Genomic DNA, 70,748 nt, shown 5'->3' with positions numbered 1-70,748 from the left:
TAATAGTGATATACTAATATATCACTATTATATCTGGAGGAAGGATCAATGCTGGCCTGAGTTGGTCTTTCTCTGTGTCCCTGCAATAAACAGGCCACTTGTCCAGGGTGTCGCCTGCCTTCGCCCTAGGACAGCTGAGAAAGGCTTCAACAGCAGGTATTGAAAATGGGTGCATGAAGTTAAAAGAACTGGCATCATCATTTTCAGTCACTATATGACTTACACAACTGTTATGACAAAGTGTTTCGTCTTTTGCCATTTTATTCAATGTTTTTTGTGATTTTGTGTCTTCAATAAAATCTCTGTTGAAACGATACTCAACTAAAAATAAGTGCCGGGGTGTCTAAATCAGGGGTGGGCAGACTACGGCCCGGGGGTCCATATGCGGCCCCTGAAGATTTTTAATCCCGCCCAACAAATTTGAAGAAATTATATTATTAAGCACTAAGTCAGTAAAATCGCTGTATTTCATAATTTTTTCATGCATCTGCTGCTGCTCCGGCCCCTCTGTCACATTTTAGAACACGTGAGTCCCCGCCAGGCAAACAGTCGCCCCACACCTGGTCTACATGGTAGCTGGGAGAGGTGTATCTTCACCTCCATCAATATTCTATCATGACTTTCACTGCAGTTAGGGTCACAGGGCAGGTGGAGCCTCTCCCTGATATTATGGGATGGAGACGCTCTCAGGATGCGGAGGAGTCACCAATCAGTTGCAGGGGCACATCAACATTCACACTCCCACCTGCAGAAATACCTTGAGAGAAGCCACACACACACACACACACACACAGACAACATGCAACCTCAACACAAACACTGCTACTGGTGTGTTGGCTTAGTTTCAAACAGGACTTTAAACTCTTGTCCTGTTCAAACAGTGACCTGAGTCGATCCATAACCACGGTGCCGACCGGAGTGAGCAGAGAACCTGGCAACATGTCTGTAAGTGCTCCGTCTCTCTCTCTCTCTCTCTCTCTCTCTCTCTCTCTCTCTTTTATTCAACGCTAAATAGACATTGTGCACCTTTAAAAAAAACTAATCTAAACTGTAATTCATTAACTAATACAGTTAACACGTTTGTATCTGGCTCATGGCCTTAATGATTGCACACAGCTAACTTAAGTGTCACGTGGTGAGTAATTGTGGATGCACTGATATCTTTCTTTCAACCACACGCAGCTTTTTCCTGCCTTTGACGTCTAAACATGTCAAAGGAATTTAAACTTGTTTCTGATTGAAAGAAAAGATGTAAATCCATCAAAACCAGTTTATTATGGCTGAGAAAGTGTCTTTTACTTTACTTTACTTTACTACAGTGAGATGAGGACAGACAGGAGGGTGTTAGAAAAGTTTCATCTTGCCTAATAATAATAATAATAATAATAATAATAATAATAATAATAATAATAATAATAATAACATCAATTCAGAACTCAATACTATCCACTCATTCAAGACGTTGATGCAGCCTGAATATGCTGGCAGAATACCAGCAGAGCATTCTGGTTATTGTAGTATTAGCAGTAGTGGGGATTTTGTAACGACCTTGCTGGACATATGTAATTACACTGCCAGAGTTTGACACCTGTTTGACACCTACCATGTGAATCTTCTGTGCGTTTGCTTCATTTACTGGCATGAAACTACTTGATGACACTGCTGCATGTGCCCAGTGATGACACTGCTGCACGTGCCCAGTGCGCCACCCAGTGGACCGAGGTTGAAAGAGAAATCAGCTGAGCACCACTAAGACTGACAGCAGTTCATCAATCAGCTGCTGCGTTCAGGACCAAAGCCCATTCAGGTGTCACTGTATTAAAACAGAAGCTCCTCCTCCTTATGGTTTTCCAATGTTTTACCCTTCAGAATAAACAGGGTCCAGCCGGTGTGGAGCTGTCGCCGCCCCCCACTGGTCTGGAGGCAGAATACGAGACGCTTTTCACCCCTGAGGCGCTTCTCTTTGTCCAGGAGCTCATCTCCTTGTTTGATGAAGAGGTGGACGAGGTACGGTAATCTTCATCAACAGTTCATCTTATTTGTGTATTAGTCTATGACAGGCGTGGGCCAACTACGGCCCAGGTGCTGTATCCGGCCCGCCAAACTGAAGAAATGCTATTAATAGCACCTCAGTCATAAAATATCTCCTATCTCATATAATATCTCCTCAGTGTTTTCTGAGCCGTGTCAATTAAGAGCTAAATACTGTTGGACTTAAAACACACTCATTTTCTTGGATATATTTTTTTCCTCCTATGAGGTGGGTCACCAAAAAACTGCTCCTCCCTCTGTTTAATTCAAGCACTGTAATGCAAGTCTTCATTTTCTACTTGTTGTGTAGAAAGGTGGTATTGGTGCATCCGTAGTTTGAACACATGAGTTGAAATTGTGTTTTTTTTGTCACTGACGCGTTTAAAAACCTGTTTGACTCGACACGAGACCGACGCTTCCCTCAACCCAATGCCAGGTCTTGAGGTTACGAGCGTCTCGAAAGGCCCACCTGGATCTGTCCGGTGAGCTGCCCAAGTTTCTGAAGAGCACGGCACACATCAGACTGGACCCAAACTGGAGAGTCGGCCCGGTACCTCTAAGACTGCGGAGACGACACGTGGACGTAGGGGACCTGGCGCCCTGCGATACCGAGCGCTTCATTCAAGCTCTTCAGTCTCCTGCACAGGGCCTTCAGGTACCTCAGCCCAGCGCACTGCTGCCTCGCAGCAACAAGGCTGTGGGTTCTGACCTTTCTGTGTGGTAGTCTGCATGTTCTCCCTGCATCTTCTGGGTTCTCCCCGGGTTCTCACTGCGTCATCTGGGTTCTCCCTGTGTCTTCTGGGTTCTCTCCGGGTTCTCCCTGCGTCTTCTGGGTTCTCTCCGGGTTCTCCGGCTTCCTCCCACAGTCCAAAAACATGCATGTCAGGTGAATTGGAAACTCTAAATTGTCCATAGATGTGTGTGTGAGTGTGGATGGTAGTTTGTCTCTATGAGGCCCTGCGATGACGTGTCCAAATGCCCTCTAGTTGAACCTCACTGTGAGGGTGATGTGACTGATATACAATAACTGTCTGAATAAGCCGGGCACTGGGAAAAGTCAAGGTTCCGCTATGTTCCCCTACTGTTCCAACTTTGTCTTTAACTCATGTTTAAATTGAATGATGTCTCCTCTGTGCTTTGACAGGTGGACTTTGATGATGGGAACTGTCCTACATTTCACAACCAAATCAAAGGCATCCATAATGTGTACAAGGCGGCTCACAACCACATTCCCAGTAAGAAGTTTTCTTGCGTGTGCGTGATTAAAACTCACACGACCTCACCGTGTAGTTGTCATCCATGTCACAACAGATGTGCCGCACATTTCACGTGCTCCAGTGCTGATGATGCGCCCGCGTGCCTGGAACATGGTTGAACACAACATGATGGTACAAAAGAAGTCGTTGAAAATGCTATCGTTGAAAATGCTATCAGTGTTTTTGATTTTTGTTCAGTTTTTACATTAACAGACAGACCGAGTGAGGCACAAACAACAACGTGTGTGTGTGTGTGTGTGTGTGTGTGTCAATTGTAAATATAGCAGTTGGAAGAGTTTTAGTATTAATATATAATAATAAATACTGTAGTTATAAGACAGAACATGGTAAATAAAAATAAAATAAATAGGTAAATAAAGGCATTCATAAATCACCCCCCTGAACCTTGCAGTGTTAACATTGTTGTAATGTTACATTCAACAGTGTTTTCTTTGAAAGGTTGTGTTGGCGGTTGCATTGTTTTGGTGATGGTGGTGATCCAAGCGTGAAACAGACGGCGCTGTGTTTGTGCTCACTGTTTGCCAGGTGGAGGGGAAGCAGGCGCCCGGCCCCCTCTTTGACTTTGGACTCCTTGTATTTCACTGTGGCAGGACGCTGTTTGCAAACAACAGTGGACCTTTTTTCTATCTCTCCAAAGCAAGTTACACACATACACACAGATAACACCGCTACCTTAAAGTTAATATATATGTAAAAACAGCCAAAACATTTCCTTGTGTTGATTGCTAGGTGGAGAACCGACTGGAGGCCAAACTATGGAACAAGATCTTTGTTTGGACACAACAGAAGGTTTATACTCCTCTCCTTTGCAACGATAGGTTGCCGAGTAACATTGGGGTTTACAAATCCCTCCATTCATCTTCTGCCGCTTGTCTGGAGTCTCAACAGTCTCAACAGAGACCCCCAGACCTCCCTGGACCCAGTCACCTCTTCCAGCTCATCCGGTGGGACCCTGAGGCGTTACCAGGCCAACCGAGAGACCTGGTCCCTCCAGCGTGTCCCGGGTCTTCCTTGGGTCTCGTCCCGGTGGGACATACCCAGAACACCTCCCCAAGGGGACGTCCAGGAGGCATCCCAAACAAATGCCCCGAGCCACCTCAGCTGGCCCCCTCTCAATGTGGAGGGGTAGTGGCTACACTCTCGAACTCCTCCCACTTTCCCTGGGGAAGACCCAACCCCTCATCCTGTGCCTGATGCTTAATTCACACTCAATGCGTTTTTGGCACAGAAAGGCGCAGATCGCTGTGACGACATCTTGCTGTGCCCAATAGGAGAGCAGCTGGTTCTGAGAAAAAAAGTGCCCCAGATGCAGAGCAGGGCGCCAGTGTTTAAAATATGTGTTCAAACTTCTCTGCATGGAAATGTGCCGGACAATATATGAACATAAAGTTGTAACTCTTGCACCATGGTAGCACTTCCTCACTGAACGGCTGCGCTGCCACTACCCTGTGCTTGCCGCGGTCAATGTGAATTCAGCATGAGGGTCACCTCGGTCCTGACCTTGTCCCTAAGGTTGACCTAGCTCCTGACCTTGTCCCTAAGGTTGACCCAGGTCCTGACCTTGTCCCTAAGGCTGACCCAAGTCCTCACCTTGTCCCTAAGGTTGACCCAGGTCCTCATCCCGTCCCTAAGGTTGACCTAGCTCCTGACCTTGTCCCTAAGGTTGACCCAGGTCCTGACCTTGTCCCTGAGGCTGACCCAAGTCCTCACCTTGTCCCTAAGGTTGACCCAGGTCCTGACCTTGTCCCTAAGGTTGACCTAGCTCCTGACCTTGTCCCTAAGGTTGACCCAGGTCCTCATTCTGTCCCTAAGGTTGACCTAGCTCCTGACCTTGTCCCTAAGGTTGACCCAGGTCCTGACCTTGTCCCTAAGGTTGACCTTGCTCCTCACCTTGTCCCTAAGGTTGACCCAGGTCCTCATCCTGTCCCTAAGGGTCCGCCCAGCCACCCTACAGAGGGAACTCACTTTGGCCATTTGTATCCGTGATCTTCACCACCTAAATATACACAGATTCTGTGACTGCCCTTTCTGCAAAGCTTTCTCACAGTCAAAACACACCACGCAAAAGGACTCAAGCCAAGTGTGGATGATTCTTTGGAAGTGAACAAAGAGTTATTATTATTATACTGCAGTTGCTGTGAATGCCAGTCATCCTGGAGAGCCGTCATGGGTTTTCCCTGTCTTTGTGTTCCCAGCTCGGCCTTCCACTCGGCAGCATCAAGGCAACGGTGCTGATCGAAAATGTACTGGCCGCGTTTGAGATGGAGGAGATTCTCTTTGAGCTGCGAGAACATTCGGCGGGACTCAACTGTGGCATCTGGGACTATTCAGCCTCGTTTGTCAACAAGTTCGGTAAATTCGCGCTTTCAGATTATCGAGCACCACACCGGGGTTAAAGTTCCAGTGTAGAGAATTTGGCCTGATTTATTTTTATATTGGTAAAAGCTTAATATACTGCACAAATATACACTAATGAAAGAGTGAACTGGCAGTACAATAAAAAGAGTTTGGGTTTTCCTACCTATTAGGGTGAATGCTCTTGTCCTCAAAAAAACCCCAAAGAATAAGAAGATGGATGAGGTATCCAGGTTTGTATGTGCAGGCCACTGTAGTTCACTGGCAAGCTTAGGAGAGGGAGGGTGAGCTAATGACTTCTGCAATCTAAAATGTAACCACTTTGTGTCACTTTTTTCTCAGACTCTCCAAATATTAAACATTTAACCTTTGAAGAGTTTACCAGTATAATTAGTTGCCAGTATCAAATCACCTTTTCTATACGCTTCTACATCGTACTCGTTTGTATTAAAAGAAAATGTGCTCCTCCTGCAGGTCACAGGCAGGCCTTCCTGCTGCCCGACCGCAGTAAATACGTCAACATGGAGAAGCGTTTCCTACGGAGTTACATGGACCTACTGGTTCAGACATGTCATCGCAGGGGAGCGCTGGCCACAGGAGGCATGGCTGCCTCGCTGCTGCCTCGGGATCCACTCAGTGACTCCCATCAGAGGGTCCTGACCACTGTCACCAGGTTGGGAACACTGCCACTAGAAAACCCATGAACAGGAATTACATAATTTGAAACTTCCTCTTGATTGTCAAGAAAAAGGCAAACGTGCGAGCTTTGAAATCACGCATGAAAAATGTTCCATCACCAAGGTCAGGTCTGGCAATGCGGCTACGGCTAAATTAGAGGTGGGCAAACCAGAGGGGCCGGAGCAGCAGCAGATGGATTTAGTGTTTTGGTGATCCACCTCATAGCAGGAAAGAATGTTATCATGGGATATGTAGAAAATGTGCTTTAATGTAAATTATTATCAATATCATTTCTTCAAGTTCAGAAGGCCACATTCAAACACTTAACTGGCCACATATGGACCCCGGGCCGTCGTTTGCCCACGCCTGAGCTAAATAATGTCTGTAAAAGTGCATTTGGCCACAGCATCAATACCAGTAGCACTGAACAGCAACACTCAGACTCAAGGTGAATTAGCTGGTGTTGATTTTACCCTAACCCATTTTACCCTAACCCTAAACCTAACCCTAACCCTGTTGTCTCTCCTCTCATTGGTCAGTATCATGTTGTTGTCTCTCCTCTCATTGGTCAGTGTGATGTTGTTTCCTCTCCTCTCATTGATCAGTGTGATGTTGTTTCCTCTCCTCTCATTGGTCAGTGTGATGTTGTTTCCTCTCCTTTCATTGGTCAGAGTGATGTTGTTTCCTCCCACATTCAGACTGAAGCTGCTGGAGATCCAGGCAGGTGTGGACGGTTTCATGGTGTACGATATGAATTTAATTGAGCCCATGCAGAAAGTGAGAAGTAAACCCTGTGAATTATTTCATGGTGCATCATTCACTTATAAACCCTGTGGCAACTCTTTACCCCTACACAGTTGTTCCAGCGTTTCACAGAAGGAGACAACCAGCTTCATCAGCTTCGGACCGACGTCACCGTGTCCCATGAAGATCTCCTGGCCATGCCTTTGGTCTGAGATGCAAACAATTGCAGATAGTTAAATATGTAACATTAAAATAGACTGGCATATATACCCAGATATAGATGTATTTTTTATATCAACTGTGATGAAATAATATTTGTCGTAAATGTGTGATTATTTGATTTTAGATGTACGACTGCAATGCATTCCTAATTATTGAAATGTTCGCTGCCTATGATGTCTCTGAGTATATTATATGGTATAATATGATATTTCAAACCTAATAGGGGTTAGGGTAAGGGGTAAGGAGTAAGGGTAAGAGCTCCCTCTATTTCTTCTTTCCAAAGGGTGGTGTGACTCTTTTTGGTTTGAAATACAACATTGCAGTTGGTGTCCTCTTCATCGATGCTTGGCTGACAGGTATTTGTTTATCAGCATATTATTATTATTCCTCATGTGTGTCTGTGGCCGACCATCTGAAACTCAGCTGTCTTCCAGGCAAGGGACACTTTTTCTACAGAGGTCAGGTGGAAGACTCAGCCACAGCAGAGATTTCCCGATCTCAGGTGAGCATTGGATTACAGATTCACATCTGTCACCCCCCCCCCCCCACACACACACACACACACACAAAACAGAGTAACTGTGTAAGGGCAAAGCCACACAGACAAATCATGATCCAAAGAAATATTTGTGACATTTTAGAATGAGATTCAGCTTTCAGAATGAGCTTTATTGGTCAAGTCTGTGCATGGCAAACAGGGAACTTGACTCCAGTTTATCTTTGTTCTCTCTACTTCGCTTAAAAACCAAAACCAAATGATAAATTAGTCAACAAAAGTAAAAAACAAACAAAAAAAGTAAACAAATGTGCAACTCGGTAAAATAAAATAAAAATATATATGCAAGTATATATCATATGTATATATGATATATACAGATATACATTAACATTTTTTAAAAACATGTCTAAAATATAAAAATCATGTACGTAGGTGCAGCAGAGGGAGGGAGATTGTCAAAGCAGTGCAGTATAAGCAGAGTAGACAGGTGACAGACTGATTGTTATTGCACAGTGATTGTGATCGCTTCGAGTCCTCGTTACTGATGATTGATACCCGGGTCAGACTGCTTTGGATTTGATGTTTTAATCTTCCAGGTGTGGCAGTGGATCCGTCACGGGGCTCAGTTGGAGGACGACCAGAGGCCGGTCAGCAGGGAGCTGGTCGTCCTGCTCACCAGCGGGGTGCTGAGGGAGCTCAGTGCCTCATGTCACTCTGTTAGGTGAGCAGACACTCCCCTTATACTATCACTACTACTAATAAGAGACTCAACGTAACATAAATCTATTGGCAGTAATAATATGTGTCCAGTCATGGGTTAAGCCTAACCCTAACCCGTCTGGGGGTCGAAAAGGAAGCAATATGTGAGCTGAATGTAGAGGTGAAGGGTTGTTAAACGTCTTACAGCAAACAAGAACACTGTATTGTTTTGATACCTTGTAGAAGATCAATGTTGCACCGAATGCCTTCATTTATTTCTATACCTTGATGTGATTTTGCAGGGCTAAGCAGAGGCTGCACACTGCAGCAGACGTGTTCCTGGAGGTCGTCCTGAAGAGGGATTTCCCAGCGTTCATCACCACGTACCTGAACGAGGAGCACACCTTTCTCAACGCACACCAGCGCACACAGTTGGAGATTGTGGACAAATCCAAGCTATGATTTTCATCCTTGATGATCATCGTCCCTCCACATTGATCTCTCAATATGATACAGTTTCTAAATTAAAGTTTCTGAACCTTCATTGTAATTTCTGCACCTTAACATCTTTCAGATATCAATAACAAAGTCGACCCAACGAGAATTTGGATTTTTTTTTTCCTAAAATCCCATCAATTTAAGGCCGTTTCAGGAGGCAGACTTCAGGGACCTGTGGTATCATCCTTTAGCTCAGGGCTTCTTGTATAGTATGTATGTATATATACTATGTATGGTTACCCGGGGTTTGAATAACGGTGTAGGCGTAACCCATGCCCCCAGAGCTGCAAAGTTCACAAACATTTAGCAGCAAAATGCCACCACTTCCACATCATGAAGTCCAGCATTGGCCAGATTCTTCTTGCAATGTCAGCTACATTCAACTCTTCTCCACATTCCAAATAAATCTTCTCCTAAAACAACAAAAAGTATTTTGTTTTTTTGCAAGAAATGTCAAAAACAATATGTTGGGGAAACACACACAATTTCTTCCAGAATGTGGCAACACAAATATGATGTATTAAACCAAACAGAAACAGACGCTCCACTTTATTCCTCATGGTGGTTCCAGTGAATCCAGAGCAAGCCTTCCTGGTCGGGTTCGGACAGTAAAAGACCGAAAAGAGGAAGATTTTCCTACTGAACACCACTGAGCAAATGGAATTAAACAAACCAAAAAAAAATCCTTAATTCATTTTTTTCATCTTTAGTTGCCCTGGATCAGGTTGGGAAAGCTTTAAATAGGCCCTGAGTGTGAGTTTTACTCAGTTTTTGTCTTGCGCTGGTACTTAAGAATGAACCATTGGTGCTTGGACAACATTTTTAATGAACACAACACAAAACAATGCAGAACACAAAACACAACATAATAGAAAATGATTAGAAACAATTCAATGGACTCTGATTCACTCGACCCTGACTCAGCTTTCGTTGAGTCTGAGTCCGCTGAGTCAGCAGCTGACTCCCCCTCACCCTGATAACCAGCATGTGAAGCCAAGGGGCCAGGGGCCACCTCTGTTCCCTCCTCCTCCTCCTTCCCGTCCTCCAAAAAATGACTGGCTATAAATGTGCAAATGTGAGTTAAAAGCATTTGTGCGCGTTGCCTCAAAAACGTATATTTGTATAGTTGAGCTAACTGATAATTAAAAAGTTGCAGTCAATTCAACTGTTGCTTCAGCAAAGCCATAAATAGCAAGTCATGTGTCAGAAGTCAAGGCGCCTGAATTTTGATTATTTAATTACTTATCAACTGCAATGAAACAGTAGACTATACTGTGCTGCCTGGATGTTTTGCAGGTTTCCAATTAGCTGACATTTACATCTGACTTTTTACAATCCCAATACTCAGCGTGCGCACTCTAAGTGGTAATTTATGGAGGACCTTTGATATAGTCCATGTCTCTTTTTTTTACATGAGTAATTCATATTACGCATAATCTTTTATTACTGTTGGTAATAAATTATTTTAGGCACCAAAAAATTTGAAGAGCCGTTTGGGAGCCAAAAGAGCTGGTTCTCTAAAAAGAGCCGGAATGCCCATCACTACCCTTTAGCCTTTTCAAATGGTGAGGTGTACTACCAGCCTGCGGTGGAATCGTGAAGTGAAAAATCGGAATTTTTCAGAAAAATTAATCTGAAATCCAGTACAGTAAAACCATAAAATCACATTTTTGGATGAACTTTACTTTTAAATGCTATATCAGAAATATCTGAAAATTATTGTGGAGCATCCTGGGGGAGGTGTACTACCAGCCTGCAGTGGAATCATGGAGTGAAAACTCGGAATTTTCCAGAAATATTCATCTGAAATCCAGTACAGAGACACGCTTCTCCCTTTTCCTCTGCCATTGTGCGAAGCAGTTAGCAGTTACCGTAATACCTGGTGTACACAAAGCAAGCAGAAAGCGAGTGTCTGCTAGCTCGAATGTTTTTGCCGAACTGTTGGCTGGCTTGACCGCAGTTCAAAAGTTTGTCGAGTCAGACAAACATTTAAACGTTTGAAACAATGCACAGAATAAATCATAGTAACGGTAATATGGATATGCTAGCTGAAAACCTCCAGCTTCTAGCTAGCTTTTGGTGTAAAATGTATTCTTTACTGTACATACTGAAATAATTGTCAAATTATTTATTTGTCAAACGATGATTTCAGGTTAATGTATGTAAAATGTGAGAGAAGAAGATAAAAGGTAACACAGACTGTTATCCAAACACTGGTTAGTGTTACCTGAAGACTTCAGGTAACAAAGACACTTTCGGTTCAGCCTTTCATGGAAGACAATAAATGCTGCGTGCTTGTCTGAACTGCAGTTTATTTCAAGTGACGCTAAAATGAAAATCCATGTTTTAAAAACTTTTCAACACTCCATATGTATTATCCCAAACACAAACAATATCTATTACCACTCCCAGAAACTCAGGCAAAGACCCTTTTTATTCATTATTAAGTAGAGACTCAGTTTAAAAGCTACGCAAATTAGTACAGGAGTCACCTGACACACAACCCGACCGACTCGACAGCCATGTGCAAAAAGGCCTCGATATGCATAATCATCAGGCCAGTGGCAGCTCAAATAGGTTTGTGACGTCATGGAACATCCTACTGTTTACATCAGGAGAAAACACTTAAAGGACATCCTGAAAATGCACTTTAAAAAAAAGAAATGTGATTCAGTGAGTTAAGAAAGAATGACTGGAAGGTGTCAAGCGTCACACAAATGTGCCTTAATGTAAATTGCATACTTGATAAAATGGTTCTTTTTGTTGCATCTCGTGTCAGTAAAGCATCAGTTATATATACACACAGAGACAGAAGTCCCTTCAAAATAAAGGTCACGGGGAAAAAGAAAAGCGCTATGAACGGTGGCAAATGGTGGTTGACTCGTTGCGACGACGTGCGAACACATGACTCGGTGCTGGAGGAAGGCGTGAGGAAGACATCTTTTTTTTCACCAGTGCAAGGAGACAGTGTTTCAGTTGTTCTTTTTTCTCACACCACAACATGCACAGTAGTTCGGGAGGTTTGCAGGCAGCAGGCTGAGGAAAGGTAGACACCGTTGGCCAGGTGTCACTGAGATAAATGTCTTCTGCTGAAAAGGTCAGCTTCCAGATTAGCTTAGACACCTAGTGAGCAGCTAGCATTTTAAGATGATGATTATTCTTTTTTTTTCTGGTGTTGAGGATTTGAGCAAGCATTACAACAACATTCAGCTGAAGGGACATTTATTTCAGTGAGTTGGGACGACAAACGCTCCTCAGGAAGTTTGACCTCTCGTTTGTTCCTCCCCAGAGATGTTTTCCTTCCGTTAGCACAACAGCAGAAGGCTACCATGCTGCTGCACCCTGAGAAAATTCCTGCTGGACTCTGTTTAACTGTCAACTCTCGGAATCCGAAACATCATCAGTCAGATGTTTCAGACATTTTGTCTGGTTTTCTACCATTGATAGTCAACACGCTAAAACCTGGAGGTGTTTGTTTAGACTGGAGATGTTCAGACTGAAGGTGTTCAGCTCTATCAGTGGCTAGTTTCACTCCACCTCCTTCTCCACCCAGCTAAGGAGTAAACTGAGCTCCTAGAACTATTTCAATCAACTCGTCGCAGATGATTAATGGTCAGTTTTTGTCCTTGGAAACAGTCCAGCCAGGAACTTCACTGTGTTTGGTGAAGTTGGGTCTTACATCAGTTGGGTCTTACTGATGACCCAGTCAGTCGTCACCTGACCACCACTGACCACCACACTGCCAGCGTTGTGCTGCTAAGGGCAGCTAACGGAGGAGGATCATGTTGGTGTTTTCTGAATGACCTTTGTGTCACAGGTCATTCATAAAACAGCAATAGAGTTGCCGCATGTGACTCTCACCTCTAAAAAATAGTGACGCGTGTTCAGTATTTCAGCTCGACCGCCGGATGAACTTCTTCATTGTGAAGCACCAAAACGAGTCCTCAGAGGGATATTTAACAGTCTCAGTTTCAAAAGGCAGGTTTAGAAAAGAAAAACAGTGCATTTCAGTATTAAAATTGAACGGATGATACAGTGAGAAGAGCGGGAGGAGGAGGAGGTGGAGAGGAAGGAAGAGGAGGAGGTGGAGAAGAAGAAGGGGAAGGAGGAGGAGTAGTAGGAGGAAGAGGACAGGAGCCACGTCAGGGTCCTGCAGCTTCTCCTTAGGTCACGTTCAACAAAGCACAGTGCTGAAGGCGATCAAGTCAGTTCCTCCACAGGGGGGCACCGTCCACGTGCCTCGCAAGCTCTGACGCGGTGGCTGTGACATTTTTGCAGCCAGAAAGCATTTTTTTTTAAAACACCTGACATTGAAAAGGGGCACAATTTTCAAATAATTTTGGCTAGAAACAAACAAAAAAGAAAACCATGTTTTTTTGTGGTTTTTTTTCGAAAAAAAAATCTGAATTTAATCATGAGCTTTTTCACTGCAGCTCACAGGTCACAGCAACGAGCCTGGAAACTGTCTCCATGTGAAACAGGAAAGTTTTCTTTCCAGAACCTCAGATAACTGTGAGAGATCAGCTTTCAGAGTCCCCGAAAACACACACACACACACACACACACACACACACACACACAAATATTGTTGCACCTTCGCAGCGCTAAGAATTTTTGCTTTAACTTGAGCTGAAGGCATTTTGATCGGATCAAGGTGGCGAGACAGTGACACAAGGAGGGAAATTGGAGTAGGAAGAGAAGGAAGAGGAGGAAGCGGTGGAGAACGAAGAGGAGGAAGAGGTAGAGGACGAGGAAGAAGAAGAGGAGGACGAAGACCAGGAGGAAGAGGAAAACAAGGAAAGCAGGAAGAGGAGGAAGAGGAAGGGGGTCGGGAAGAGCAGGAGGAGGTCGCTTACAGGCAGAGTCACGTTAGAAAAACTCAGACTCAAAATAAATCCTAAAAAAAACAGGCCGTCGTTAGTGTCTTGAGCTACACTCTTGAGAAAAACAGTTGAAAGACAAGATTCTTTTGTTCTGCATCCGAGCCAGAGACCGCTGATGACGCCGTCAGTCTCTTTTAGCCAATCACGGCCCAGAAGACAGAAACAAGACTTCACACGCCTCCTAGCACTCTGCGCTGCCATTGGCCGGGCCGGCGCAGGCAGGGGGCAGGGCTTCCTCATCCTGGGCAGGCTCTGGTTGGACTCCGTTTAGTTGGATCCCGGGCGCCGTTGGAAGCTCCTCCTCCCCGAGGCTGTGGGTGGAGGAAGGGTGGAGCCACGGGAGAGGAGAGCAGAATAGTGAGGTCATCAGAAACACTCGGGGGAGGGCGGGGTTGCAATTTTCCCTCAGCTTTTCTTTGCTTTACCTGTTACTGCAGCCGTTGGCCAGCGGTGGCTCCGCCTCCTTCCCGGACAGCGAGCTGCAGGACCGCCTCTCCTGCCAGGACCCCGCCCTGGGCGTCCGGCCGGGGTCCGAGCCCTTCCTGCGGGGCACCACGGGTCCAGGCCCCGAGCCTCGCCGCTCTGGGGAGGGCCTGGGGCCCGCGAGGTCAGAAGCCACACCGAGGGCCGAGTCGGGATCTTTTCCCGAGTCGCTGCTGGTGCGGCAGCCGTTGAGGCTGTCGGAGGAGGAAACATGGCTCATCTGGCCCTCGTCTGGGGGAGGAGAAAGATCGGGAAAGTGAAGAAAGTACTTGCACTCCATACTTCAGTAAAATGAAGGACACTTTTATGAAAAAACTATAAAAAATTTAAAAAAAACTCTACGGTAAAAGTGCTCATTCAGCTACTTAACTCAAGTCAAAGTAAGAAAGAACAGGTTTTTGAAAAACTTGAACAAAATGACATAGGCCATTATCTTAATAGGATGACGATATGAATCATTTTGAACGGCTTTGCTATTTTTCTCTGTGCTGAAAACAAATGGACATTTGACCCCAAAGCTGAGGTCCTTCAAATCTACATTCACTTTTATATTCAACCAAACAGTAAAGTTCAAATAGTTTCACTTCAAGCAACAACAACTTGAATCAAAAATAAGTGAATGACTTTGAACACAATTTATATCTTTTAAAGAGTTTTAAACGCAAAAGTGACCTCTGTGATTTTTCAATGTAAGGAGTAGAAAGTACAGACATTTGTGAACAAATGTAGGGAGTCTATGTAAGAAAAAAAAAAAAAAAATAGTCGTCAGAAAAAAGAAATACTCAAGTAAAGTACAGATACCTAAAAAAAAATCGACTTAAGTACCGTAACAAAGTATTTGTGCTTCATTAGTTTCCACCTCTGGAAACTTCTCCAGAGTGAGGAGCCTCCATGCAGTTCTAGAAAGTTCCACTTTCACCTTTAGCATTTGCTTTAGCCTTTAGCAGTAGAAAGTGATACTTAATAAACACTGTCACACTGGCAGACTGTGGTTCATCATCAGCTTCCCATAAATTCAGCTCCAGTAGGTCGATCGACCCTGGAAACACAGATAATTCCATCTGGGTTGAACTGACCTCCATGGAGGCGCAGATGGGGTGAACACCACCCTCTGGTGGATAAAAACTGTCACAGCAGCTCATTTGCTCCTATGACATTCTGATCATATGAGTTGGATCTCTACTTTGTAATAATAATAATAATAATAATGATAATAGTAATAATAGTAATAATAATTGTATTATTATTATTACTACCTCCGGAGCCCGCCTCGCCCGCCTTGTTGCGCCGCCGCCTCAGGATCAACTCCAACTCGCTGTCCTTCTTGCTGGGAGGTGATGGCCCAGAGTCCTGGGATCCCCTACTGGGGCTGCGCTTCACCGTCTCCTAGAGGACAGACAGCGTCACTGCAGGAGATTGTTCCAGAGCTGCAAGTTGTTGCTCACTTGAGGATTTCATTGTTTCTTGAAACTGGTTTTTATCTTGACAAACACACGCAGAATTTAACCAACAGGACTTTTTTTTTCTTCTTTTCTTTTCGTTTCTTTCTTTTTTTTTGGTTTACCAGAATGCCTTTCAGCTCCTCCATGGCGCTCTCTTGCGGTTTCTCCTCAATGTTTACAGGTGGCTGCGAAGACAAAACACAAATAAATTCAACCTGTTTTTTTTTCAGCAGAGAGATAAACAGCGCCATCTCACTGGACACACTGGTCATTCCATGCTTTTTTTCCGCCTTTGTCCTGTTTTGCTCTATCTGCACCCCACTGCTCAGCACTGGCTCTCGTGATCTTAAATTTGTATATTTTTTCCCCTTTGAAATTGTGAATTTTGGGTGGGAAGGAAGCAGTACCTCTTGAAATCTTCACGGGGCAGTGTCGATGAGTGCAGCCAGACCACAAAACACAACAAAAACAACACACAGACTTTATGCAGGGCTACAGGACAGTCTGTGTGGCAGAGTGGCGCCCTGGTCACTGAATGGAATAACATCTATTTTGTACGTCAGGGAAGGTTAAAATGTATGGAATCACAGGAATGCCAAAAGTATAAATAAATAAATAAATAAATAAATAAATAAATATAAATATAAAGGTACATTTTGTCTTTGTCTTTTCCATTTTGTCATTGTAAAAGACACAAAGGATAAACAATAACAAAAGTTTTTTGCCTTTGCCTTTGCTTTTACCGTTTGGTAAAAGCAAAGGCAATCAGATGGCTGTGGGTGGGGCTTTCTGACCAGGATTAGTAATCGAAAGCATTAATATGTTTTACTCTTTTGTACGGCCATGTTTTTTTTTCCTCCCAAAATATTTTAGTCGGGCTTAAACTTCTTTAATACTGTTGACTTTTTTCACATCACTGTCCTCGCTGAGAAAATAAAGATGAATGAAATGATCACTTGAGTCAAAAAATCATTTATTTATAGACAAGATTATCCGCACAACTCAAGTCCACACAAAGCACTAAACAGTAAAAGCTTCATTCAACAGATGTTGACACGCATGCGTTAAAATCACGATAAGGCGCGAAACTTAGGCAGCCAGCGAACACAAAACGCAAACAGAACGTGGAGTTAGCGGCGGCGGTGGCGACAATTTATTGACACGACACAGCGGTTGTAATTTGCAAATGTTCTTATATCGAAAGTTCCATAAGGTCACAAGATGAGCAGATGACCACAGCACAACAAAACAGTGTCGTTGGGGGTAATTTAATTTAATAATAAAAAAAATAAAAAAATTCAGGCTATTTGCACATTACAAATGCTGTGTCATGTTGATATATTGTTAGCTAGCACCGCTAACTCCGTGTTATTTTTGTGTTTTGTGTTCGAGAGCGATTTTAACGCACGCGCGTCAACATCTGTTGAATGAAGCTGTTACTGTTTAGTGCTTTGTTGTGGACTAGAGTTGTGTGGATATTTTTGTCTAAAAATAAAAGATTTTATGACTCGATAGATTGTTTCATTGTCTTCATTTTCACAGCTAGGACAGTGATTTGAAACAAGCCAACAGTATTAAACAAATAATTTTAAGCCCGACTAAAATGTTTTTGAAACGCAAGAAAAGTTCAACATATTAATACGGGGACACCAGGAAGTGAAGAAGCGCCGCTGGAAATGCACCTAAGGAGCTAGCCGTGGAGCTAGCCAAGGAGCTAGCCATGGAGCTAGCTGTGGAGCGATCAGGTGTCGATTACTACATCCTTGTCGGACAGCCCCACCCACAGCCATCTGATTGCCTTTGCTTTTACCAGACGGTAAAAGCAACCGCAAAAGGAAATGGCAAAGGCGAAAGAAAAAGACAAAAAGGGACAAAAGAAAGGGCAAACGCAAAAAAACGTTTTTTACAATGACAAAACGGAAAAGACAAAATGTACTTTTATATTTGTATTTATTCATTTATTTTTAATTTTGGCATTCCTGTGATTCTATAAAAAGGAGGCTGCAGGAGTGAGACACCACACAAATATGACGCACATGTGTGTGTGTGTGTGTGTGTGTGTGTGTGAGAGAGAGAGAAAGACAGCGAGACATGACACTCACTTTAACTGCAACTCTCTGCAGCAGGGAGCAAAGGATGAGAGTGGAGGAGAGACCCACCGGAGGAGGAGGAGGAGGAGAAGATGGACGGTGAGAAGGAGAGAAAAAGTGACGGATAGAAAGAGGAGAGAAGGAATGGAGGGAGGAGGGATGGAGGGGGAAAAACATCAGAGAGAGAGAAGAGATAAATGTGTTCCACACCTCCAGCATGCAGCTGAGCCTCAATCTGTCTGCGTCTGAGCAAGTCAGTGAGTCAGTGAATGAAAGAACGAATCACTGAATCATATTTAGGATTCCACGCAGACTTTTCTTCTTCTTCTTCTCTTTCAGCTCACCTTGCTCTCCTGACTCTTGACAGGCCGCAGCACCACGCCATGTTTGATCCGCTCCATCATCTCATTCACCGCTTTCACCTTCACATCATCCTCACCTGCTGGTGGGGGGGGGGGGGATTGAAATAGAGAGACAGAGAGGGGGAGAGAGAGAGTGAGAGAAGAGAGAGAGAGAAGAGAGAGGGAGAGAGAGAAGAGAGAAGGAGAGTCATCAGCCAGAACCATGACCCAGTCAGGACGTTTACATGACACCGAATTATTGCCTCAGTCCGATTATGATGGGACAACTGAAGTGCATGCAAACACGTTAGGCCGACTAAGATCAGAGTTTGAGAACTCTGACTGAGACACCCAGCCAATGCGATTGGAATTCAAATTTCTCCGCCATGTAATACGCCTTAGTCGAAGTATAACTGGACAATGCGTGTGCACATGTGCCACACCCCCGGGCTAGCGTCTGCCCCCGGAACAAAAACATTGTTTGAGTGTCTTGTTCGTCTTTTTAAATGATGAGGCTTTATTTTGTCTTTCATGAGCACGTGAAAGACAAAACTTTATCACTTAATTCTATCCTAATATTTTCAGTGCCCCTCACCGTGCTACACAACCACTGGCCCCCTCCAGTGGTCACCACCACTAATGACACATATCAACACAACAAGCTCCTTCAACACCTGGCGCTGTAACTGAGGACACAACCGAGAACCTTTTCAGTTAGTGTTCTCCAAAAAGAGTTTGCAACACCACGGCGCTCTGTACAACTCGCCAGTTCGTTAAATTGAAGACCAGTGTTGTATCGCTCTCCAGTTGTTTTGTTATTGTGCGACGACGAAAAACCTAAAAATACTCATATCGCCCCCTAGTGTGGGAGAGGAGGACGCGTTCCCGTCAATAATTCGATTTTCTCAGCTGCTTGTAAACTGGGACAAGGAGAGAAGTCCGATTGGACGAGACAACCGAATGATGACCTGAGTCTGATTAACTCTGCATGTAAACGTTGTGTGAGCAGACCATACTCAGGTGTGCTGGGACTCACCTGGAGGCTGCTCCACCTTCACCGAGGCCTTGGAGCCTTTGGATGACTTCCTCATGATGGCGATCAGAGAGCTGAGGGGACACAGAGACCAGCAGCACACGCACTTTTACAAGTATTCACAGTATTTTACAGCTTTTGCACATTAAATTATTCTGAATGATGATTTAATAATTTTTTTAAACAAAACAAAGTTAGCAATGTTAATAAAGATAGCCACCTCCTCCCACAAACCTAGGAAGTGACCATGTGTCACTTTCATCATGCCTCTGACCCGATATATCAGGAGGACTCAGCCAATCAGAACGAGCCAGGACACAGCAGCATGTGAGGTTTTCTGGCCTTAATTATTTTTTTTATTTTAGAAAGCTTCAATACAATAGAAAGATTTATTAAGAGCTGCGTTTCAGGTCAAAGGTCATCCTGTTTTACTGTTTTCCAGTTTTTTATTGCAGTGTAATGGGTAAAAAAAAAAGAAAAAAAAGTTTGTTTGGCTGCAGTACCTCAAGTGGCCACTGGGGTTAGGGTTAAAAACATTTGCCATCACCATTTTGGCTGTCTGGTATCCAGTTCTTAAAATGATACCTCCATGGCAGGTTGACATGTTTGTGACGGGACAGGATGCTGTGCCGTGATCAGTGACTGATCAGGGGGCAGGGCCAAGGCTTTCGGGACCTGCCCACACATCAGCGTGAAGCTTCAAAGCCCCGCCCCAAGACTGACAGACACTCGGTTCCAACTTATCAGACGGCTGGAGACGCTGGCAAAAAGGTTGAAGACTGATTTGATTGGCTCGTTGTGGGAGTTGGTCCCCCCCCCCCCCCCCGGTCACTCGGCAGTCACCTCCGACTCTATCTGGGTCACAGGACCCTCCTCACCTGAGGGGGTTGCATCTCGACGGGGGAGGGGGGGGAGGGGGCGGGGGAGGAGGCGGCGGTGGGGGAGGAGGTTGCGGGGGAGGGGCGGGGGGCGGGGCCAGCCCAGGTGTAGGGGGGGGAGCCTCTGCCATGCTGCTGCTGCTGCTGCTCATTGTGGCTGCCACTGCTGCCTTGGTCTGGTTCTCCTCCTGGAGCTGCAGGACTGCGGAGCGGAAGAGAGGGAGGGAAGGGAGGTGGGGGTGAGACGGCTCAGCCAATCAGAGGCCAGAATTCCCTGTTGCTATGCTGCAACCCTGTTTTCTGCTCCCGAGGGAGCAATCGGAGGCTGTACCTACTGTTCCCTGGCCCACAGCGCGTGTGTGTGTATGTGTGTGCGTTTAACAATCAAGTGCATCAGTGATCGGTGCTGGGCAGCTGCAGCTGCTACAGTGGAGACATCAGCTCCTCCTTGGTCACCAACATTAGCAGTTACATTTATATTTTGACATCTCATGTTCAGAAGTCAAAAGAAAAAGAAAAAAAAATTGTTTGCCCTTTGTGATGTCACACAGGGCCTCCTTACGTTTTCTCCTCCTTTACGCGAGACTTTCAGAAACTGGTTGGATGGTAGTGGGAAGAGTATGAAGAAGAAAAAGTGTGTGTGTGTGTGTGTGTGTGTGTGTGTGTGTGTGTGTGTGTGCAATGCCCCTCCTACCTCGCTCCTCCAGCTCCCTGTTTTTCTTCTCTGCCACCTCAAACCGCACTGCCTCCTCCTTCCTCTCCACCTCCAGCAGCTCCAGCTGCCTCTGTAGCGCCTGCAGCTGCTGCTTCACACTGCTCTGCTCCAGCTGCACCTCCAGGCTCCGGACCTGTACACGCGCGCGCGCACACACACACACAATGCAAAGACAAAAAAATGTTGAAGTGACATCCTGTTGTGTTGGATGAAAAACTGGATGGATGCAATACAACTTGTCTCTGGAAAACGTTTGAATTTTCAATCGCCCTTAACAAATTGTCACCCTAGTAAAATAATCGCCTAAGTCATTTTTTTTCAAGTTTTTGGGAAAAGACAAAAAGAGATGGCCAGCATTATTGGAACCAGGGCCAGGCCAGACGAGTCAAAGTTCAAATAATAAATGTTTCTCAGAAACAGTTTCAAAAGTTTAGCTTTGTAAAATTAAAGTATCTTTTCAATAGTTGGTGGATTGACAAAAGGGGCGGGGCCTCCAATCACATGACCTCAGCATCATTTGGTATCACTTGATGCTTTATGAGTGTGAGTTTGTGAAAACTTCTTGCATGTTTGGTGAGTGGAAGGGCTCATGATTTTAACCCCTTCCAGCCACTAGGGGGCTACCTCCCACGCTGCCTGCTAGCCACTCCCTCCTGCACCACCCGACCCCGCTGATTGGTCACTTCCTGTGGCTGCACCGGCGCCCCCGCCTGGTTGTCTGACCTTCTGCTGGTGCTGCAGCCGCTCCTCCTCCAGGGTTTTGGTGACGGCAGCCACGTCCTCCAGGGCCTTGAGAAGCTGGAGGCTGGGCTCAGCATTCTGCAGCAGGATCATACTCTGTCTGTTAGCCTCCTTCTGCTTTATCAGCATCTGAGGAGGAGGAGGTGAAGGAGGCAGAAGAGGAGGAGGAGGATGTGGTGGATGAGGAGGAAGAGGAGGAGAAGGGGGAAGAGTAGGAGGGTGAGTAAGAAGGGGAGGAGGAGAACGTGGAGGAGGATAAGGAGGAGGGGGAGTAGTAAATAGAGGAGGAGGAGTAAGTGGAGGAGGAGGAGGAGGAGGAGGAAGCGGTGAAAGTGGTCGTGGAGGAGGATGAAGAGGAGAAGGAAGTGGAGAAGGAGGAGAAGGAAATGAAGGAGGAATTGGAAGAGAAGGAGGAGGAGGAGGAGGAGAAGGAAGAGGTGAAGGAGACAGGAGAAGAAGTGGAGGAGAAGGAGGAAGAGGAAGTGGAGAGGGAGGAGGAAGAGGAGGATAAGGAAGTGGAGGAGGAGGAGGAGAAGGAAGAGGAGGAGGGGAAGAAAGTAGAGGAAGAGGAGGAGGAGGAGGTGAAGGAGAAGACAGCAGAGGAGGAAGTGGAGGAGATGTGGAGAGGAAGGGGCGGGGCCAGCATTAGGGTCTGTGGATCCTGCAGGCTCTTCATGTTTCAGGTCAGCAGATCCAGGACATCCCATTAATCAGCCGGCCGACTTATTAACACACATCGATGGCTGTGCGCTGCAACCACAGCAAGGGGCCGGAGCCGAACCCAGCACCTCACTCACCACTCATTGCCCAAAATCCCTGGAATCTCAGGTCACATGTCCACCTGACGTGGGGACAGGAGTCAATAGGAAGCCAGGGTTCCTCACCTCGTGGGCGAAGGTCTCGGCCTGGACCCTCAGACTCTGCTCGAGGTCCAGCTGCTCCTTCATCCCATCAAACTCCTGGGCCGCCATGGTGGACACTGGAGAGGGTGGGGAATCAGCAGGGAATGACAAAAACCTTGACAAAATCTATAGGCTGAAGGCTGAAGGCAGTTTCAATACTTTGAGACTGAAAAAAAAAAACATATCCATATCGATATATCTATCTATCTATATATCAATTATATTTTTTATATATACATATATATATATATATATATACAGTATATATATACACACACACACAATATATTTATATATATATATATATATATACACATATATATATATATATATATACACATACATATATATATATGAATATATAAATACATACATAAATATATACATATATACATAAATGTATATATTAGGGATGGATTGATACCTCTTTTTGATTTCCGATACCGATATTTTACCTTGAATATCTGCCGTTACTGAAAATTGCACTCTGCTGTTGCTTTTTGCTAAGTGAGGCTTGAAGTAAGTCCACACCGCCGACATTACCGCCGCTCTGCTGCTCTGTCTCAGGCTGCTGCTCACGTGACACGTGCAGATGTGTTGTGAACGGTTGAGAGATCGGATCGGAAAATGACTTCTGTACATTCCAATATTTGATACTGTAATTTCGTCCAGTATCGGACCGATACCAATACCCAGTATCGGATTGGCGAATCCCAAGTATGTATATATATATATACATATGTACATATAAATACATACATACATTATGAACATATACACACCTATATACATGTATATAATTATATGTATATTTATATACAGTATGCTATTAGTTTGTTGTTTTGCTCGTTGTTTGGCATTCTGTAGCTGTGTGTGTGCGCGCGCGCATGTGAGTGTGTGACCTCTGACCTCTGTTGAACCGCTTGATGGTCTTGGTCTGCTGCTGGACGGTCTCCTGCAGCTCTGTCACATTGGCCCGGTCCTTCTCCAACTGTGCCACAGGTGGACAGGGGGTTACTGCAGGGACGTACTCAGTGAGGGTTCTGCTAACCTCTGCCCCCTGGTGGCCGGGAGGCCTCTCACCTGCACCGTCAGCTCCTCGATCTGCCTCTGCTGCTCGTGGATCTGACACACAAAGTTTTTCTTCTCCTCCAGCAATGTGTCGATCGTCTCCCTCAACTCTGACAGAGAGTTCACAGGGGTCACAAAGGTCAAGGAGGTCACAGATTTTCTTTTTAGTGGAAGGTGCAGTTCAGCCCTATAATCTACTGCTTGTATCTCCCTTCCAGTGTGATGGAACCTCACTGATGGAGCTCAGACACACACACACACACACACACAGACACACACAGACACACACACACACACACCTTTAACCTGCTGCTGGTACTGTGCGAAGGTGTTGACGCCGACGGCGCCATCTGCAATGTCTGTGTCGGAGTCGGCCGACTCCAGTGCGATGCAGTCGGTGATGCTGGGCAGCAGCTCGTCCAGACAGGGCCGGGACGACATGCTCAGGTACTTCAACTTCCTGTTCTCGCAGTTCAGCTGGGGGGGTCAAAGGTCACAGAAGATTAGAAAATGAATTAAATAAACATAAACAGGTGAAGTGGATCGGAAATAACGGTGCGTTTGAAGGATTCTGGGGGAGAAGTTTTACAAGAAACACATTCTGATGAATGTGTGTGTGTGTGTGTGTGTGTGCGTGTGCGTGTGCGTGTGCGTGTGTGTGTGAGAGAGGGCTTTCACATTGAGCTTGATGGAGGTAAATCGAGGGTGTGCAGAGTCATCCTGACTCAGCCGGCTGCACCCTGATCGCACTAATCCCACTCATTGATTGCATTTTGTGCGAGTGCGTGTGTGCGTGCATGTGTGTGTGTGTGTGTGTGTGTGAGGGAGGCAGAGAGAGAGAGAGAGAGAGAGAGAGAGAGAGAGCGAGACCTTTGTGGCGAGGGCCTCTGCATTCTCCCGACACGACTTCTCAATCTCCAGCTGAGTCTGCAGGACGCTCACCTCCTCAATCACCATCTGGGACACTGAAACACACACACACACACACACACACACAGACACACACACACACACACACATACACACACACACACACACACACGCGCACACACTTCTCATTTCATGTCTATCAAACCGTGACAATTTTTTTAAAATTACACCTCGAAGCCCTTGACTAACGAATTGAGGCCATTTTTTTCAGTGTTTTGCAAACAAAATCTTTGAAAATCAGTTATGTATTTTTGCAGCTGTTTAGCTTCTATTATATGTTTTCAATAATTGTTGCGTATTATTTCTTTTTTTCCCAACCACTTCCAAACATCTTCTTCGATTCTTCCTCAAATAGTCCATCTCCAATTTGAGAGTTGCTACGCAAATCATAAAGTGTGAATTTATTCCCCTAATTTTTTACATTCGTGTGTTGAAATGACAATCATTAGGGATTTTATCTGAAAAATGAGGTCATGTTAAATAAATAAATAAAAAGCTGCAGAAAGGTTACCTGCAGTCGAAGCCAAACCTGCAGCAACGTCAGATACTTCCAGGCAGATTCACCAAAAATAGTCAATGATGCAGAAAAAAAGAAAATAAATCAGATTCACACCCTGCTTGTCCCTCTGTTCTAATATTTGGTGGCAAAAAACAAAACACAAAGAGCCTGCGGTGAGTGTGTCACTGCTGATTTTTTGTTTTTTTTCACAGTGACCCACTTACTCCACTTCCTGTTTTGTCCTGTCTCACACAACTCGAACTATTAAATCAAACAATTATTTTTTTTTTTTTAAAGAAAGATTAAAAGTCCAGGACGTAAAAATATATAATAGAAAGACTTATTATTAATTTCAGGTCAAAGGTCATCCTGTCAGCTGTTTTACAGCCCTTTAATTTTTGTATTGAGGTTTAATGGGGGGAGGAGAGGGGGGGGGGGGGGGACAAAGGCTTTTTGGTTGTCAGATGGGATCAGTGGATCAATGGAAGCACTTACAGCACACCATGCAGCCTACTGGTTGAATCTGCTGACACCAGCTGGATGTTTTATATCTCAGTCATCAGTGACGGGGGTCACAGAGGTCAGATCACAAGTCACAGGTCAACCTCACTGTCACATTGACCCAGTGACCTCTGACCCTCTTTTCTTTTCCCCCTGATGGAGGCAGCTGAAGCCGGACAGCCAAGGCAAGGCACGCTCTATTTTTAAAGCCTGCGTTCAGTGTAGAGGCGGCAGTGATGCATCATGGACCTCCGCTCGGCTGCACTTGCGGGGCCAGACAGCCCCGAACGCCACAGCTGGTGTCGTCGCCGGGGAAACCAGTGGCGTAGCGTCTGGCAGCTAATGAGCTGGCGTGGGAACAGCTGTGGCAAACGGAAGCGGCAGCAGCAGCAGCAGCTCATCTGATTTTACTGCGAGTTGTCGTGAAAATTGGTCATTAAACGCAACATCTGCAGAAAAAAAGGGATGATGAGTGTTTTAATGAGCTGTGGTTGCAGCTGCAGCTTAGCTTAGCGTTGCTAGCGAAGCTCCTGGTGCTACTCCTGCTGCTATTTCCACATGCTAATGTGACATCTTTGTGACATCTTTGAATGTAAGCACTGATTATTGATATAGCGGTGGAGCAATTTCTTTCCCCAGTGCCCACTCGAGGTACTGCAGCCAACCCCCCCCCCCCCCCCCCCCATTAGACTGCAACACACAAAATGAAGGATGCAGCTGTGTCTTGGTTCATTCTTGTTGATGAGTCCTGATGCATCACTTGAGTTACAAAGGCATGATGGGAAGTGACACCACTGCTCCATACAGTAGTGTCAGTAGCGGGAGGGGGGAGTAACCCGGAAGCCTTTTCAGCCTCTGCGCTCGGTGAATGAATGGGCCGTCCCATTGGCCACAAAACGCAAATTGCCGCTGCAGCAACAGCAGCGGCAATTTTCAGTCAGCCTACCCGTCCCCGCCAAATTGGCTAAAGCCAAGCGAAAGGTGGACAGGTGGGAGGCAGAGTACATGTTCACGGATGTATAAGGCAAAGCTGTTTGTCTTGTGTGTGGAAGCGAGGGGGCTGCATTGGAAGAATATAACATAAGAAGACACTACGAAGCAAGACACCAAGAGCCTGACCCCAAACATTGACGAACTTGTGCACAAGATGAGACACCAAGTATCTGGCTCAGACAAGTGGGCATCATACAGCAGCAGACTGACCCACTTTCAGTTTTTAATTCAATTTCAGTTTTGTATTTCTTGCTACTATAGATCGTTTTTTCCTTGTAAGGAAATTGTTTTTTGGTTGTTCTTTGCCTGTAGATATATTCCGTTGAGTGGACACTGGAAAGGTTGCATAAGAAATGAATGCAACTGGTTTTTATTTATGTTCAACATTTATAAAAGCAGTGACAAATGAGGATTGCAGGAGGAATGCAGTTTCATTTTTGCACTTTTTTTCCTCTTTATTGAAAGGACAGATTTTATTTTTTTGTGCTCTCTGATTTGTTGTTTGCCTGTTGAAAAACCCATTCACTTGATATTTTGATAGAGCCATAAGAAAATATTGCAACTGATTTTATTTGTTTATTAATTTAGTTTGCTATCCATATTTAGGCAAAGCCATATAGATACGCTATATAGGCTGTGATAGGTCCAGATTTAATATGTGCAATAGTCTTTAATAAACGTTGAACCAGTCCAGCCCTCCACTTGTACCAATTATTTTAATTTGGCCCGCTGTGTATTTGAGTTTGACACCCCTGGTGTAGAGAATGTGCACAGCCTCCAGGTGTCGCACCCTGTCCGGAGGGATCACTGTTAGCACGTTAGCATTGTGAGGGAAATTTTAACTCAGCCGCTAGGGGTCTCACCAAACCCTGGTAGTGCATCATCCCTCATCCACCCCCACTGCACTGGCTCCCGATCATGTTCCACATCTGCTACAAATTCCTCACCTAGAAGTCCCTTCACGCACTTGCATTTATTTACTTTATTTTGTTGCAGTTTATTTTTTATTTGTCTTTAAAGCGACCTTGGGTTCCTTGAGAGGTGCTATATAAATGGAAGTTATTATTATTATTATTATTAGGATTATTATTATTATTATTGTTATTATTAATGATGGGTCTGATCCAAAGGTCCCGTCCAGCTGATTTCAGTTAGGCTCTTGGCAAGACTCAGAGCGAGGAGCAGTCTGTTCGTGTTTTCCCCTCACAGCCAAGGATTTCTGGGCTTAGATGTGTCAAACGGAGATTTCTTTGCTCTCTGAAGTTTCGGGATCGTGTTTGTGTGAGAGCTACAAGGCCCGAACGTGACAGCGACATCTTGTCCGCTCTTCTTGCAGCTTCCTGTCAGGAGCCGCTATGGGTCAGCGACTTGCTTGAGCCCAAAGAGCATCATGAAAAAAAAAAGAAAAGAAAGAAGTGGCCTCAATTGACCTGGAACCATCCGGCAGGATGGCAATAGATGCTGCTTGTCATTTTTTAAGTCATTTTTTTTTTTTTGCAGGAAAACCTCTTTAGCAGCCACGGCTAGCATGATGCAGCGGCGGTGGTGAGCCGCGTTTATAAACCTGCAGTCGTGTGCAGAAAACTGAACCGTGTCGTGACATGGAGAACAGAATTCGAAATGCTAAGCATGATTTCCGGCATGAAGACGATTTCGACCACCAGGACCAGGAGTATCAACGTCAGGAGACTCTGAGCCGTGGACAACGGACGGAATAAAATCCGTCCTCTCTTCATCCGCTGCTTCTCAGAATAACGGCTCTCAACACAGACTGGTTCTGCCTTTGATGTTACATTTTTTTTTATTATTTTGACTGTCACACAAGAAGTGGCAAAGCAGTGAGACTTCCCACTGAAATAATCTGCTTTTAAAATATTTCAATAATTAAATTATTTAAAAAATCATTTTAATGAGTGTTTTGACAATTTCATCCAAAATTAAGAATATGTATTTATGATAAACTCATTTTATTTACAATAATCAGATATGTTTATTAATGACTTTAAACCAGATATATTTAATAAACTGGTTTTGCAAAGACAATATTATAAAATTTAGACTTTATTTAAACATTATTTAACTAAAAAGAGGAACAGATGTAGCTCCAATTTTTTTTAAAAACTCTTTTAAAAAAAGACATTTTTTTGCATGATTTCAGATTTCAGATAGACAAATGATGATGATCCTGTGGTTTCGTTCAGAGCAACAAGCCGACAGACAATGTTTCTGTTGGATGTTCCTGCTCATCTTCTTCTCCTCTCAGCCTCCAGGTCACTGGAAGGTTGAGCCGGAGCTTTTATCTCACTTCATTGGCCTGAGCAACTGGGTTGCTAATGCTAACGGCGTTACAGGCTGAGTGAGTGGCGGCATAGCTAGCTCAGGGCTACGTGCTAAGATAATGGCAGAAAGCTTTTTTTGGGGTGGCTGGGGGCATTCCCTCCCCCCCCCTTCAATTTGTCTGAGCCCATTTTCTCCCACAGTTTCTTATTCTGCAATAAGCCGTTCCTCCAACTGCTCCCAGACTTGAGACACTTCAAAAGTCAGAGATCAGCGACACTAATTTCAGTGTAAATTGGCACTTTTAATGATCATTTTTGTTTGTCACTGTTTCATAGCCAACATGCTGACACATGTCAAGCTAAGTAGCTTAATTCATCCATCCAGAAGGCGATGCTGATGATCTAACGCTGTGTTTAGGGGAGGTCAAGTCATGTTTGAACTCAACTCACTTGGTCTGACCTCTGACATTGAAGGGAGCCCTAAAAATGAACTTGTGGCCTCTTTGTGAAATGTGTCCATCAGACAAGGAGCAGCAGCTGGGAGCAGCTCACCGCAGGACGCCCCGCCCACTTATCCTACACTGGTGAAAAATTAATGAGGGGCGGGTTCAATAATTCATCGCAATAACATGACAGCAGGGACTCCTGTCTCCTTTGGGGAGTGGCGGCAGCAGCAGATGAATAAAAGAGTGAAGCAATGAGAGAGTGGAAGTATGAGGTGGCGGCAGCGGCAGCAAACTGCTGATGCTGAGGATTATGGGTAGTATTCTGCTGTGTCAAGTGACTTCCTGACATCTCTGACAAAATGTCAACTTACTCACTTGTCTGTCTGCCTGCTCTTCCAGACAAAATTGGCGTTAACATCTAATGATTCATTTCGAACGGCTGTGCACTCATCAAACCATAATGCTAAAGCTAGCATAACACTAGGTCTCCGCCGGAATAATCCCTCAAGAATTGCCGCACAAAATTCCAAGCCAGAGGATTTGTATGAAGAGACAAACACACTTTAGCAGTCAGCTAATTGTAGCACACCACAATAGTGAAAAAAACAAAACATGAACATCCATCAATGTGCATTCTGAGCCATTCTAGACTTCATACGTCAGTGACTTTATATCAGCTACAACGAGCAATTGAATTCATCAACCAGTGGCCATTCAAATAAAACACATGTCCTTTAAACCAGCATATCTAGATAGATAGATAGATAGATAGATAGATAGATAGATAGATAACTCCAGCGTGTATAAATGGGGCCCTGAGTTTGTTGGGTTGGGTAATCAGGAAAGCAACCCCAGCCTGGTCAGATTAAAAATATTGGCTATTATAATTTAGAAACCTTTTTAGAACAAGTAAATAACATGAGCCATGACCCTTTAAACTTTAAAGGGTCAAGGCCTTGGTGCGGCATTTGGCAGACCTCGGTCCAGATCCAGACCGAGTGATGGTTCTGACCGGACCCTTGACCAATCTGTGATAAATTCACAAGAATAGAAATTTTCCATGGAGGGTTTTTCCGACGGTTGCGGTCGCTGCTACTCCAGTTAATACGGCAATAGCGTCACTCAGTTGAGCCAATCAAACCTTTTGTTTACCGGCCAGCGCACCCGAGCAGAGACAGGAAGAGACAGTGTTGAGTGCACAGCTCACGCAAAAGTGATGAAGATTGATGCGGAAAACCGTTGTTTTAAAGATAAATGGACGGAGAAATTTATGTTGATTCTTCCAGCAGACAGTTCAAAACCAAGGTGCCTCACATGTTCTGAAAACGTTGCATTGATCAAAATCGGTAATGTGAAGCGCCACTACGAAACGAGGCACAGCTCTTTTGAGCAAAGTTATCCCCTGAAGTCCAAACTGAGAGCCAAAACAACCAAACTCCAAAAATAACCAAACTCCGAGCCCAATATGACAGGTTTGCTCGACTCATCACACACACATTTACAGCACAGCAACGCGCAGACGAATGTTCACTAAATGTATGGTGGATTTTGGGGCAACATAAAAAACAAAAACATTTAGTGATGGGAAAGTTGTGAAGGAGCGCTGAAACGCTGTTGCAGAGATCCGAAGTTGTGTCCGTCACTACAGACGGTGGCCCTGCCACGGTGGGAAAAGAGCTGGGAGCTGTGGGCCCGGATGAAAGAGGACAAATCAGATCTTATTGCTTACCACTGTCTCATCCATCAGACTGTTTTGTGTGTCACTTTTTCAGGACATTTCGCAGAAGTAACGAACACGGCGATGAAAATGATCAACTTCCTTAGGGCATCCTCTTCCCTTCAGCATCGTCTCCAGAGAGAATTCCTTTTTTTATTTACTTGAATTGTAGGCCTTCAGTTCTTTAGGCTGGGACGTCTGTTTGCACTTCATTTATTTTTCTCTGAGGTTTCTGTTTTCTTCCATCTGAAATTCACGAACAATCGATTGATGAACGCGTTTAGACACGGCACTGGTCTCCAGAGTCCCTTCACCACTAAAATCAGGGGTTTGACACTGTGTTTACTGTGTCGACATTTAGTCTCTTTCCCACGCACCAAAACCAGCGGGGTGTCACCCCCGCCAGCAAGCTGCACCCTTTCGGCTTTCCCCGCTGCGTGTCCGCTGACGTCATCATGCTGAGATCGCGAGTAGATGAAGTGCGACAGAACTCAACAATGGAGAACAACATGGAAGCGAGTCCGGCTGTGGCCAGTGTTCTTTGTTGTTGAGTACTTTTGACTGTAGAATCGTTCCGTGGCTATTCGCAGAACCATGGCGTTGTTCATGCCAGACTTGAAGCGGCGCGCACCTCCACAGCCGGCTCGTGCCGTGCAGCGATCATTTCGGCGACTGGTCTGTTTTGTGCGAGAGTTGCGAGCGAAAAAGCCAGAGGACAGTGAACAAGTTTTGAGCGCTTATGGAACGTAATCGCAATCGGTACGTGATATACGCGCAACATCATGACGTAGCGCACGTAGCGCTCAACGTCATCCCGTGCGGCAGGTAAAAGATGTGACGTCGTTGCGGGCCCGCCTTTCCCACCGCAAGCCGTTCGGAGCCGAGCCGATCAGAGCCAATTTCAACCCGGGTCCTTCGCTGGGTTGTTTTGGCGCGTCTCGGCGCGGCTCGGTGAGCTTTCCCACTGCCACCAAATGCCGATTCGTAGCAGGACTACATTACGTTTTTTGGCCAGTGGGAAAGGGGCTCAGGTGAGCGGCAGGTGGACGCTGCTGCTGCTGCTGCTTCGCTCGTTACCTGGCAGCCGACAGCTGACAGATGGGGGGGGGGGTACCTGAAGCGGTCGCTGAGGTTGCTAAACCCCTAAAGGAACCTCATTAGAACGATGCACCCTCGGTCTCAGACAGGCTTGCTTTCACATCACACCAACGAGATCAAACCTAACTTCATTTCCCCCCACCTCAATACTTCAACAAATTGCTGATAATAACAATTTCTTTTCAGTTTTCGTGTCAATAATGCTGCTAACGCATTGGTTTTAATTGCTGGAATCAATGCTAACCGACTAGCACTGCAAATTCGCTCTGGATCGCTGTACAGACAGTCCAATGGCAGGTTGCGTTTAGCCGTTAAGCTCCTCCTCCTCCTCCACATCAAGGAGACAGGAGGGATTGTCAACCAAAAGTTTTAAAATCCCCTTCAAATAAATGAAGTTCCCTGGTGATGATTGCAACTCTCTGACTCTCAGAAGATCCAGCGTCTCCACAGAGACACAAATGTCCCAAATTTTCAATTACTAGGCTTTACACGATCACGATTTTTGTGCCGATCACCGATCACCGATCAGTGAGTTTAAATAAACCGATAACCGATCACCGGTCCGATCATGTGAGGAGCAATATTTAAATTACTTGTTTATATACTTATGTGCTGTTTCCTGAGTATCAATCTTGCCATGCCCCAATCTGACTGAGATGTTTGCTTTAGCATCCGTTTGCTCTGTATGTATATACATACATACATGTATATATATATATATATATATATATATATATATGTATATATATATATATATATATACACACATACATATAGGGCTGGGCGATATGACCAAAATTAAATTTTCCGATATAGCTCATTTTATATCCCAATACGATATACATCACGATATAGCACATTTTTGGTAAATTCAATTAATTAACACTCCAAATAGGATGTTTTTTTATGTTATATATATATAAAATGTATATATACTACAATCTACCCAATATTATTTTTTTTATGAACACAGCCTTGTTGTATTTGATTGACATTTTCTGGAATTGTGTCTAAAAGAGGTTCAGTTGTGTTGCAATGCGCAGTATGGTTGGCTCGTTAATTAGTGAAGAGGTTTGGCTGGTCGGAGCCTCACAGCCGCTTTTCTGAGTGTCGCATATAGTTTGCTTTTAGTTTTAACCACCTTATTTAAGAGGATTGTTGTTGGACCATAAGTTCCTGAAATTAAGGGTGACTGAGGCTTTGTGAGTCAAATGCAGTGACTCATTTTGGTGTGACAAGAATAAACCTTTACATTTACATGCCGCTCTGTAAAGAGAACGGGATCAGCGTGCGCAACTCAATTGCTGCCTTGACTCGGAGTGGTGAGGCAGGACAGCCCTGCTCTCTGATTGGACGAACACAGGGAGATGAGAAAAATCCAACGTGGCGGGAAAAGCGCCAACCTTCATGCACAAAAAAAACCTTAAAAGTATACTCTAAAAGGATGGAACATTTTGGGCACTGGTGTTGTTTTTTTCACATATTCCACCAGGGAAGCCAGAGAACAGCGGAGGAGGAAGGAAGTGGCGCTCACCTCTCTTGATGTGCTTGAGCTGTCTCTCGGCCTCGTCTCGCTCCTCTGTCAGTCGGCTGCACTGCAAGGAGGAACCAACAAAAAGACGTGAAACAACATCCGCAACAACAGGGCCGTTAGCTGATGAGTAGCAGTCAGAGAACAGTGGCCGATTGGTCAACTGGTCTGGGAATTGAAGGAACCTCCTCTGATATTGTCTATATTGAGTGAGTCAGTGAGTGAATGTTTCATATCATATAAATCCAATGTTAGATTATTGAACTATTTAACTGTATGGTACGGTTTTTATAATATATATATACATGTGTATATGTATATATATGTATATATATATATATATATATATATATATATATATATACATATATATATGTATATATATATACATATATTTACATGCTGCAATGTTGCGGAAAGGCCCAACCAGGGACTGGAGTTGAGAATTAGCCATAGCATTAGCATGGCAGATGGGCTCCGAGGGGGCCGAGTCCACTACCGGAACCATCTGCACAGGCTTCAATTCAAATGCTAATCAGACATTGCAAAACCATGTGGGTGGTTTGAAACCAATTCATTTTGGTTAGTCTGACCAGTGCAGGTAAATGTAGAGTTTATCTGGACGCAGGCAAAAACATCCAGACGGAGGAACGTAATGTTTTATATATTATATGATATTTTATAGTTGTACAACCACCAAAACAAACAAATTATTTTGCAAGGACGCGAGACGGTCCAAATGTGGAAGTTTTCATCCGATTTAAATTGATTCTGTTGCACTCTTGGGATTCCTAATAGACACTTTAACATGTACAGTAAATAACCCCTCCAAAACCACACCCCCGCCCCATAGCCAGCCCACTCCGTTGTCCTCTTTCATGTGTGTGTGTGTGTGTGTGTGTGTGTGTGTGTGTGTGTGTGTTTTTGTATGTTTGTTTGTTTCATCTCTCTCGAACTCTGATACTAGATACTGACAAATATAACGTACGCGAATATGCTTGCATTTGTCAATTGTGGTATTTTATTTTGAAAATTTACTGGATTTTCTAGTGTTTCTATGAACGACTTTCTGTCCAATTGATGCAGATTGCGAGCCGCTTGCGCACAAAATATACCAGAAGCGGAAATGATAAATGCATGGCGTGAGCCGCAAGCGCAGGTGCACGCCCCTTCACGTCTGGTGTGAACCCGGCCTTACACAGATACATAAATAATTTGGATATATATTTCATTTATTTCTTTCATTTGATTTTTAATTTATTATTTGCACTGAACATGCTGCAACAATGACATAAATTTCCCCAATGTCAGATAAATAATGGCATTCTTATTCTTATAATTGTCACCCCCCAGTGGCTGGCTGCAGTACAGCCATGAACCGTTTGGCATTCCTTTTAGTTTATAGGACAAAAGTTCAACTAACAAAACCCAGCGACCACTGCAAACACTGAATCTCCAGTATTGGGTCACATGTTTATTATACATACATACATACATAGATACATACATACATGTACATATATGTGTATGTATATATATATATATGTGTCACAAATGGGACACGTGTGCTTGCAGATCTCAGTTTTCAAGCGAGACTGTCGTTATGACGACGTTATTTTCTCCGTAGTTGCACAGCAATGTGTATGCGTTATCACATGTTCATACACATTAACTTTTCTCTAAAGGGCCGTTTACACGGGGACGGACTATTTGAAACCGCACATTTTCAAAAAACGCTTTTGAAACGCAGAGTTCTACAGCAAACACTGGTGTGTCTGTCCATAGAACCACAATAAGCCGTACACTCCATAGAGCTGGGCTTTATGGAAGAGTGGCCAGTGAATACCTGTCAGTGTTAAAAATAAGAAGGCACGTTTTGAATTTGCCAAAAAGCATGTGGACAACCCCCTAAATGTACGGCAGAAGGTGATCTGGTCAGATGAGACTAGAATTTAACTTTTTGGCCACAAAGGGAAATGCTATGTCGGGCAGCAACCCAACACTTCCCATCACCCCAAGAACACTGTCCCCACAGTGAAACATGGTGGTGGCAGCATCATGCTATGGGGATGTTTTGCAGCAGCAGGGACGGGGAAATTGGTCCGCATAGAGGGGAAGATGGATGGTGCTAAATACAGGGACATTCTGGAGCAAAACCTGTTTCAGTCCACCTGTGATTTGCGACTGGGACGGAGGTTCACTTTCCAGCAGGACAATGACCCGAGGCATACTGCTAAAGCTACGCATGAATGGTTTAAGGAGAAGAAGTTAAATGTGCTAGAATGGCCTAGTCAAAGCCCAGACCCCAATCCGATTGAAAATCTCTGGTTTGACTTGAAGACTGCCGTTCACAAGCCGAAACCATCCAACTTGGAGGAGCTGGAGAAGTTTTGCCATGAGGAATGGGCAAAAATCCCAGTTGAAAGATGTGGCAAGCTCATAGAGACCTATCAGAAGAGACTTACAGCAGTAATTGCTGTAAAAGGTGGCTCTAAAAAGTACTGACTTCAGGGGGTGAATACATATGCACATGCCAATTTCCACTTTTTTATTTCTTTAAATTATTCTTTTATATATTTTTTTCTCATTTCACATCACCAACTTAGATTACTTTGTGCATATCCATCTCACGAAGTATTCAGATGAAAAACATTTAAATTACAGGCTGAAATCTAACAAAATAGATAAAAGCAAAGGGGGGGTGAATACTTTTGCAAGGCGCTGTAGTACCTATGCCCGGCCTGGTATGGCGATGCAAGTTTACTCCCTGAAGGCAGAGGAAGAAGAACCTGAAGCACGACGTGTTTAAAGATGCAGCAGTTCACTAACAACATGAGCACCACTGAGAATAGAAAGAAAGATCGCTCGTGAAAAGACGGCGCGGATAAACGACGGAGTTGAACTTCAGCTTCGAGTTACTTTAGAACACAAAGCCCTCAAAGATCCATGTTAAGGTTGACTGGGAGTCATCCCAGTAGAAGTTTGCAAACTTTTTTGTCATTTGGGTTTCCTTCCTCAATTTCCCAGTTCGCCGAGTCGACCCAAAAGAAAATCAATAAAAAGTAAAACAGGAGTTTTGCAAATCGCTTATGTTGTTTATTTTCACTTTGCACACAATCCACGATCGATCCACGAACACTGTATATTAGTGTTCACTATTGTTTGCAGTTTGTTGTAATGGAGGTTAATGGAAAGACTGCAGGCTGATCAGTAGTAGCAGTAACAGTTCGTTGTTGTGAGTGCGTCCCTCCTGTTCAGGCCGGGTTCACAACGGCGAAGCGCCGCGGAACAAAGCCCGCTTCCTTTCATCGCCCTTGTTAACCAATGGCGTCGTTCACGCCAAACTCGAGGCAGCGCGCACCTCTGCGGCCTCAAGCGATCCGTGTCAAGATGCACAGGACGTTTTTTGAGGGTATCTGGACGGTATAAGTAGGTAATGGTTTTGGTACTGAAGCGCATTGCATTCACTGGATAAAAAAGAAATTAGGCACCTTCTCTTGTAATTACGAGAAAAGATCTTGTAATTATGAGACCTTTTCTCGTAATTGCGAGATAAAATTAAAAGGAAACTTCTAAATCCGTAATCAGTGGGCGTCATCGCAGTTAAACAGATAAATCTTAATTTTTTTGAGGAACTTTATTTAGAATGAAGAATGGACTGACAACAAATGTTCCAAAAATATCAATCTGAACCCAAGTACAGAGAAAAGCGATTCTATCTTAAATTTCCCTCTTGTGCTCAGTGATTACCGTAATACCTAGTATACACAGAGCAAGCGGAAAGCGAGTGCCTGCTGGCTCGACCGCTTTTGCCGAACTGTTGGTTGGCTTGACAACAGTTCGAGAACGTCAGAACAATCCTAACTGTTTGAGATGCCTGCGCAGTGTAGACATACTAATATTAATGCCATCTTCAGTTTTCAGAAATGCAAGTATTTCCCAGTGTCTCAAACCGAGAAGGTAGCAATAGCAGATTAACTGCGATAGCGCCATCATTGCCCATTTTCGTTTTTAAAATTCTATCTTGTAATTCCAAGAAAAGATCTCATAATTATGAGATCCTGATCGCATAATTACGAGAAAAGATCTCATAATTACGAGATCTTTTCTCGTAATTACGAGATCCTGGTGCCTAATATTTTTTTATTCAGTGAATGCAATGCGCTTCCGTATTTTGGAATCTTCCAATGAAAATAAAAATAGAATATTTACACAAAGGAATTATTATTGTCCTCTCCAATTTTTCCTATAAGAAACACAATAAATATCTTGTTAAGTTACATATAGATCAGGCTAAAAAAAAAATTGGGATGAATTAATTAAAGATTAATCGCAAGGTAACTCAGGTCACTATGCGATTAATCGCAATTAAAAAAAAAATATCGACTGACAGCCCTAAAACACACACACACACACACACGCACACACACACACACACACACACACACACACACACACACACACACACACACACACACACACATTTACTAATTGTGCAGTACAAGAATTAATCAACAATGCTCTGGATTGGATGTTTGGGTTGATGACCTCATTTGGAGTCACACACTGTCCACTGGACAGTGTCCAGTGACATATGTGCTAATCAAAAAAAATAACAAAAAACGTGTTCGTCACTTTGATGGGGGAGTGTACCTCAAGCAGCCACTAGGGGGACTTACTCTGATGTCCCTTCCTGGACTGCTGTGCTAAACAAATATCATATCTGCCAAGAACCACAATGATGAACAAAACTGAGGGGATCTGTAGAATGTGGGAGCTTTAAACAAGACCAGATGCTACATGAAGGTGTCAGGGGTTTCTGGTCCAATAAGAAGCCAAAGTGAAGCTGAAGGTTTCCGATCAAATCAAACACAGTTAATTATCAATCATTACTGGTGTTGTGAAGCCAGTCATAACCTCTGGGCCTGGCTGCAGGTTGAACTCACGCTGGGTCGATGGACCCTGGTGGTGGAGCCGGAACATCTCGAACCACACAACCACTCGGTTCGTCTCGAGGACCCGCTTTGAAAACCGGCACAAACCGCCGGAAATGATCCATCTCCGGCCTGTAAATGGCTACAGGAGCCGGTTTTTAGGGAGGGGTTCGCCGCTTCGATGGAGAAGCCGGCCGGCGAACGGATGCACGCCGGGAAATAAAGAAAAAGAAAAAAAAACCCTGGGCACTGTCCCATCGAGAGAATCTACAGCGACTCTATGTGGACCGTCACTACAAATTGAACGCGGAAAAAGCAAAAATATTTCAGCCTTTTTACAGAATCCCCTCACCCCCCTTACCTCTGTTTGCATGCGCGCGCCCCTCTCCTCCTCCTCCTCGCATCCCTCCATCTGCGCCGATGACGAGCAGGGAAGCATTTTGTAGAGTGGGACAAAAAGAAGCGTATGTAGTATGAAATAAAAAAAACGGTCCCGCCTGCTGCTTCTTTCTCTTCTGAGTCTGCGGCCGCGCTAGCAGCACATGGTCGGACCGGAGCCCATAATTCAGATTACTGCTAGAAATTCCGAGCACATGGGATGGAGAGGAGCTCCGTGCGCCTCTTCCGCTGCTGATGCTGTTGCTGCTGCTGCTGCCGGTCGACTCCTCCTCCTCCTCCTCCTATCCCCTCCTCCCTGACAGTATTATCTTGCTCCAACCGAACCCCTCCTCCCCCGGCAAGACAACGTTTAACACAGAAATGTACATTTCCCTGAGCGCCCCAAATCAGGATGGGCCGTTTTGGCGATAGCATTTGATACCAAAAACATATTAATATTTAATATAATGTATGATAAAAAAAAATAAAAAATAAAAAATAAAATGTATGTATATGTATATGTATATATATATATATATATATATATATATATATATATATATATATATATATATATATATATATATATGTATATATATATATATATATATATATATATATATATATATATATATATATATACATATATATATATATATATATATATATATATATATATATATATATATATATATGTATGTATATATATATATATATATATATATGTATATGTATGTATATATATATATATATATATATATATATATATATATATATATATATATATATATATATATATATATATATATATATATATATATATATATATATAAATGACTGTGACCGAAGCACCACGTTTCACGTGCGTTTCCATGATTCCTGTTCGGAACCAATGAATTACCTCCACGGATCTCGGCTCTCCCGGGAAAAGGAAACAGCTGCACTTTAGCAAAATCTAAAGGCCATAAAATGCCAGTACATCTGATTAAAGCATTTTATCCAATGAATGTACATTTAACAAAACAAAACTAAATCAAACGGTAATTTTTGTCTTTAGATTTCCCAAGCAACGTTATAAGTGATCACATATATTTTATTTCACATGTATTTTATGTTATCCTTTTTTATATATATATACTTTTAGTTACGCTGCAGTTTGAGGATATAAGTTGCTATTTTATTTTAACCCGGTTTATTAATGACAAACAACGGGATTGATTGATTTTGAATGGCAGTTGTTCTCTTTACGGACCTCCAATTTTAACTCCCTGCTCGTCACCTTTTATTGTATGTTCCGAGACTGACATCCTCTGGTCAGAATTCGAAATTGCACTTTATCACGTTCAATCACGTTCGGTAGCTTTCGACAGAACTACAAACTGCGCATGCGCATGCGGCACTCCACCCACCCGGCGCTGTCAACACGGAAGGTAGAAAACCGGTGGCCGCGTCGCCCCGAAGCTCACTTAAAGGTTGTCACAGGTTCATGTGTCACTCTGCTCTGTCACTTGGGTCCATTTCCGGGTCTCAGTCGCTTCCCGAACAGCATCATGCACAGAGTGTCGCTGTTAGCCGTCGCCGTTAGCCTGCTGCTGGCGCTACTTCTGAACCGGGTCGATGGCAGTCTGGCGGGTCTGCGGAGGGTCAACAGGCTCCAGGTGGGTCTCAGTCCGGGCTTCGACTCTCACTGAAGTCCCGCGTGGTGTTGTTGTTGTTGTTGTTGTTGTTGTTGATCAAAAGCAACATCGGGAGGGTAATTTGGGGAAGAAAACGCTTTTGGCTGTCAGAGTTAAATCATATTTTGTCTCTCAGCGTTATGGACGTTTAGCCCCCCCCGGTTGTCTCGGGACTACAGTAGGAACTGTCTGTTCATAGGGTAATTTTTGGTGTTGGGTTTTATGTGAGTCTTCACTCATGCGATAAGATCGTCGTAGAAGTAGAATGAGATAGTAAGTTCACGTTGAACTAAGTGGGTCAGATATGTTGGAACTGGATGCTGTACTGCTGTTTTCTGCTGTTGTTTGAAAGTGAGTAGTGTATTGTAATGGCCTCGCAAAATAATTATATTATAATATAATAAAAATATTTTTTTTTATGAAAAAAAAAACAAAAAAGAACTAGACAGTTGACAGTGAAACAATAAAAATAGTCAGAGGCAAAGTTCACACCAACGTTCAAGAGTACAGTTTAAACCCAAAAGGTGCGTCCTCCTGACTTGTGTTGTATCTACAGCTCCTGGGCTTTGACTGGAAGAACTGCGGGCAGGAGGACGACCCGGCCGTTCTGACGAGCCTGAGCCTGTCCCCAGATCCGATCATCATTCCTGGGGACTTGTCAGCTGCGGCCTCGGGCTCCACGAAGGTGGAACTGAGCACGCCCTTGTCTGTGGGTACAACACAACACAACACAACACAACACAACACAACATAACACCACCAGCGGCACAGAGGGCACTTCACAAAACATCAGGACGTTTGGATGCTGACAGATTTCTCCTTCGCTCCGCGAGAGTTAACAATGCACGTGTAGTTGTTTCACACCTAGGAGACCTTATGAACATATTTTTAATTATCTGATGTTTAAAATTAGAACAGTGACTCATTACTGCTTTATAGCGGCAGTGCAGGAAATATTTCAACGTTGTTGACTTATTGTTTAATTATTTTTTATTTTTTTACCAATTTTATTTGGCTACAGGAAGTTTCAGATTTGAAAGACTTAATTTCTCACTCCCTTCCACCCCCCACTGTCCCCCAGGTGAACGTGACCGTGGAGAAGGAGGTGGCTGGTTTCTGGGTGAAAGTGCCCTGCGTGGAGAAGGTGGGCTCCTGCCATTACCCGGACGCCTGTGCCATACTGGATGAGCTCATCCCGCCGGGTCAGGAGTGCCCCCCGCCGCTGTCTGTCTACGAGCTTCCCTGCCACTGCCCCTTTAAGGCCGTGAGTCTGCCCACTTTGGGTTTTTTTTTATTGACTTCCCCATTCCAGTTCCACATGAAAATGTTTTGGTTTCCTCTTGTCAAATGCAGGGGCGGACGCAAAACCGAAATACATTTTTTTTTAGTTTTTTCTTTGGGATGCATGCTAAAGTTTGGCGTTGTTAGTTTAGCCCAGAGCCAAGTTTTTCCGTCGCCTGGAGGAGGGCTGGTCGATATGACGATACATCATCTGGACAATAGAAAATGTCCGTTGTTTAATATGAAGCTCTATTGTTAATATCACAGTGTCGCAAAACTCGCTTTACGGCAGTATTTCACGTCACCGACACGCTGCAGTGTTGACAACTTGGCGACTTTCTTGCTAGATCTGGCGACTTTCCGAACCCCCCCGTGGCGACTTTTTTGTCAAAAGCGACGAGCGACAAATCTAGCGACATTTCCTGGTGTCACTGGAGACTTTTCCGGTATTTCAGAGGCCGACACGAAAGCGTGTGTCGTTCCTCCGCAGTTCCTGTTCTTTGCGAGCAGCGGGTGCTGCCGCGAGCCCCTCACCAGCCCCAAAGCAGTCACAGGCGGTCACAGCCTGGAGAGTTGAGTCTTGGGCAGCTGCAGTCAGGAGAGGAGCAGAATGGAGGCCCTCATCACTCTGCGTCCAGGCAGCAAATGAGTCGCGCACGCCGATCTCGTTCTCTTTACAGAGCGGCATGTAAATGTAAAGGTTTATTCATTGTCACACTAAAAGGAGTCGCTGCATTTGACTCACACAGCCGCAGTTACTTACTCACCCTCAATTCCAACTTATGGTCCAACAACAATCCTCTTAAATAGGGTGGTTAAAACTAAAAGCTAACTATATGCCACACTCATAAAAGCGGCTGTGAGGCTCCGACCAGCCAAACCTCTTATTAACGAGCCGACCATACTGCGCATTGAAACACAACTGAACCTCTTTTAGACACAGTTCGATTGTAGTAAATATATATAAGATACTTATTTTTTTATTTATTTATATAATAGAAAAAACACCCTAAAATATATTTAGGGTGTTAATTAATTGAATATACCAAAAATGTGCAATATCGTGATGCATATTGTATTGGGATATAAAACGAGTTGTATCGGGATATGACATTTTGGTCATGTCGCCCAGCCCTAGCCTGGAGGCGGATTCAGGTCACAGCTGATCGATAAAATGAATCAGCTGACGGCCGACAAGGAGGCTGTCAGGTGTTAGTTTACAATGACAGACAGAAAGAATCATTAAAGCAGGTCCGTGAGTGAGTGAGTGAGTGAGTGAGTGAGTGAGTCAGCCTGGTCAAAGGCCCCAAACATTATTATGTGCTCTGAGCAAGAATCAGCTGAAGTTGGGAAAAAACAACGCAAAACGAGATAAGACAGCCACTCACGCCTCTTTAATCATTAACTCTGAGGTCAGGTATCTGGGACGGAGCGATGATGATCAAACTTTATGATGAGATCAGGAGGTAAAATAAACAAAAAAAAAACCAAAAGACTTTGTTTTCTTATGAGCATCCATAACCTGATCAACACATCAGGGAGCTGACGAGTCACGATAGGGTGTCTTTAGTGTCCGCAGTGATTAGAAATCCAATCAGCTTACCTCTGACCTCTGACCTCCTCAGGGTTCGTATTCGCTGCCCCAGACGGACTTTGACGTGCCCCACATCGACATGCCCTCCTGGATGACCAACGGGAACTATCGCGTGCAGGCCGTGCTGGGCGCCAATGGGAAGGAGCTGGGCTGCGTGAAGATGGCGCTCGCGCTTCACTCCAACTGACCACCGCCAGCGAGAGCATCGGCGACTACAAAGCAAAAAAACACACACAAATCGACTTCAGACGCACACTGCTGAGTTTCATTCCACTGGTGATTTTTGATTTTCCATCTTTTATAAATATCTTCTCTCAATGAGTGAAAGTAATGAGTCAGAACTTACTGAAAGCTCCAAATCTCACACTTCATCATGATATTTATAAAACATTTAAAAAAATAAAATAAAAAGGCTTATCTTATGTGCTTGTATATTTTCTTGCTTTGCTTTAAAAAAATTGTTTTTGATGTGCCTGATTTGTGACTTCAGGATGAAGCACTTTTATCAAATTAAAGAGATTAAAGAGGTAGAAGAACTATGCAACCCAGGTACACTTCTGCTCTCTCTCTTTCACAGTTTTTATAAACCAATAGTATTTTGAGCTGCCAAACTGTAAAGCCTTTTAATAAACATCCTCTCACAAATGCATCTGTTGTCATGGTAACGCACCAAACTGAAAGAGAACAAACCTGGCTGTGTTTCATCGATTAAATGAATAACATGAAAAAACATTAGGCAGAGAAAAAGAAAGACCGTTGTTTTTTCTGTGTTGCACGGCTCCCGGTTTTTCTTTGGCCACAAGGTGGCAGCATTTCCGCTGTTTGATAACTGCCGAGTGGGAGTGGGTTTTTAATTTTTATGTTGAGGTCGAATTTCACTGACTAATGATTCATATGTACGGAAGAGGATTAGGGCCATAAGAAGAGGAAAATAAATTAAGATAGAATTTTTTTGCAAGTTTCCTATTTGAGAGTAAAAGAAAGACAAAATTTCATGAATAAAATTGTCATTTTGCAATTAATGTCAACGTGACACTACGTCGAATGAAGTCGAAAGGCTCTGCCTGCAGGTCTAGTGGAGTACTTCCATTTTTTTTTGTGCCAGTTTCCTGGTTACTGCGGGTGCACCGTGTCGGATAAACCTGTTTTCAGCAGTTTACTTTTAACTGTAGGTAACTGGGTTAATCCACCATTCATCCAGTCTACTCGCGAATTTCCACTATTTGCTGTTATGATATGTGTATTTCCACACAGATAAAGGAGCTAATGCTCGGCGTTAAATAAAGTTCTACATGATGAACAACGTTCTTTCATTCCAATAAGAAGAACAAAACATTTGCGTCGACTATATTCACGGAAGCTTGTCAGTTTTTAAAGTCGACTTTATTCACAAAAGTCTGTCTTTTTTACGTGGACTTTTTTACTACGACATTATTACGAAATTTCAACTTAAAACTCGAAATGAAAACTTCAATATTTTTGTCTCTTCTTACGGCCCTAATTCTCTTTCGTACATAATGTATGAGCAGGGTAAGAAGACTACAATCAGATTTTTTTAGTTGTCACACTTCACAGGAAGTGACGGTTGAAAACTGGTTGACAGGAAGTGAGGAGCTTCTTTTTCTTTCTTTTCTTTAGTGGTTCAACAGACGGACCAAAGACCAGACCAACTGTCCAATCAGAGCCCACATCCTCGAAACTTTAAAGGTTAAGATTCAAGGTTTAAAACATTTTTTTTTTTTTTTATCTCTTCTTGTGTTTTTAACACAGAGTTTCTAGAAAAATCAGGCCCTTTGTGACATCACAAGGTCTGTGAACATGTGTTGGCTCCGTCCTCTGAGGCTGCTTGGACTTCTAGGAATTTTTCTGAGTGATTGTTTATGAAGATGCTGCTCCACTGGGGTCCAGAAATAAAAAGTAATAAAGACCTGAAGTTGAGGAAACATTTTAGCGCTACTGTTAAAACAAACAAAAAAACAGATGTAGCCGGAGTACTGGTTTCTCTCTCTCTCTCTCTCTCTCTCTCTCTCTGTTTCTCTCTCTATTGATATCACCTGGGGCACTGATCGACGGGTGGCGTTGCGTGCTGCTTGATAATGGAAAGTCGATAGAATCGCTTTTTTCTGTACTTGGTTTCAGATTACTATTTTTGGAAAGTTCTTTGTTGTCTGTTCATTCTTTCATGTCTGCCTGGTAGTAGACCACCCAAGGAAGCCCCCCCACTAAATTTCAGAAAATTCTGGCGTAGCATTTTAAAACAGAGCTCTTCCAAAAAATTACCCTTTATAGTTGTACTGTACTGGATTTTCTAATTTTCATCATTCCACTGCAGGTTGCTGGTACACCACTCCAGAATGCCACACATCCAATTTCCAAAGATTCTGATGTAAGATTTCAAAATAAAGCTCATCCAAAAATTGTGATTTGATTGTGTAATATTCTTGATTTCAGATAAATATTTTGGAGAAATTCCTAATTGTTGCTCCATGAATCCACTGCAGAATGGTTGTACACGTATATGTTGTGGTAGCTGATTACAGTCAAGGCATAGACAGCGCAAAGCCGAAAAAATGCCAGCGTTACTTCAACAGTCTTACAGTGAGACTCTCTTGTCTTCAGAACCATACGGACTGACAAAATGAAGACAGTATGAGCATTTGCTGACACTTCGTGTCACTTAGTATTGTAGCTTGGTATGGTAGGTCAACACATATCGCTATCCTTCAAGCAGCACAGGAGCCATCCACATCAATGTGTCAATATTGATGACAAAGCCCAGGATAAAGAGGAATCTTCAAAAGCAAATACTGTATTAATGTGATGATCCTGTTTAAACAGGGCACAAGAAATCAGGGATGCAACTGAGAACCTTGCACACTAAACTCAACTCGGACATCCGGTTGCCACCACCATATCTATGGCCACTATGGTGAACCCACGACGACTGAAGAATATAAAGTTTTAGTTGCTGAATTATCAGCAAATTAAAATATAGTTATCATGGCGCCAACATGTTTATTGTTTAATAACTTAACAGTTCAATAGTTTGTTTTGTTATTGTCTTGTTGGTCTCTCATATACAAATTGGCAACAATGCGCAGTTGACTGGACAAGTGTTTGGTGAGTAAAAGGCTGCTATTTTCCAAACTAATCCTGCAAGTTTATGAGGTTATTATTGATTTTTTTTTTATGTGTGTGTCGCGGCTGTAGCGGCAGCAGAAGGAGACTTCCCCGGTACTTTCCCCCCATGCTTTGAACCCAGCGGTTTATACAACGGTGCGGCTAATCTATGTTTTTTTTTTTTTTTTTTTTTTTTACAGCTAATGGCTACTAGGGGACCTTCTCAATTTATGGATTTTTGGGTGGGCTCGGGAAAGAGTGAGACAGGCAGTTCGCACGAACAACGAAAGCAAAAGTGGAACCAAATACAGAACGAGAGCAAGACAGTTTGCCCAAACCCTCATTGTGGAAAACAAACGAAGAATTGCATATGATGCAGCTTTTAAGTTAAAGGCAGTCGATCTGGCTGTCAAAGAAGGAAATAGAGAAATACTGATCATTTCTAAATCAAAAGAAAAGGGTGAACACAGAACAAGTCAACCAAATAATGTTTCTGAGCACGGCGCGCTCGCGCTCTCGACTGTATGTTCTCTTGTGCCTTGGGTGCAGTAGTTTAAATGTTTAAACATACATCAAAGTGTTTGTGAGTTACATAGGGCAAGTGGGACAGACTTTTTCTGCAGAGTACCACACCAAATATTATTGGTGTTGTAACACCCATAGATATGTATAAGAAAGGTTTACACACACACACAAACACACGCACACACACACACACACACACACACACACACACACACACACACATGCATATATATGTAAATGGTAACACAAAGGATATAATGTCAACACTACAACCACAAAGTGTAAATTTTTGGATGAACTTTATTTTGAAATGCTACATCAGGATTTTCTGAAATTGTGTGTTTAGCATCATGGAGTGGTGTAATAGCAACCTGCAGTGGAATCATGGAATTTGTCAGAAATATTAATCTGAAATCCACTTCTCTTTCTCTCTCTCTCTCTTTCTCTCTCTCTCTCTCTCTCTCTCTCTCCCCCTCTCCCTCTCTGTACACAGAGCAAGCAGAAATCGATTGTCGGCTAGCTGGACGGCTTTTGTCGAACTGTTGGTTGGCTTGACCGCAGTTAACGGTCGCACGTGCTCCCCCTCTTGCACAACACAGGTAGTGTGTACTCTGTGGTGCTTCCTTCTGCCATTCTACGTGCCAGATTGCGCAATGTTGACACGGCCTTGCTCTTTACCTAGTGTGGCAGGCTGTTGGTGGCGTGGGGCCGGGGTTGTCCTGCTAGGAGCCCTCCTGTTTGTGGTTAGTCGCTGTTGTCCGCCTCCCTTTTCTGTGATCGTTTTTCCACTCAGCTGATTGTTATAATTTCTGTGCTGCAGTATCCCTCCTGTGGCCCACTGTAGTGCTGCGTTGGTGAGGCTGGAGTAAACTAAAGCTGCTGCCACCATCACGGACTGTCTTGGCTCTTGGCTTTCTTTCTTTTTGGACTATTTGGCTCTCTGGGACTTTGTTTGGGTTTGTCGGTTGTGCGGTGCCGGTTGGCCCGATCCCAACACCTGTGGCGAACTAGCTCCTCAATGAGCTGGTGTCTGGATTGGCACATTACCACTATATTTTAATTGATTTTCTGTTGTTTGATTTATCATTCATTCATCCATCTTCTATACCCGCTTATTCCAATTCAGGGTCACGGGGGTCTGCTGGAGCCTCTCCAAGCTGTCTTAGGGCGAAGGCAGGGTGACACCCTGGACAAATCGCCAGTTCATCGCAGGGCCACATAGAAACAAACAACCATTCACACTCACATGCACACCTACGGACGATTTAGAGTGTTCAATTGACCTCACATGCAAGACACGGGGAGAACATGCAAACTCCACACAGAAAGGTCTCAGGCCCGGGCCCCGGAATCCAACCAACGACCTTCTTGCTGTGAGGCAGCAGCGCTAACCACTGCACCACCGTGTCGCCTTGTTTGATTTATTATGTTGTAAATTCTTTGGGGTTATTATCATTTGTTTAATTGTATTTTGGTTTCTTTCGTTTATTGTCTTTATTCACTTTATTGTTGCTTTAGTGTGTGTGTGTGTGTGTGTGTGTGTGTGTGCGTGTGTGTGGCAGCTGCATGGCGGCAGGCAGCAGGTGAAGTGAGGAGCGCACCGTTTTAAAGATCAAACAGCAAAGCCGTCGTAACCGCTGTCGTAAATGTAGTCAAGTGCGATATGTTGTTGTGGAGTCTACCGGGACAATGTGCCTTAGTTTCAGCGATTAAAACCTCATACAAACGAGCACTCCAAAGTTGGAAGGTTTTACCAACAACGGTGGCTCCCCCACGATCCAATGCCAAAACTGATTCATCAGGCGGACATGGAGTTGCCGCAACACATGGACTTCTCTGACACATTGCAGCCCCTGAATGAGAAGCAGTGGGCTGATTTTCAAGCGATAGCTTTTAGGAAAAGTTGGAAGCTTAACCTCGCCATCTGGCTCCCTGACAGTCATCGCCCACACTGTATTCACCACGGCAATAATGCACAGATTACTGACAGGATTGTGGACTTGATATCGGAAGCCATCAGCTATACCCCGGGTTCCTCTGCATTCCTGTACAAACATTGTACTGTAAAGCCCAGCATGATTTTTTCCCCTGTACAATAATGTCTCTGATGTGTTATGTAACATCTCAGCGAACACCCCTGATGTTGTGGTGGTAAATGAGAGTAGCGGTGAGGTGCTCATTCTCGAGGTTGGCTGTACCTTTGATCACAGCCTGGAAGAAGCCTTCTTAACTAAGTTGCTAAAAATACCAGCAGCTTCAGCAGACCATTTCTCAGCTGGGCTACAGATGTAAACTTTTAATTTTTGATATTCGGTAGCATCGTCAGGGGATGGCAGGGGTCGGCAGAGGTCGGCAGGCATTGGCCGGTGTTTTGCAGGATTCTGAAGGGGTCGGTTGGCGTTGCGAGGGGTCGGCAGGTGTCGGGGTGCGTTGGCGGGTGTCATGGGGGCCGTTGCAATGATCGGGCTCTTTTTAATTTAGTAAAAAACTAAATGCTTTCAAATGCTTTCTTTAAATCAATAAACACTCATTTTCTGTATTTTTTTATTGTCTGTTGCAGTTGTGATTTCTTCTATTATATTTATAACGTCAGAGCTGTAGATCGACTTCCTCGTTATCATTTATTTATTACAGAGTACAGATTTAACTTAAAGGCTTTGTTATACATGATTATGATTATGACTATGATTATTGTCCTACTTGCCCATTCTGTGTCTCAATTGAGTTTGCAAGGTTAGGTTCAATTTGCAAAAGTTCCATTTACAAAAAAATAATTAAATTCATCTGCTACTTTGGTCATTTTCTGTATAACCTCCTGACCAGTAGTGAATTGTTTAGACTTGTAAATGCAAGGTTATTTCCTATTGCTTTATTTAAGATTTTCCACATGCCCTTTAAATTGATTTTATTCTCCTCCAGCACTTTTTTTTGCTTGCCTCAATATGGTTGTCAATTTATTTTTATGTACCTTATATTTATTTTCTGCTTTCTGTGTTCTAAATTTCATGAAATGTCTGGATGAAATATTTTTTCTTCTTACATGCCTTTTGCAAGCTCTTTGTTATTCATGTTTTTTCTCGTATTTATTTTTTGCTTATATTGAATTTTTGCGCAATTCTTATCATAGGGTTTCAGGTAGTTGTTCAGAAAAACCTCATGCGCATCATTAACGTCTTCAACATGCATTCCAGTCCATTCTTCTTGCTGTAAATATGCAAATTTCCCCAGTGTGGGGTTAATAAAGTCATTCTATTCCAACTCTTCCCTCCATCGTCTTCCGTTCAGTCCTTTTGCTGTCCTCCTCTATCATTTTCTCACTCCAGTTCTCTTTCTCTTCTCTTCTTTTCATCTCCCTGCTTTCCTAACCCTTGTCCTCCCTTCTCTTTTGCATTCCTCCCCCCCCCATCCCTACTCCCCCCTCCTCCTCTACTTTGTTTCGGGCCTCTCCTCCATCCAGGACATCCTGTCTCTGACCTCCACCGAGGAGGAGGCTTCCTGCAGCAGGAAACAGGTCCAGAGATGGAGGACGGTGTGATGATGGGTGGAGGGGCTAGAGGGGGGAGGAGGGGGAGGGGTAGAGGGAGGGAGAGTGGCAGGAAGAAGCAGAGGGGGTCAGAGGTCAAGATGTAAACAAAGAAACTGAGCGGCACGGTGGGGGACAATCGGAGCTGGAGGTGAGCGGGTTCAGCTGGGTCACTGATTGGCTGTCAACACGTCGTCACTGGTCACTGTGTGGGATTGACCAATCAGACAACGGCATTCACAAAAACACTTCCAATAATCCACTATGGTGGGTTTCTTGATTCATATTTTTGACTTTCATTCCGTCAGAATAAATATTTTGACTCTTGAGAAGTTTGGTGTACAGGAATTATTGATTGATTGCCACAATGGCAACAATTATATGTTTAATGACCTTTGAATCCCAGACCAATGAAAAAAAGGGAAAGTTAGCAATATTCCGATGGTTCAGCAAATCAGACTTTTTGCAAATATTTATTCAGGCTTTTCACACACACACACACACACACACACACACACACACACACACACCAAAAAAGTGTTTTTTGTCTTTTACTGCTCTGCTCTGATTCTTATCAGGTAACATGTGGGTCAGCAGATCAGCTACATCCTGCTTTTAACGCACACACACGCACGGACAGACACACACACACACACACACACACACACACACACACAAACAGCTATAGTCTGGGCAGGCAGGGTTCTGCTGCTTCACACAGCTGCACTGACCTTAGTTGTGTTAGTTAGTTAGTTGTGTTGTGTTAGTTGTCGTTATGAGCCCCCCCACCCACAATGTTTATTAGATCCTCAGTCTTAAAAGGCCCGACAGCCTTCGAGTTTCAAACGATGCAAAAAGCTTTCTTTTGACCAGTCTGAGTGTCGCTCCTTTCTTCGTGCTGGGAACGGAGGAAATTGGCATATCCGGCAGCAGAATTACAAGTCAAGCAGCTCTGCAGGCATGACAAACTAAACAAACAAAGACAAACAAAATTTCAGTCATCACGCATGATACACACTAATACATGAAGGTAACATAAATAAAAAAAAAAAATCAATAATTATTATAATATGTCAGGCTTATATTTTACCTTCTAGGTGGGCAGGAGACTTGGGACTAGGTGGAGTTCAGGTCCAGACTCATGACGTCATGAAGGCAGTAAAACGTGTTTCACTGTCTGTGCAAGAAGTCTGAAAAAAAAAAAAAAAAATCCCAGCAGTTTGTTGTTTCTCTGGCTTGCGCTTTTTTCAGATCCGATCCAAGTTGGAAACAAAGACAGGAAGACGCTCGACCAGGGCGGAGACAATTTCACCAGTGGGGGGGGCTTGTCCTTCTCAGAGTGCTTTTCATAAAAAAAAATAAAAAAAAACAAATCAACACCTCCGTGCACCTCAAGGTCCAGTGTGTAATATTTCGATTGATTTATGATTTTTATATTCGTAGAAGCTTAATATACTGCTTTAATACATTACTATGTGACGACCTGAGGAGAGGCATCAGGGAGGCCAAAACTGTTTACAAAAGGACAGTGAAGGATCACCCATTACAGGGGCTGCGCTGTGACATCAGGAGACCCAGATGCAGGGCTTGCAGAAGAACTGAACAGCTTCTTTGCACGCTTTGAGTCTCCAACACAGCTCCCTGCCACACTGCTGCAGGCCCCTCCAGCTTCCAGCACCCCCCCCCAATGACTCTAGAAGTTCAGGGGGTCACACGCGTACTTCGGTCAGTGAACTCAACGAAGGCAACCGGTCCAGATGGAGTACCTGGTGCTGAAGGCCTGCGCTACAGGTCAATAAGGGTCTTGTCTCAGTTAGCTGCCATCTTACGCTGCCATATTTCTAAGGAAGCCTGGAGAGGACAATCCAGCTGCCTGACGAGTTTGTAATGAGGGTGAACACTGGTGTCCTCATATAAACCAACGAAGACAAGGTGGACATCCGGGTGTGGGTGCATAGGCCACCGTAGTTCACTTCAAGTGAGGGAGGGGGAAAGATGCCGCAATCTAAAATGCAACCACTTATTGTCGCTCTTTCTTCCTCGAAATCTCCAGATATTATTACACACTGGATCTTTAATAGTCTGAGTGTTGGAAGTGAAGTGAGTTGACAGAGTCAATGGCGTTTGTGTGCTAGCAACCTTAGCATACATTAGCAGTGGTAACTTTGAAAACTCCCAAGCTACTCCCCTGCTCCACTGCAACGCTTCCGAACTACATGTTAGCATTAAGGGCTACTAAACTATCGTGCCCCCTTGTGGGCCCGCTGCACTACATGAGGGTACAAAAACCCCAATAAAAACAAAACAAGCTTCACTCAGAGCAGCTGTGGCTTCCTGAGCCTCCTGCAGGTCACTGGGATCTGCAGGCCAGACGAGCTGCAGATGAGCCCCGGCTGCACCACGTTACCAGGGTGACCACACAGCAACTTCACACAGGTGGTGGAGTGATTAGAAACAGACGCGCGCCAGTGTGTGTGTGTGTGTGTGTGTGTGTGTGTGTGTGTGTGTGTGTGTGTCTGCAAAAGCATTCACTTCCTGTAACATATCCAACAGGGAGTCGTAGTCAGTCACACACACACACACACACACACACACACACACACACACATAGCTATAGTCTGCTGAGTGGTCACTGACAGGAGGCTGATAATCAAATCTGATTGGCTGACCTCTGACCTGCTAGGGTTTGTATCTCATGACAAAAAAAAGAATAATAATTTCAAAAAATACAATGATAAAAAAATGTAAAATATCAATGCTACTTCACTACTGCCGTCTGTTCATTGTTTTCTTTTTCCTTCATTTTTTTTTTTACCACTTGTTGAGGAAAGCCATCCCTTCCTCTGGCGCCACTAGTCACATGACTTCAGTATAGCCTGTCCACCCCACCTCCCCCCATCACCCATCACCCACATCCCTCCTCCCCTCCTCTTTGGCCCATGGAAAAGCGATACCTCTGAACCGTCCGCGTGCCTGATTCTCTTTCATCCCGCAGGATATTTTTCACACACACACACACACACACACACACACACACACACACACACACACACACACACACACACACACACAGAGGTTAGCCCCTGGTGCATGATGTTAAATTTCACCAGATCTGGAGCAACTTTGCAACTCTTTTTAAACTTTGAATTCAATTTTGCCTCAGCTTTAAGCTGACATTTTCCAACCTTAACTTACAAATTGCACATTTTCAAATTGTACCTACAAACCGTTCAGGGGATTTTTTTTTCTTGAGTGCATGTGTTCTCCATCAGTTTTCACTGAGAATTTTTTTTGTCACCAAATGGAGGTTCTCTGCGATTGTGTTTGTTGATGTGGTCGCGCTTGCTCCAACTTTGTTTAAAACTCTGCTAATTGCATTTCTTCCATTCAGCTTTCCAAAGCTTGTTTCTGATCTTTAGTCAAGTGTGAACATTAAACAAACATAAACAAACAAACAAACAAACAAAGACGCAAACCTTTTTGATTCAAGTTGACGAAAAAAGCTGAAGTTCAAAACTAAGTCAGTTTTTTTTTTTTTTTGTAGTGACCATTTGTGGACCTTAAGCTGCTCAATCGTGCAGGTTAAAGAAAAAAATCTGAGGCCTCAAACTGGTGATCGTGACAGGATGAAGGGGGAGAAGAAGAAATACCTACCTACACACACACGCACACACACACACACACACACACACACACACACACAGAGTTGGTGTCATGTTTCTTTAAAAGCACTCCAGAGGTGGAGGCGGGTCTCCTCAGAGGGATGGTGGAGAGGGGGGGACAGGAGGACTTTTCTTTGTCTGGAGCTCCACGATCATTTGCATCGCTAGGCCCTGCCCCTCCTGCGTCCGGATTGGACGGGGGGAGAGGGGCTGCTCAGCATGTGGAGAAACTTCATCCAAACTTCCCGGAGCCTCGGCAGAACTCTGAAGCTGAAGGCAGAAGGACGAGCCGGCAGCTGTGTGAGTTAGAAGTCGCTGGGACGTGATGAGAGCCGGCAATTGGTCGGGTCCGTCCAGACTGGAGGCAGAGTCCTAGTCTGGCCGCTGCTGGTTCTAGACTTTTGAGTAAAGCGTTTTTTTTTCCTCAACTATTATGGCTGTTTAGATGAAGCTGTCTTGGACTGGATTTATTTTCGGACTGGAGGTCATGATGCTGCTGGTTCTTCTCATGGTTTTGAGTGTTTGCTGTGAAGTTGAGCTGGTTGAACCCTCGTCCATCACCATCCAGTACCGCGTTCTGGAGGAGCAGCCATCAGGAACTCAGGTCGGCTGCCTGGTGAACGACCTCCGCCAGAGGGATGTAGGCGGACCCTTTGAGGATTTCCAGGTGGTGGAGCACGAGAAGTCCCTGCCCTTTGCTGTCAGCACTCGTGACGGCGTGCTCTCCACCCAGGGCCGCCTGGACAGAGAGGAACTGTGCCGCGGATCGGACCTGTGCGAGGTGGCCTTCAGCGTCCTCTACAGGAAGGGCGGCGCGGTGAACTGCCTGCGGGTTCGCGTGGAGGTGATGGACCAGAACGACCACAGCCCCAGCTTCCCTAGCATGGTCCAAGAGGTGGAGATCTCGGAGGCAGCCAGCGTCAGGATGCGGATCCATCTGGAGCAGGCCGTGGATCCCGATGCAGGGCCCAACGGCCTGCAGACGTACACGCTGTCTCTTAACCACCATTTTGCCCTGGACGTGACCGTGGCTCCAGGTGGGACCAAGCAGGTGGAGTTGGTTGTGGTCAAGGAGCTCGACAGGGAAATTCAGGACACGATAGAGCTCACCCTCATGGCATGGGACAAAGGAACCCCCCCCAGGTCTGGGAACACATCGATCTGCGTTAATGTTTCAGACTCAAATGATAACAGCCCCACATTTGAGGATAGCATGCCCACGGTGGAGCTACCAGAGAACACGCCTCGTGGGACCACCATCATAAACCTCAAGGCCACTGATCCTGATCAGGGTGCTAACGGGGAGGTGGTATATTCACTTAGTAAACACACTCGACCAGAAGTTCAGCGATTCTTCTATGTGGACTCCCAAACTGGAGCTGTGAGTCTGAAGGCCCCTCTCGACTATGAGGTCCAGCCCTCCTATGAAGTCATAGTGGAGGCCCGGGATCGTGGGCCCAACGCCATCCCCACTCACTGCAAACTACACGTCAAACTCCAAGACGTAAATGACAACGCACCCAGGATCACCGTGATCTGGACTCCCCCAAACTCGGCCGGGGCCACGGTGTTGGAGGGGGCACCAGAAGATACCTTCCTGGCACTAGTGATGGTCTCTGATGCTGATTCGGGAGACAATGGGAAAGTGAGGGCCCAGATCCAGACTGGATCAGGACCCTTCCGCCTCAAACATGCTGAGAGCTCAAATTACATGATTGTTACTGATGGCAGCTTGGACCGGGAGAAGGTGATGAAGTACAACATCACTCTTGTGGCGCAGGATCACGGAGATCCACCCCTGTCCTGCGTTAAACACCTCCTGGTCAGTATTCTGGATGAGAACGACAATGCCCCAGTCTTCTCCACCCCCCTCTACAAGGCTTCCTTTGAGGAAAACAATGTGGCAGGCTACCGCGCACTTAAAGTTGAAGCCAAGGACAATGACCTGGAGCTCAGCGGAAGAGTGTCCTACCACATCCAAAATTCCAATGTGGACGACGATTCGCAGCATTTTTCCATCCACCCAACCAGCGGTGTCATCAGCGTGCAGCACCCGCTAGACTACGAGGAGTCCAACACCTACAAATTCATCGTGGAAGCTGTGGACCAGGGTCACCCACCTCTCACTAGCACAGCTTCGGTGCAAATCGACATCCAGGATGTCAATGACAACTACCCCGTCATCAAGGAGCCAAAACCCAGAAACGGCCGGGCAACGCTCAGTGTTCCTGTCAACACAGACCGGGGTGAAATTGTGACCGAGCTGGGGTATGATGAGTTAAAGGCCGACTTACCACTGGATCGCCCAGTCTTTGAAGGCTTTGTCGGGTTCCACGCCTCCACTATCAAGGCTGAGGACGCAGACTCGGGGCCAAGTGGACAGTTGCGGTACTTCATCGCCCATGCGGACCTGGAGGGACTCTTCTGGTTGGACGAGTCTACGGGCCAGCTGTTTGTCAACACCACCAATGCCACTGAGCTAATTGGAAAAACCTTCACGGTCGACATCGCTGTGTCCGACATGGGTAGTCCGAGTCTGACCGCCGAGGCCATCCTGGAGGTGACCTTCATAAACCTGAGGGACCACCTGAAGAACTCGTCACCGGGTACCCGGGCCCAGCTCAGCTTCACCATGATGATGGCCATCTGCCTGGGCGCCACCTGTCTGCTGCTCCTGCTGGCCGTGGCCTTGGTGACCACCTTCTGCCGCCCGGAGAAACGGGACGGTGGGGCCTACAATTGCCGACAGGCCGAGTCCACCTACACCTGCCACCCGAGGCGCCCTCAAAAGAACATCAGGAAGTCCGACATCCAGCTGATTCCCGTCATCCGAGGGCGAAAAGAGGAGCCTCCCGAGCATGATGGCGAAGCTCAGCCGTTGGCTTCGTCTCCGGTGACGTCAGAGGAGAAGCAGCAAGCCGAGCGACAGTACACCTTAGCGCCATCTGTGCTAAACACGAGCTTCCAGTCCCAGGGGTACCTGGACGGTGACGCCACCACTCACACCAGAGCTCTCCGCAAACCGGCAAACATCGAACTGGACAGCACTCTGACGATGGCCGCCTCATATCGGACGCTCCGCAAGGTGCGGAACCCTTCATCGTCCTCGTCTTCAGGCTCACAAACCAGCACCCTGAAGCGCCAGGCTCGGGCAGACGCCAACGAGCCGAACACGGCAAGTTCTCCAGGCCAGGCGACGCTCAGGAGGCCCAAGACCTCAGAAGGCCAACAGGACGCTGAGCACTGCCAGATGCTGCGGAACCTGGTGCGACTGTCCATGGCGGCGTTTGGAGACTCCATCGAGCTGTCTGCTGCCTCTCCAGAGGTGCAGGTGAGTCCGCCGAGAAATTTTCACTGCTCGGAGAGTTTTTTCATGGTTTCATGGTTTGCAGGATTCCGGACACACTTCATGTTTTTGTTTACGAGGACCACAGTTGCACCCCTAACTCAAGATTTTAGGGGGCATAAGCCGAAAATCTAGTGGGCATCACTGTAAATGTAAAAATATATGTAAAAGTGAGAAAAGTACAAATTCCCATTTCCTTGCATTTTCACTGTATTACTGATAGATACGTATATAGAGATACTGATATATAGATACTACAATAAATGCAGACACGACAATGTTTTAAATCCAGAAACTTTTGACGTTTGTCAACAACATAATATATTTTTTTAACAATAATAAAACAAAAAAAAAAGGAAAATTTACTGGTCAAATACGCACAAGACAATGGAAAACTTAATGGCACTTTATCAAATTTCAGGGGCAAAATGCAGCCATGTGAGGGCAGTCTGGAGCCCTCCAGTGACTGAAAGCAACCATGAATTAAAATTGCGTAAATGTGCCAAAAAAAAAAAAAAAAAACTTCTTCAGCTGTGGCACATTTACATTTAATTAATATCCCTCCTGCTGTTAATACGCCAATGAGCTGGCAAAATACCTTTCTTTAAAAACAAACAAACAAACAAACAAACAACAACTAATCATTGTTTCTAAGTCGGTTAAATACTGGGGCCATATAGCCAACCTTTCTTCATTTTCTGTGACACTAACTGTTCTCTGGCACTCTACAGAAGACTGACCACGATATTTATTTCATGTGCTTTTAAACTCCAGCATGAGAGTAATTAAATGTCGGCCTGCAGGCGGGAAGATCAATCTTAAAAAGAAGTCCATTAACTGAGTGTGCGTGGAAGCGCGTGCACACACACACACACACACACACACACACACACACACACGCACACACACACACAGCAGGTAATGCTTTAATTTTTTTTCCACAAGCCTCTCTGCTTGTTCAGCGGCCTGTGTTATGTGGTACCACCTTGAAGCCTGAACAGCGGTGTAGTTTATTCAAGTGCTGGGTGGTTAAATATTATTTGAATATTATTAATATCACAGATCAAATGCCGGTGGGGTTGCTGTAGAACATTGTTGGGGTACACGCTAACACAGCTCAGTCACTTATCAATGGACCCAATTGAAGGAGAAAAAAAAACCCAACTGTATTTCAATAAACTGGCACGACCGCTGATAATCACGTGAAACAAGTCTCGGCTGGCTCTGCCTTCCTCACGTGAGTCACATTAGCAGAGAGGAAATGGCCATTTCTTTTTTCTTTTTTAACCACAAGCCCCTCCTCCACTGCCGACCCAGTTGGCGCTCCTCATCTCCCCGGAGGACTGCAGAGGAAGGGAAGGACGGGGGATTTACTGTTCACCTCCACCTGACACACACACACACACGTGCGCGCGCGCACACACACACACGCACACACACACACACACACACACACACACACACACACACACACACACACACACACACACAGCTCTAGGTTTCAGCGCCTGTCCTCACAGGAAACGGCCGGAGAAGAATAGGCTTTTACACAGAGGCCACTTCCTGTGGCCTCAGCAAGCACACACGTGCAAAAATACACACGTCAAGGCTGAAACAAAGTTGTACATTAACAGTCACACACACACACACACGCACACACTTACACATACACACACGTGCACTGGTTAATAGTGTGTGTGTGTGTGTTTCCTCCCGAGCTGCAGTGTGTATCCGCTGTATAACAGAACCGTCAGCAGAGTTCTGCAGTGAGACAGGCGCTGATGCTCTGTTCTCACACACACACACACACACACACACACACACACACACACACACTCCAACTCCAAAAAACAGTCAAACTGACCTAGTTTTTTTTTCACAGATGAAATTGTCAGAACGTTTCAACTTTATTCATCAGGAGTTTGCTGCCTCTGTCTGATGATGTCACTTCCTGCTTCTCCTCCTCCTTTTCCTCCACCTCCACCCCCTCCTCTCCCTTGTCCTCTGGGTCCCTGCAGCAGATCTCCCAGCTCCTCTCCCTCCTCCGACAGGGTCAGCTGCAACCCAGGCCAAACTTTAGAGGCAACAAGTACTCACACCGCAACAGGTGAGTTTCTCCTCCACAACCTTGCTGACTCCTCCTTCTCTTACTCTCCTCCTCCATCCATCATCTTCATCTTCTTCCTTCCTCTTCCCCCACCACCTCAGTGACTCATCCTCCTCTTCTTTGCCTCCTCCTCCTTCATCTTCACCATCTTCCCTGCTCCTCTTCCTCCACTGCCTCAGTGACTCCTCCATTTGTCATCTTCACCTTCTTCCTTCCTCCTCTTTCTTCTCCACCACCTCACTGACTGCTCCTCCTCCTCCTCCTCCTCCTCCACCATCATCTTCACCTTCTTCCTTACTCCTTCCTTACACTCCAAACAGATGTTTGTGTGTTGAAGCTACACACAAACAGCGTGTAGCTTGAATTGAGAGACCGAGCCACCTCTGGTGTGTTCCAGTTCCACAATCTGACCTCAGAGTTTTATTTTTAAAACTTTTGGCCTTCAAAACTGATGGAGCGTCTCGTGGCCTGCTGACACCGAAACAAGAGCAGGAGATGGTGGCAACGCCAGCCAAGACTCAGACAGGATATGTGTCTCTTTACTTCCCATTGTGTGTGTGTGTGTGTGTGTGTGTGTGTGTGTGTGTGAGTGAGAGAGAGAGAGAGCGCGTGAGAGAGAGCTCTAAGTACATTAACATCAACTACAATGAGATTAGGCTGAATCATCACACACAGAGACCAAATTATCTCAATTAAGTTTTTAAATCAAAAAATGCTTTTGTTTTTTTAAGGAGGTCTCGAAATGTTTTCATTTTTTTTGCGCTGAACACCTTGACCACTTATCCTCCCTGTTTCGTGTGAAGACGTGGTTGCTTTTAGATTCATGACAGCTGCGCGTGCTTGTTAAAACTCTGCCCAGATATGGAGGCCAGGACTGCTCTGATTGGCAGAGCACCAAAGACAGCGGACACGGCGAGAGCGAAGCCGGAGATGTGGACTGGGAGGCAGGGAGAGACTCGCCCATTGACCCGCAGCTGGACGACGGCCTCAGCAAACTGCTCAGCAAACCAGGTGAAGAGCTGCTACCAGAGATGCTAACGCGTGGCCTGCAATTACAATTTCCAAAGTTATGTGCAGACAAAGAAAAATAAGGCTGGGGAGTGGGAGGTGAGGTCTTGACCTCCGGTCAAGACTCTTTGATTGATGAGAACAAAAAGCAGCCAACATTTAACCCCCCCACAGAACACCCCCCCTCCCCTACCCCCAACAGAAAACATGGGACACGGTGACAAACGCAGAAAACAGGAAGTGGATGGGAAATAACACAGCACTTCCTCCTACACAGCCCCACTAACCCCCGTGGTCTGACTCAAGTCATGTTTACGGTCCAGATAAATAAACCTGGCTTCTTTTGTTCACAGTTGTTTTCATGCTGCAGAGCTGATTGACTCTGGCCGCAGTTAGCGAGTTAGCTGCAGCGAGCACAAACAATTGTTCCCGAGCAGATTTCTAGCAGATCTCTGTGAGAATGCATGCCTTGGGTAATGTTGTAGGATTAAAGGGGTGGACTTGACCAGTGTTAATGTGTCACCCTGCTGGGCTTGAAAGATTTTTTTAGACTAGCCATTAACGTAATAGCGTTATTAGACGACGTGTTTTTTTTTTTTTTCGAGCCGATGCGATACCGTTATGTTCCTTGCTTTTCAAGACTGATGCCGATACTGTTAACTGATAACATATTCACGTTTATTAAATTTAGATTCACCTGCAGTTTGTGCACACCTGGAAGTAAGAAAAACTGGATTTAACAAGTTTTACCTGTAGATTTGTCCCAACCAAAATGTCAAGAGATCACTACTATTAACAAAACAAAAACCAATAACACTTGTGTTTCCAGAAATGCACATATTTATTTATTTTTAAAACACCGTTGTGGCGATGCTGGTTTTTGAGGAGGCTAAATAAGGTTTGTGGTGTTGAAAATCAACATTTTCCCCCCTCGTGAAATATTTGCCGAACGTTTGTTGCAAATAGCAGGCGAAATGTCTTCTTCAGAGAACCCATTGTTTGACGTTCATGTCCTAGTGTGTCACTGTATCAGTGTGTGAGAGTGTCTTCCTGGCATTGTAGCGGCGGTGGAGCCGCCGGAGGGGAGAGGAGTGGCCGGCGGGGGGGCTGAAAACAGCAGTGGCCTCCACTTTGTGCAGTGTTTTGTTTTGCCTGTGTGTGTGTGTGTGTGTGTGTGTGTGTGTGTGTGCTGCTGGACTCACCTTGACACCCCCTGCAGGCCAACTAACTTCTTAGTGTAACTCACACCAGCGGCAGCTCTGTGTTGGTCGCGGAGGCTTTGATGACACATTCCTGCGTCACACGAGACACAAAAGTTTGACAGAGACTTTTTTTTTTCTGTTCAGGCCGACGTCTCAGGTGTTTGTCTCTGTGTGTGGCGGCACACCTACAGTATTCCCACGCAGGAGCAGCTGGGAGCTATAACTGAAGTCTGCAGGCTGTTAGCTTCATAAGGCCTTCGCAAAGGAGGATGCCTTGCAATGATTTTTTTTTTTTTAAATAAATAAATAAATAAATAATAATAAACCTTCCTATATATCCACGAAGCCAGTTTCATAGATATGTTACAATATCTAATACAAGTAATGAGAGTCTTGAAGTTGAGTTAATTTTGATATAGTTTAGAAACAACACAAACAAGTCACAGAGTGAAAATTGTCCGTTTCATAGAACCCACAAATTTTACATTTTTGCATAGAGAACCAAAAAAAAAAAAAAATCTAACCTTTTCTTTTGAACAGAGTTTTTCTGTATGAAAACACAAACATGGCACCAAATGTATGACTGTTTGTTGGCCCATAGCTATGGCTGGCAATGGATGAGGGGCGAGGCAGGTGGCGGAGTCACACTGATGACTTGTTAGTCAAAGCCTCCATGTGTCAAACTTGACTGAAAAAACTCAGGATGATCGCTGCAGGAACAGGATTCGCCTGCTGCTGCCGGTGAAAAAAGGCAATTCTTCTTGGGCCTGTCACTAAACTCCACCCACAATTTGTTTGTGTGTGTGTGTGTGTGTGTGAGTGTGAGAGAGAGAGAGTTAACTCTCTGCATCTGGTTGTGGTCAAATGAAGGCGACCGCAGGTTCCACCAGGCTGCTGAGCTTCTGCTGAGCCACCAAATCACACTGAAACAATTGGACACATTGACTTGTATGGCCACAATGTTACTCTGAAGCTCCACCTACTTCCTGTTTGGATACTGGAGAAAAAAACCTCACAGTTTGCAGTGTTTTCAGCTATTTTTTTGTCAATGTGTCTTCATTTCTCAGATCGGTTCCACTGTAGTGACGTTAAAAGGTGGCAGGGCCATGATGATTGACAGCGGATGAATTGCAGTCTGGCAATGGGAATACACTGATCAGAGCTGATAATATAATTAGCAGCTGCGACCCTTCAGATGTATTCAGTTTTTGATTCCCTGATGCTTCTGGTTTTGGGTGTTAAATCAGGTGGAATGGCTCCAACATATTGCAGGAAGTTCCCCACATAACAGGACGTAGACGCGTCCTGGAGGGGTGTCCCAGATAGGGGATTGTAAGAATGTCATCCTGTTTATGCTGCAGACACACAAACAAAGAAGAAGAAGAATTTATTTATTTATTTAATCTTTTTTTTAAATAAAATTTTTCCTTGAAGAAACATAGAACCACACAGATGAAAATGATACAAATACACACTGGTACATACAGACGCCAACATAACAAAAAAACAAAACAACTAAAAATAATAAGAAATAGATGATTGGAATAAAATAAATACATAATTTAATCTTTCAGAGTATCTGAGGTGAGAGAGGAGGAATAGGAGGAGGTGGAGTAGGATGAGTAGGAGGAGGTGGAGTAAGAGAAGGAGGAAAAGGTGAGGAGGAAGAGTAGGAGGAGGACAACTGGACTTTGTTCTTTTGATCTTGAAGCTGTTTGGTCTCTCTTCCGAAAGGCTTCTTTACATCTGAGAAAAAAAAGGTTGTAGAGTTCAAAGTATTTAACCACCAGGGGGTGTAGGCGGGGCTAAAGGCTGGTGGTACCTCACTCCTTCTGAACCCTTCTACCCCTCTAAATCCATTCTTCGCCCAGCTGGTTTCTCTCCATGTTACTCTATGCTGACGACAACATGTTTTGTTCCGTCTACCTGAATCTTCCTCATCCGCAGACGATGTTTTCTACGATGCGAGCGACCCGTCCTGGTTGGCCCGCCTCTCTCTGCCGCTCACCGGTGATTATCACGACAACGTCTTTGTCCCCAACGGGCCTCCGTCCCCCGAGAGCGACTTCCTGCCCCGGGATGTCCTGGACTCCTCATCCTTCTCCACCTTTGGTAAAAAGACACAAGAGACGCATTGTTTATGTGTGTGTGTGTGTGTGTGTGTGTGTGTGTGTGTGTGTATGTATGTGATAAACGTTAAAGGTCCAGTGTGTAAAATCTAGCCTGATTTCTAATTTCTGTGTTGCTGAAAGCTTAATATACTGCTCATAAATATATTAATAAAGTAGTTGCAGTACAATAACAATAGACAACAATTTTGTTTTCCTAACCATGGAATGGTTCTTATACACACACACACACAAATGGGGAAATCATATAAATTAAATTAAATTAAATTAAATTAAATTTAATGTATAGGTCAGTAAAAGAGTGCCGCAATCTAAGATCTGCCCACTTGATGTCACTGTTTCTTCTCAAAATCTCAAAATATTACAGACAATAGACCTTTATACCAAGCGCATCTTGACAGTATTGAACTGTAACACAGCTAATCGAGGACGTTTCTCTCGTCCAATCAGGGAAAACTCCAGAGAAGGATGGACCACTGGGCGGGGCTCTCCTGTCTGAGGTCAGCACGCTCTTTGAGATGCTGATGACGCAAAAGGCTGATGCCCACCCGGGGCCGCGGGCCGACGTCCTGTACCGCCTCTCCGCCGCCTACCGCCGCTCGCTGGGCCTGGACGCCACTGCTAACGCCGCCAACTCCGGCAATGCACCACGGAACCCTGGGACCCCTGAGAGAAGGTCAGGAGGGGCTCCGCCCACTGGCCTCTACTACCAATGAGTCCGGTCGCTTGCATACTGGAAAAAGCCCGACGATGCAGAAGCTGGAGACAAGAAACGTCAGACATCAGATGTTGACAGATTTTTGTTGACTGGACTGTAAATATGACGAATCGCTTCCGAGATTCCAGCCACAAAAAACTTTAAACCAAAGTATTTGGTGTGACTTTGGTGGGGTTTTCTTTTTTTCGACAGACGGGAGACGTCGGCAGCATTGTGTTGATGACTCTTAGGAACAGAAACTGAAAAACTCGGGAGAATGTATTGAATCCACTTTGTTGCAGGTCAGTTTGCAGTCTTAGCAGCCAAAATGATCTATATTGAGGCAATAAAAATGGTTTTGCATTTGGGAACAGAGGTAAAAACTGACGAATATACCATATATCAGGAGCGGGACCGTGAAAAATAATATTAAAAAAAAACTGCAGGATTTGTTTCTCATGTTTAAAAAAAAATATTTGAAGCCAAATCAGATCTTTTTTTGCTGTCTGTGTGTCTAACGAGGAGACTTTAAGTTTGAGTTAGAGAAAGTGTGAAGACTGGAAGGAAACTTAAAGCGGAGGGGAGGAGGAGAGCAGGTGTGTGTGTGTGTGTGTGTGTGAGTATGAAAACAGGAAGTGAAGGCCAGAAGTGGCGTAGGGACGACGGCGGTTGGATGCAGTCGGATGGTTTTTGTCTTGATGAGCAGCGTCACGACGGGAAGTGACTCTTTGTGTTTGTCTGAAGACAAAAACAGAGAGAACTGCCGAGTGACTCGCTGGCTCCTCCTAGCTTCACAGTGAACCACTGCAGGATGAGTGACGCTGGAATATTTTTGGAGCTTCGCAGCACTTTGTACAGAAAATCACGTTGTTAAGCAAACTTCTTTATCATTGAAATGTTTGTTCTTACTTAAGGTTGTTTTTTTTCTACTTTTTTTTTGTAAAATAAAGTTTGTATCACAAAAAAAAAAAAAAAAATCCCTGAGCTGGTGTTACTGTGCGTATGAGTGTGTGTGTGTGTGTGTGTGTGTGTGTGTGTGTGTGTTCTATTTATTATCACCCTATTCATTCTCTGAAGCTGTGTTCAAACCTTTGGTCCAAATCTGCAGGCGGTAAAATCAAAGGAACTTGACTTTTCTCATGTGGAGAGGAGACCAAAAAATAACGAATAATAGTAATAATAATAATAATAATAATAATACAACACCACCACCTGCTGGCCGTTTGATGACAGCGACACACAAGTGCAAGATGGCAGCAGCAGCAGCAGCAGCAGCAGAGTGAGGAAGCTGTTCAGAGCTCTCCTCTATCTGCTCCTTTTTGAGGGAAACTGTACCATTCTTTTGACGACTCAAATTAATTTGTCACATACACACATACACCAGTGCTGTGGCTTTGAAACAGTTGTAGTTTTGTAACAAAGGGACAAATTATTTTACTGTCTACAACCAAGCAACTTGACAAACAATAAATGAAGCAAAGATGACACCCCTGCTTCTTCAGCTCAGAAATGACCTGATGCTCCACATCGACGCCAAAGTTGAACCAATGTCTGGTGCTTTGAACAGTATTCAAAGCACTTTAAATACATTGGGAGACAACGTCACGCCATTAGAGCAAGGTGATTTGGTGCTGACGAGGACGGCATCACTGAAAATTTTGGTTGGGTCAAACAGCTTGAAAACGTTTACACTCACTTAATGGTCGACGATCTGGAGAACCGGAGTAGGTCCTCAAACCTCCATAGAATGATCAACACTAAAGTTCTCAAAAATTACACTTATCAACATCAGAAGTCAAAATTGATTTATTTAGAGTATGGGTTACTTTGTACAAACCAAATAAGATTACTCTTTCGGAAACATGGTTGAATGATAAAATAGCAGCTTTCTGCGGCGTGACTGTCTGAATGAGTGATTTATATTTGCATCGCTGGAAAACAGTCACACAGATGTGTGTGGCTGCTTTTGTTTGTGTATGTGGCGCTGTAGAGCCAAGAGAGTTCATTCCTCATGTTTGTGAAATGTTTCATCAGCCTGGACCTGTGTGTGAAATTTGATGAGTTTTGAAGCTTGTTTAGTAGGTGAAATGTGAACTGGAGGAAGTCTTATTAATTATATGTGTAAGCAAATGATGTAGATTTTGCACTCTCTCTTTTTTTTGTGTTTTTTTGTAAAGCATATTTTTTTTCTTATTTGTGAGGGGGTAGTGTACGAGCCAGATCCTTGCAGAAAACAGGAGCTAAATCGTGGTAAACTTGGGGGACGTTGCATAGATCGGGGGGAGAATGTGGTTCGCTGAAGAATCGTCACAATTTGACTACTTTATGAGAGAACGTGATCAACTGCTAGCGAGCACAGACAGCTAATTGCCGATTAGCCAATCAAACTGTTCATTTAGCAGAGACCAAGACAAATAATTTTAATAAAAGAATAAAATAGATGTAACGGTATGCCTAAACTTCTGCCACACTCATCATTTTGATTGTCAACTTTAAACCATTTGATTCTCCAATATGATGTGATGAATTGTTTATGTATTCCGTTGCTTATTTTGACTGTTTCACACACTCCAAGCTGCAGCTCTTGACAAACTTGCGAGGCGTTGTTTCTGGGTGTGCGTGCCACCGAAGCGCCACAGGAAAACCAGCGTCCACCTAATGAGCTTCCAGCTGAGGCTGCACAAAGTACAACAGAAACCCCATCCAGCCTGTGGAGGAGAAATATTCATTGAGGAGACAAACTGTTGTGTGCTTTTAGGTTTGCTCAGTGAGGCAACAATAAAAAAATCAAATAAAAACCCCCATTATAAACAGCACCGCTGTGTTATTTGTAAGGCCTAATAATCCAGGGAGGAGTGTAAACTCATTTCTGCAACAAATGTGAGGAGTGCCAGAGGAGGAGAAGGAGTCTCCTGCAGGAAAGTTAAGAGGAAATGTGTGAAAGGGAAGAATAAAAAGCCACAACAGGTGTTTCATTTTAGCTCCAGTCACCTGCATGATGAAGCTGGGTGAAACACTGTTTACACAGCCAGATGAATAGCAATAAAGTATCAACCTAAAAGTTGAAAAAGTTGTTGAGTTGCACTCTTTAAGCACCAGCAGGACGAGGAGTGCTGGAAGGTGAAGTGCGAAAAGGAAGAGTCCACACACACACACACACACACACACACACACACACACACACACACACACACACACACACACGTGTAAATACACAGTTCAGCAGCTGTGATCGTGATTTTAGTAACGTCAGTATTATTTTCACGCTGTTTTTTTTAAACAGGGGGCATCACAGCATCACTCATCAGTTCATCATCATCAGATCCGTCTATACTTGATGACCCAGTTCTATACGGCCATCATCGAGTCCATCATCACCCACTCCATCATCACCTGGTTCCCTGCTGCAGCTACTAAAGATCTTGCCAAGCTGCAGCGGGTGATTCGTTCTGCAGAGAGGATGATTGGCCGTCCCCTGCCCTCCCTCAAGTCCCTGCACGACTCCAGGGCACTGAGGAGGGCGAGAGGAAAATCATGGCCGACCCCTCCCACCCCGGCCACGGACTCCTCACCTTGCTCCCCTCTGGGAGAAGGATGCGGCTGCTGAAGGCCACTACAGCATGCTATAGACTGAGCTTCTTCCCCTCAGCCGCCAGGCTGCTCAATGACTCTGGCTTCCCTTCCCCCGCGCCTTTAGTGACACCAGCACTTATCACCAGCAATATCTAAATACCTTGCACTACTGATCTCAACCTGCACTTTATACAGTGGCTTGCAAAAGTATTCATACCCCTTGAACTTTTCCACATTTTGTCACGTTACGGCCACAAACATGAATATATTTTATTGGAATTTAATGTGAAAGACCAACACAAACTGACTTACAATTGTGAAGTGGAAAGAAAATTATACATGATTTTAATTTTTTTTTTACGAATAAAAAACTGAAAACTGGTGTGCAAAAGTATTCAGCCCCCCCTGAGTCAACACTTTGTGGAACCACCTTTTGCTGCAATTACAGCTGCAAGTCTTTCGGGGTACGTCTCTACCAGCTTTATGCATCTAGAGACTGAAATTTTTGCCCATTCTTTTTTGCAAAACAGCTCAAGCTCAGTCAGATTAGATGGAGAGCGTTTGTGAACGGCAGTTTTCAGATCTTGCCACAGATTCTCGATTTATTTTAGGTCTGGACTTTGAATGGGCCATTCTATCACATGAATATGTTTTGTTTTAAACCATTCCATTGTAGTCCTGGCTTTATGTTCAGAGTCGTTGTCCTGCTGGAAGGTGAATCTCCGACCCAGTCTCAAGTCTTTTGCTGCCACCACCATGTTCGACAGTGGGAATGGTGTGTTCAGAGTGATGTGCCGTGTTAGCTTCCCGCCACAAATAGCGTTTTGCATTTAGGTCAAAAAGTTCAATTTTGGTGTCATCTGACCAGAGCACCTTCTTCCACGTTTGCTGTGTCCCTCACATGACTTTTGGCAAACTGAAAACGGGACTTCTTATGGTTTTCTTTTAACAATGGCTTTCTTCTTGCCACTCTTCCATGAAGGCCAGATTTGTGCAGTGCACGACTAATAGTTGTCCTATGGACAGATTCCCCAGCTTGAGCTGTGGATCTCTGCAGTTCATCCAGAGTCACCATGGGCCTGTTGGCTGCATCGCTGATCAGTGCTCTCCTTGTTCAGCCTGTGAGTTTAGGTGGACGACCGTGTCTTAGTAGGTTTTCAGTTGTGCCATACTCTTTCCATTTCCAGATGATGGACTGAACAGTGCTCCGTGAGATGTTCACAGCTTGAGAAATCTTTTTATAGTCTAATCCTGCTTTAAATTTCTCCACAACTTTATCCCTGACCTGTCTGATGTGTTCCTTGGACTTCATGATGCTGTTTGCTCCCCAATATTCTCTTAACAAACCACTGAGGCCATCACAGAACAGCTGTATTTGTCCTGAGATTGAATTACACACAGGTAGACTCTATTTAGTCATTAGGTCAACATTCGATCATTCAGCATTCATCAGGCAACTTCTGAAGGCAATTGGATGCACTCAGAGAAAAGGGGCTGAATACTTTTGCACACCACACTTTTCAGTTTTTTATTTGTTAAAAAAAAACAAAAAACAAAATCATGTATAATTTTCTTTCCACTTCACAATTGTATGCCACATTGTGTTGGTCTTTCACAAAAAGAAATCCAAGAAAAATAAATTCATGTTTGTGGTCGTAACGTGACAAAATGTAATGCACTCATGGCATTGCCGAAACAAATTCCTATGTGTTTTACACAATGGCAAAATAAAAGGAATCTGAATCTGAATCTGAAACTTCACAGAGATACTATTGGTCAAAAGTAACTGGTCCACATCTAGAAATACCTTTTGTATTTTGTTGAAATACAAAAAAAAAAAAAAAAAAAAAAAAAAAATACAAAAAGTGTATTTCAGCATCAAGTAATAAAATAATAATAATAAAAAAAAATAATAAAAAGGAGGAGGAGGGCGGGGGTGGAGGTGGTCGCACCTCCACAGCAGTAAAACAAAAAGAGGACCCTTCGAAGAGGACGAGTGGCGAGGAAGGGAGGGGGGCGGTGGTGGGTCGCTCTCTCTCACTCCGTTAGTGTCACTCTCTTAAACTCACATTTATTAAACAGGTAAAGCAAACACTACACAGTGTGTATGAGGGTGAGTGAACTCGGGTGTATCCCTCCACTACAGCCGCAGCACGAGCAGATGTGTCGTCGAGTCGAGTCATTTCCTGGTCGTGTGTGTGGACGACAAGGTGCCGCCAGTGCCGCCGCTTGCAGACAGCAGGGGGCAGTAGCACCACGCGGATCGAGCAGCTGCCGGCGAGGGCCAGCGTGCGGTGGGGTGCCGCTGCTGGCTGGCTGGCTGGAGGGACGGTAGGTTTCCCTCCGCCGGTAAACCGACCCACGGTCAATAGAGCGGCGCGTTGCCGTCGGTCGTCGTGACAACATGAGAGGGTGAC

The 70,748-nt window shown here is 44.5% G+C and overlaps 4 protein-coding genes across 5 annotated transcripts; 3 read left to right on the top strand and 1 right to left on the bottom strand.

Annotated features, from left to right (window-relative positions):
• The first annotated feature begins 853 nt into the window (after positions 1–853).
• ugl (ureidoglycolate lyase) lies at positions 854–9,043 on the top strand. Its single transcript, XM_076046667.1, has 15 exons — positions 854–945; positions 1,870–2,007; positions 2,468–2,686; positions 3,176–3,266; positions 3,343–3,419; positions 3,834–3,944; positions 4,038–4,097; positions 5,504–5,660; positions 6,138–6,336; positions 7,040–7,118; positions 7,199–7,291; positions 7,591–7,663; positions 7,742–7,809; positions 8,403–8,527; positions 8,808–9,043. The coding sequence occupies exons 1-15, from the start codon at positions 940–942 to the stop codon at positions 8,965–8,967; spliced, it is 1,656 nt and encodes a 551-aa protein (XP_075902782.1). The 5' UTR covers positions 854–939; the 3' UTR covers positions 8,968–9,043.
• A 4,970-nt stretch (positions 9,044–14,013) lies between these two features.
• Positions 14,014–39,384, bottom strand: shtn3 (shootin 3). The gene is made up of 17 exons (XM_076046666.1): positions 38,872–39,384; positions 33,580–33,640; positions 24,453–24,547; positions 23,882–24,059; positions 23,595–23,692; positions 23,421–23,502; positions 22,494–22,588; positions 21,592–21,738; positions 20,848–21,001; positions 20,154–20,355; positions 19,279–19,349; positions 18,246–18,343; positions 17,914–17,928; positions 15,934–15,996; positions 15,626–15,755; positions 14,312–14,600; positions 14,014–14,197 (listed from the first exon to the last, which is right to left on the bottom strand). Exons 1-17 carry the CDS (start codon positions 38,947–38,949, stop codon positions 14,068–14,070), a joined length of 1,986 nt encoding a protein of 661 aa, XP_075902781.1. The 5' UTR covers positions 38,950–39,384; the 3' UTR covers positions 14,014–14,067.
• A 927-nt stretch (positions 39,385–40,311) lies between these two features.
• gm2a (ganglioside GM2 activator) lies at positions 40,312–44,088 on the top strand. Its single transcript, XM_076046585.1, has 4 exons — positions 40,312–40,546; positions 41,121–41,273; positions 41,646–41,828; positions 43,471–44,088. Exons 1-4 carry the CDS (start codon positions 40,439–40,441, stop codon positions 43,624–43,626), a joined length of 600 nt encoding a protein of 199 aa, XP_075902700.1. The 5' UTR covers positions 40,312–40,438; the 3' UTR covers positions 43,627–44,088.
• A 10,423-nt stretch (positions 44,089–54,511) lies between these two features.
• On the top strand, positions 54,512–65,735 carry pcdh12 (protocadherin 12). Of its 2 annotated transcripts, none has more exons than XM_076046511.1 (5): positions 54,512–57,600; positions 59,637–59,722; positions 60,582–60,733; positions 63,880–64,044; positions 64,512–65,735. In XM_076046511.1, the coding sequence occupies exons 1-5, from the start codon at positions 54,715–54,717 to the stop codon at positions 64,775–64,777; spliced, it is 3,555 nt and encodes a 1,184-aa protein (XP_075902626.1). In that variant the 5' UTR covers positions 54,512–54,714; the 3' UTR covers positions 64,778–65,735. The 2 variants fall into 2 exon arrangements, with proteins under 2 accessions (XP_075902626.1, XP_075902625.1); XM_076046510.1 differs by having other exon boundaries at positions 54,513–57,600; positions 59,634–59,722.
• Positions 65,736–70,748: the final 5,013 nt, after the last annotated feature.

The sequence above is a fragment of the Nelusetta ayraudi genome, unplaced genomic scaffold, assembly GCF_046127955.1.
Source record: "Nelusetta ayraudi isolate G7.1 ecotype Tasmania unplaced genomic scaffold, CSIRO-AGI_Nayr_v1 ptg000090l, whole genome shotgun sequence".
Lineage (NCBI taxonomy): Eukaryota > Metazoa > Chordata > Actinopteri > Tetraodontiformes > Monacanthidae > Nelusetta > Nelusetta ayraudi.
The sequence above is the reverse complement of the archived record's forward strand: the minus strand, read 5'-3'. Positions and strand labels throughout refer to the sequence as shown.

Bases quoted from the DNA above. Each gene is read 5' to 3' on its own strand.
- gm2a (XM_076046585.1), top strand. From the start codon at position 40,439: ATGCACAGAGTGTCGCTGTTAGCCGTCGCCGTTAGCCTGCTGCTGGCG. The intron at 40,547-41,120 runs GTGGGTCTCAGT...TTGTATCTACAG, and splicing joins GGAGGGTCAACAGGCTCCAG to CTCCTGGGCTTTGACTGGAA. The intron at 41,829-43,470 runs GTGAGTCTGCCC...TGACCTCCTCAG, and splicing joins GCCACTGCCCCTTTAAGGCC to GGTTCGTATTCGCTGCCCCA.
- ugl (XM_076046667.1), top strand. The intron at 5,661-6,137 runs GTAAATTCGCGC...CTCCTCCTGCAG, and splicing joins CTCGTTTGTCAACAAGTTCG to GTCACAGGCAGGCCTTCCTG. The intron at 6,337-7,039 runs GTTGGGAACACT...TCCCACATTCAG, and splicing joins GTCCTGACCACTGTCACCAG to ACTGAAGCTGCTGGAGATCC.
- shtn3 (XM_076046666.1), bottom strand. From the start codon at position 38,949: ATGCTTCCCTGCTCGTCATCGGCGCAGATGGAGGGATGCGAGGAGGAG. The intron at 24,548-33,579 runs GTGAGCGCCACT...TGTGTGTTTCAG, and splicing joins GCTCAAGCACATCAAGAGAG to TGTCCCAGATGGTGATTGAG. The intron at 24,060-24,452 runs GTCTCGCTCTCT...TGACCCCCCCAG, and splicing joins CAGAGGCCCTCGCCACAAAG to CTGAACTGCGAGAACAGGAA.
- pcdh12 (XM_076046510.1), top strand. From the start codon at position 54,715: ATGAAGCTGTCTTGGACTGGATTTATTTTCGGACTGGAGGTCATGATG. The intron at 59,723-60,581 runs GTGAGTTTCTCC...AACTCTGCCCAG, and splicing joins AAGTACTCACACCGCAACAG to ATATGGAGGCCAGGACTGCT. The intron at 60,734-63,879 runs GTGAAGAGCTGC...CCTCATCCGCAG, and splicing joins CAAACTGCTCAGCAAACCAG to ACGATGTTTTCTACGATGCG.